This window comes from Euphorbia lathyris, chromosome 1 (assembly GCF_963576675.1).
Source record: "Euphorbia lathyris chromosome 1, ddEupLath1.1, whole genome shotgun sequence".
In the NCBI taxonomy this organism is placed as follows: Eukaryota; Viridiplantae; Streptophyta; class Magnoliopsida; order Malpighiales; family Euphorbiaceae; genus Euphorbia; species Euphorbia lathyris.
The window spans coordinates 70,053,442-70,125,530 of record NC_088910.1 but is presented as its reverse complement, the minus strand read 5'-3'; the positions used below and the strand labels follow the sequence as shown (position 1 = coordinate 70,125,530).

At 36.6% G+C, this 72,089-nt stretch overlaps 1 protein-coding gene across 1 annotated transcript; it reads right to left on the bottom strand.

The window, feature by feature from the left end:
• Positions 1–17,850: 17,850 nt before the first annotated feature.
• Positions 17,851–48,487, bottom strand: LOC136201252 (protein MOR1). The gene is made up of 54 exons (XM_065991881.1): positions 48,064–48,487; positions 47,782–47,887; positions 47,577–47,700; positions 44,853–44,932; positions 44,600–44,777; positions 44,417–44,481; positions 43,715–43,797; positions 43,523–43,608; positions 43,279–43,392; positions 42,104–42,223; positions 40,743–40,845; positions 39,400–39,536; positions 37,157–37,222; positions 36,970–37,072; positions 36,599–36,639; positions 36,281–36,352; positions 36,067–36,174; positions 35,860–35,965; positions 34,816–34,928; positions 34,636–34,723; positions 34,347–34,447; positions 34,095–34,202; positions 33,877–33,982; positions 33,707–33,786; positions 33,472–33,621; positions 33,277–33,352; positions 32,997–33,121; positions 32,798–32,908; positions 32,567–32,716; positions 32,220–32,294; positions 32,062–32,143; positions 31,862–31,974; positions 31,682–31,783; positions 31,524–31,598; positions 31,336–31,431; positions 31,155–31,256; positions 30,964–31,065; positions 30,419–30,601; positions 30,204–30,315; positions 28,288–28,364; positions 27,426–27,505; positions 26,852–26,914; positions 26,628–26,754; positions 26,355–26,477; positions 26,185–26,262; positions 25,837–25,995; positions 25,594–25,752; positions 20,446–20,543; positions 20,142–20,298; positions 19,947–20,063; positions 19,737–19,832; positions 18,772–18,843; positions 18,425–18,701; positions 17,851–18,347 (listed from the first exon to the last, which is right to left on the bottom strand). Exons 1-54 carry the CDS (start codon positions 48,221–48,223, stop codon positions 18,079–18,081), a joined length of 6,054 nt encoding a protein of 2,017 aa, XP_065847953.1. The 5' UTR covers positions 48,224–48,487; the 3' UTR covers positions 17,851–18,078.
• Positions 48,488–72,089: the final 23,602 nt, after the last annotated feature.

The window sequence follows — 72,089 nt, the reverse complement described above, 5'->3', positions numbered from 1 at the left end:
GATAGGCTTTGAGTTCTCCTTTCTGACCTTGTTATCATTGTACTCAGCTTTAGACTTGTCATACTTTCGATAAGGCTTCTTTCCATATTTTTCATTCTTGCGGAACATCATCTTCATCTTTCGAGTGAACATAGCCATTTCCTCATCATCTGAGGAACTATTGTCAGTGGAGTCAACTTTCATGACCAATGACTTCTGCTTCTTGTCCTCTGACTTCTCTTTGACATCAAAGCTCTTCATGGAGATCTCATGAGTCAGAAGAGATCCGATCAGCTCATCGTATTTGTACGTGGTCAGATCCTAAGCTTCCTCAACAGTAGTCTTCTAAGCTTGCCAGCTCTTTGGAAGGCTCCTAAGTATCTTCTTGACTTGCTCCTCTTCTGAGAAGCTCTTTCCAAGTCTTTTCAGCTCATTTATGATGTTGGTGAATCTTGCATTCATCTCTGAGATGCCTTCCCCATCATTCATTTCAAACAGCTCGTAAAGTCTCATGTGTTGGTTCACCTTTGACTCTCTCACCTTGCTGGTACCTTCATAGGTGACCTCCAGTTTCTTCCAGATTTCCTGTGCTGACTCGCATCCTGAAATCTTATTGTACTCAACAGCATCTAACGCACAGTGAAGCATATTGATAGCCGAGGCGTTATTTTTTGAATTTATTTAGGTCATCCTCAGTCCACTTAGCCTCATCTTTGATAACTTTTACATTATCAACAGTTTCGTGGGGAATGAACGGGCCTTAGACTATTACTAGCCATGCACTCATGTTCGTTGCCTGAATGAAAATTTTAACTCTGTTCTTCCAAAAGGTATACTTAGACCCGAAGAACAGAGGTGGCCTAGTGATGGACAAGCCCTCAGGTAAGATCTGAGTTGTTTCATTTCCTCGGAGGAAACGAGTGCTATTGACAGCCATATTAGGGATCAGCTCAAGATAGTGTTATCTTGTGAGTTGAGCTACTAAGCTCTAATACCACTTGTTGGTCCCTTGTGATATGAGAATAAGTTCCTAAGGGGGTTTAAATGAACTATTTAAAATTTTATGTATTTAGGTTGACTTGTTACCGTTGTGAGTTATAGTTTTTCACTTTGATTCTTAGCACAATGATATTGGATATGGTCAGAGGCAGCTTTAGTTGATCAACAACTAAAGTTGTTTCTAACATTGAGTCAGGAAATAGCACTTGGAAGTCTATTCCTGAACTCAGCACCAGATCACACAACTCAGAATACTCAAGTTAAGCGTTTACTAGGCAGAAATAAAAGCAAGCAGATAAAGGAGTTAAGGGATAGAAAATGTTACTCAGTAGTTTTATCCTGGTTCGACCTCTTGCTTACATCCAGTTCCCGAGCTCTCCACTACTGAGCTCTTTTCGATAAAGCACAAACCCCTTACAATAGTCAGCGAGTATTACAGAGTACCATCCTCTATAAACCTATACTCAACACTATCTACCTTTGAGTGCTAAATACCGAGCAACTCAGACTCTCCTAACAATTTGATAATTGATAAGGTTTTTGTTCTATAACAAAGAACACTTTGAAAGATCTAATCTAATTATTTCCACAATAATAAGAGTTGGTGTAAAATGTCTTTGCTTTGCTTTGGCATGGAACTTCAAGAAAGAATTTGCTCAGAGTTTTGGCTTGTTGAAGATCAAGTTCGATTGAAGCAAATGACATGCCTTTTATAGTGACACTTGAACCCATCAGGTCATTTCAAATTTTGAAACTGTTGGAGGGAAACAGATCTGTTGTCCCTTTCGTCCTCAGTGCTCAGTGTCGCGACCAATAGGAATGTAGTCTTTTCTGTTGTTTGATCAGTGCTTTAATTGCTTTAGTCAGTAAGCATCAGATTGTCTCTCCATTTTAGGTAAAGAATCCTAGACAATAGATCGACAGCTTCTCTCTTGCGTCTGAACCTTTCCTCATTTGGATAGCCTTTGTCCCAAATTTATCAAGTCAACTTCCACTTTATCTGCGTGTCCGTTGAACTCAGCAGCTTCGTTATAAAGGAGTTGGCCATTCTTCTGGATCCTTCTTCCTGCTGGATGAGTGGATCAAAAGCCTTTTGATCCATTTGACTTTCTTCTTGGCTTTGTTTGGGCCTTTGACTTAGCTTATTGGACTTGGGCTTTGTATTTAATATCTTCTGCACTTGTATTTTTAATTACTCCAAAAATACTCAACAAACATATTAGTGATAATAAATCAACGCATTAAAATTTAATGTGTTGGAAATTTATCTTGGGGATTTAATTCTAATTTAAATAGATTTGTCAAATCAAAATTAGTGTGGAAATGTGTTTCAATAGTGCAGGGACCGAGAAATATGAGGTTATTGGGATCTAGTGAAGTGGATCTTCGAGTCGGTAATGGTGCTCGTGTAGAGGCCTTGGAGATAGGAGATTATTCTTTAGAGATACTGATGCGCCTCGCGGCGTTCGGTACCGCGAGGCTCACTAAGGGATAAGTGTACCCCGTCGTTATCAAGTAATAAAATTCTGGAAAAGTCCAAGTATCGTCCACAGGATTTATTTCTGCAAGTATCAAGCTACTTGGTCTCAGGTGTTATCTAGGCTTTGGGGGTTTTGAATTTTGGTTTTGTTTGAGTTAATCTACTCCTAGTTGAATTATACTACTCCTAACTAAGTTATTCTAATTCTAGCTAAGTTATTCTACGCCTAATTAAATTACTCTACCCCTAATTAAGTTAAACTACTCCTAGGTGATCTTTCACTAGTGCAATTACCCGAAGGAGCATGGTATGAACAATAATAATGAAGATAGATTATTAGGTCTATTGATTAAAAACCTAATCTAAGTCACTTGTATTCAAGGCGATTAACCTTACTTACCCTCCTGAAGTCTCTAGTGCGTGATTCCCTTGTAAGGCCGAAACTAGGTCTAAGGCTCAGCAATTTGGGCTTAATCAACTAAGAGGTCGTCAATCTCCTAGGCTCTGACTAGGTCAGATTCAGCTCGTAATATGTGCCTACTAGATTTTGGGGCTTTTGAATGAGTTAAACCAATTGAATAAAGCGTAAGACAAAAATTAAAAAAAATAATCATAGAACAAAATAAGAGCTAGAATATTATTAAAGGCGAAGAACAATGTCACAGGATACAATTAGCCTAGGATTCATAGACTGTATCAAAGAGTACAAACAAGGAAAGATAAAAGGAGATACGAAAATCCCTTTCAAGGACCCTGGCTACTCTACAGCCGGCTTTCTAGGTCTTAAGGACGGACCTTGAATATTCCTCGGTGAGCGGAGCTTCGAAGGTGCTTCAATGGAGGTTGAAGGAGATGGAGGAGGTGGAGAGGATTCTTCAAGGGTGAAGGCTAAGGTAAATTTACAATAATGAAAGATATCTAATTTACAATTGAAAAGTCCTATTTATAGATGCGGTTCGGGCCCTCTTTCTGACCTAATTCATATCCTTTTGCAGGTGGGAAGTCGTGGGGCCGATCGTGGCTTCGTGGGGCCGAGAATCAGGTTTTGGACTGATTCCCGCAGGTCAGCTCGCCGAGCAGCTTGGCGAGCTGGCACAGCCAGCTCGGTGAGCTGGCCTCCAGGGGCCTGCTCGGCCGAGCAGTGCCTGGGCAGCTCGCCGAGCAGTGCCTGGGCAGCTCGCCGAGCAGTGACTGGGCAGCTCGCCGAGCAGCGCCTGGGCTGCTCACCGATGCTCAATTCGCCGAGCAACTGCCGGGGGTCCCCGAGACGCGATTTTTGCCTGAAATTGATCTTGTTTTAACCTGCACACGCACATAAACTCCAAACGACATTAGTCCAAAGGCTAAATTGACCCGCCAATTGCTCATTTTGAGTAAACACTCCGTTTGGTGCGACTTTTGGCGGATCAATTAGCTATAAAAGATAATGGAAATTTAACGTACATTCTATTTTGGCCATATTTGCCTAAAATAACCAGAAAATGAGCCTAAACAACGAAAAGTAAATAAAACATTTCCAATTTCTAACTAACTCACACAAAAGCATATAAATGTGAGAATTGCTCGCTTATTCATGAAATAACGCTAAAAACCGTCCTAAAACCGTACCCAAAGATAGGGGTTTTTGACCCCTATCAGATACCTATTGGTTTAGTTCTAGAACTTAGAGATCGTTGTTTTGTACTTGCAATGCGTAAAAATATTATCTCAGTTTCTATGTTGGCTTTTTCCAGTTTTAATTTTAATATTGGACATGGTAGAATTTCTATACATCGTGGCAATATTATTTATGGAACCGCATTTCTAGAAAATGGTTTATACATCCTTTATCTAAAACATAGTGAATCAATCTATAACATAAACATTAAAAGGATTAAGACTAATAAACTAAATCCTACATATAACTAGCATTGTCGTCTTGGTCACATAAATGAAAAATGCATAAGTAGGCTTCACTCTAGTGGAGCGCTCGGGTCATTTGACATACAGTCTTATGACACATGTGAATCTTGTTTAATAGGGAAGATGACAATGACGCCTTTCACTACAACTGGTGCAAGGTGCCATTGAGATAGAGGAGCTGATACACTCAAATGTATGCGGTCCCATGGGCAGTAGTGCTAGGTCTGGTTTTCTGTAATTTGTTATCTTCACAAATGACTATAGCCGATATAGGTATGTGTATCTGATAAAACATAAATCTGAAACTCTTCTGAGATTCAAAGATTTTAAAAATGAAGTAGAAAATCAACTTGGTAAAAAATTAAAAGCGTTCCCATCTAATAGAGGGGACGAATACTTGAGCCAAAAAAAATTCTCATTCTTGAGAGAGTGTGGATTGTATCCCACTCACTCCTCCTATGTGGATCTTTGACTATCGCTAACTAGGCACCCATGCTCTGATCTTGGATAAAAAAAATCCATTATGTTATTCCAAAATGTATAATTTGATTCGAAGAACATAAGGGGTCTGGTAATAGACAGACCTTCTGGAAGAATTTGAGTAGTGTCAATATCAGGCAAGTAATGTGTGTTATTAGCAGTCATTAGTGTGGATCTTTTACTCAAGATATTTATATCTTTAGTTTGAGCACTAGCTTTGATACCATTTGTTGATTCCTAATAGGTTAGATTGGTTCTAAATGGGAGTGAATAGAACTAATGGTCGATTTAACCATTTCTAAATTTTTCTCTTTTGATTCAATAGCAACATAGAGGCAACTCCCAGAATCAGAGGCAACTTCAATCTACTAAGGTTTAGTCTACTGAGATTGATTCTACGTCTGATACTTGCACATAGAAGAAAGCTCTTTCGTAGAAACTTCTGAATATCACACAGATAGATGATTTACGTGTTATACGTATGATGATAAGAGTTAAATGCAATAAGGTGGAAAGAAATTACTCAGGAGATTTATACTGGTTTGGCCTTCTGCCTACGACCAATCCTTAAAATTCCTTCTTCTGAGCTTTAATCTACTAAAGAACTCTTTCACAGGTGGAGCACAAACCTTTTACACAAATATTCTAAGCTTGAGTAAAGTTCGTCCTTTACAACAACACTCAACTATCACTCTCTTCTTACTTGCCTATAATTGAGGCAATAATAGAGCTTCTGATTTTACAGTAGAACGGATTCTGATTGGAAACTGTTGAGCGATTTCCGCAAGTGCACGGTTTCGCTTGTAGTAATAAAAAGATATTGATCCCATAGGGAGGGTTTTTCAACAAAAACTTATTTATGTGTAGTTTAAATACGACTTAAGGTTTATAAAAACAGATAATCGTTATTTGAAATTGGTTTTGAGATTGATTAAATAAGAATTAAGTTAGAATATGTAGAATGTTAGAGATCAATTCTGTTTTGAATATGAATTACAAAACAGAAACGTTTAGTGTTTAAAATAAGAGATTTATTGTGTTCATTTGCATTAAGCAAAGAAAACAACTTTAAACTTTGTATAAATTAAGAAAGTGTAATAATATAAACTCCTTCAATTAAAAGGCTTTGAACCGCAGACAATCCTCCTACGGTCGGGTTAGATTGTTACCTTAACCAAATTAACACTTATTTCTGATAAGTCGACTTAACGATCATATCGTCCTTAAGAATGAATTTGCTTAAGTGTTCAACAAAGTTTCCTTGTAAAGATATTGGATTTAACTACGTTTTAATGAAAACACCAGAACTCACTTCGGATCTTTTACCAAAGTGCTACATAAAATTATATTGAATCGAATGAACTTTATTAGATGAAATGTGAATTTGATACAAGTTTATAGAGAATAAAAAGCATGGAAGCATTCAAGAGGACTTAGTGAGTCCAGGTTGTCTATCCTTCCTCAAACCTCGTTAGAGTTTGTCAGGCTCCGGGGTCGAATCCGCTACTTAATCTTCTCGCTGAATTTTTGGAATAGAGATGGTTCTTCTACTACCAAAATGTAAACTAGTTTGAACAGATCTTAATCTAAATCTAATTGCTACTGTGTTTGTAATTAATTTAAGAACAACTTGTGTACGGCAAGATTGCTTTTACAAAAATGAAATCTAATCTCTGACTCATTTCTGAGTTAGAGTTTCTGCATAAATTCTGCACTCTTCTTAATTAATCTAACTCTCTATTAAACTCTGAAATCAACTCTTTATTTATAGATGTTGAAGAGTCGTGTCTAAGGGTCGTGTCCGCTGCGAAGAGACGTTTCTATCCACCCGAACGAACGCATTTCTTTGAAATTAAACATGTGAAGGATGTGCTGCATGAATTTCTGATGTTACCGAGAATGGCAAATCTCTACCGAGATTAGGGGGGCAGGTTTTGGTCTTCAAAACGCATGTCGTGATCGAGAATAGGGAATCTCGATCGCGACACGGGTGTTTATTCCCGTCTCCGACTTCATTTCCCATCTTCGTTTTGGTGCGTTTGATTTTCTTCGTCTTTGACTCTTTTCGTAGGGTTTTTCCTTCGTTTCTGACCTTTTTCGCTCCTATTTGGATTTTACCAAATATTTAGGTACCTTGCATGAAAGAAACATATTCGGACGTAAAAGTACTCTAAATATATATAAACAGCACGATTTCATAGCAAAACTGATGTAAATATTAATGATATTTTAGGTATATTTTGGGCTTAACAAAATCTCCACACTTAATCTTTTGCTAGTCCCAAGCAAAATTTCACTGAATTTATCCTTTAACTAATCTCTTTATGAAAATAAAACATATATCTTTCTATTACTTCTTAAATTAGTTAAGCCGAAAAGATTAACTTCGCATGGCAAATTTATACACAAGATATCAAACTAACTAGTATAAAGGCATTATATCATTCGTCTTGTATTTCTAATTTTTAAATTGAAGTATTCGGGACGATATAAGCACACATGTTATTGAGTCTTTCGTCTCAAGACATTTCAAAGCACAAAATTTCCTTTCCCAGACCTAAACTATTATATGAAATATATTAAACGAATTAAGTATTTAGGTTAATTTATTTGCTTAGTTACGCCCGAGATATGGGTGGTCTCGATCATAACTTTATATGCTTTTTATTTGTGTTCGCTTAAGAGGTACCGACCATGCCATGGGTGAACGCAATCGTTACTTTAAACTTTAAACACGCTTAATTTTTTTCTTTAAACGTTCCTTCCATACCTCGATTGTGATAAGGGTGGTCGCAATCGTGGCCAAAAGTACCGTCTACTTAATTTTCTTCCCTTTCATACCTCGATTGTGATAAGGTTGGTCTCAATCGTGGCCAGAAGTTAAGAATATGACTACTTGATTTTACTAACACGAGTTATAAAATTAAAATTGTAAATTGGGAAATAGAAAAACAGCACATTCATCCTATATTGACTTAAAATTCAACATGTATTATGGCTAAAATTTCCTTAAAAACTTCAATTGGTTTAATGTAAGACGAAATCAAACCGAGCTAAAAAAATGTTAGTTCAATTTAATGCCTATAAACCTAATTGAAAATTAAAAATAAGATTTATTGTATCATGAATTGCATGATATAAGATAGAGATTCAAATAAAGAATTTATTTACTTAAATACATTCACTCAAGACGTTTTTACTTAAAATCGTATCGGAGATTTGTGAAAAATTTGAAAAATATTGCCCGTATAGAAATTTTATTGTTATCGATAATGATAACCTAAAAATAATCATAAGTTATATATTTTTTAAACATATGAAAATGTAAAGTTTATGAAAAATAATTTTTATAAAATAATGTCATTTTGAAAAATATTGCATTATATGTTGCATTTGCATAAAACATATGTGTTGCATTTGCAAAAAACATATGTGTTGCATTTTGTATATTACTAAAAACTATTAACATGCATTTATATTTGAACAAATGACATTCATTCTTATTCGTTGCATTTATTCGTACTAAAAATAAAACGATATATGTAATATCTCCTCCCACACTTAATTTGGACCATGTCCTCATTGGTGCAAAAATTGGTAAAACACGAAAAATGGTACGAAAATAAATCATACGAATTAAGAAAGAAAAATTATGAATTTAAAGCATCCAACATAAGATATTAAAATTGGAATTATACCAAACGTAATAAAAAAACATTGGACCAAACTTAATTAAAAATAACACAAAAAGATAAATGAATTAAGAAAAGATAAGATAAAACCTATTCTTGTGAAGGTGAACCCGGTGGAGACGGTGTGGTCACGACGCCTTGACGACGGAAAAATGATAACAACCGGCGTCGGGTTGACGTGTGCTCTCTCATCAAAATATTTGCATCCACCGCGTTTAATCGTGAACTCATCTCTTGATTATTCTCCATAATATCATCTAACCACAAATTCATTTGTCGGTTATGTGCATTCATTTGGTTCAAAATACGTTGCAAATTAACTTGATCATCAACATTGGGCGCTTCTTCAACATGATCTTGTGCTTGTGCTTGGGCTTGTGGTTCAACATGCTCCTCCTCCTCACCATTATCATCATTATTATCATCCCCCTCTTCGGTACCTACCCCTTGAGAGCTAGAAGCGCCCCTACCCGTGCGAGCATTAAGGTGCATAATACGTTCTTCATAGGATATAAACACGGGGGGGTCCTTCTTTAATCAATAAATGGGCCCGATTGAGAGCCGAAACATCCAAAAGAGGTACATAACCATGGTAAGTGAGGTTTTGAAAATCCACCAATTCACCACGTGCTCCCATAACAAGTCTCGTAATCAAATTACGCATAGTAACTTGCTTATTTGGTTGAAACGGAAGCATGGTTAAAAATGTCAAAAAGTAGTCCAATGCCATCTACTACTAAAACCAACGAACCGTAATGAGCTTGCTAGTAGCATTCTTGGGACTAAATCCATCCAAACTAGGCAAAATATGTCCAAACCGGACTGGTTCGAAAATTGATGGGCTTAACAATAAAATTTTTGAATGATATCCAAACCAAATACTCATCTCTTCATCCCCAACTTCATAAATTGGAACCTAATTCCTAAATGTAAATCTCTGATTCTTTTTAGCATAGGAAAGAGTAACAAAAAAGTCAATAATGTATGTTTCACTATGTGTTATGTCCATAAAAGTGCTTGTACCGCTGCCCGTCCTCATCTGAAATAATGCTGAATGGATCCATACTCAACATGCAAACAATTATTAGAGGTAGAGGAAACCTTGGGAGTAACCTTCTTATATCTAGGCATGGTGTTTAAATGTCGGATTTATGAGAAAAAAAATAGAAAAAATTGTGAGAAAGATAGAAAAATAGAGGTTTAGGTTATCGAGTTTGTGTTTGGGAAAGAAGTATGTTTGGATAGGTAAAAATTTGGTAAAAAGTAAAGGTGATATGGTGTGGAATTGATTGTGGAAGAAGAAAATGTGTTTTAAATAGAGGTGATGTAATGTTTGTGTAAGTGATAGGTTTCTATAGGGGTGAATATATGTGTTAGGAATTAGTGTAGGAATAGGAAAAGGTTAAAAATGTGCCAAATTCGTGCATATCCCCGCCTACAGGTCGCGACACGGTAAATTTTCGGAGAATATTTCTCCAGAAATTGGTCTGTCTTGCTGAAGTTGTAGGGATTAGCCAATCCCTACCGAGATTCGGACCTGGTTGCTTCAAAAACGCGCGTATTAACTCCATTTTGCGCAATTTTTGTGTAAATATGTCCTATAATTAAATAAATGTATGCCTGAAACTTAAAAACACAAATTAAAACATTAAATTCAAGGAAAACCAAAGGTTTATCCTTAATAAATTGTGAGTAATGAAACATTAAATGCCTTAATTAGAGGTAATGTATAATCAATATTCATTAATTCACATAAGTTAAATGAATAAGCATTGAATGGAAATTAATCTTCTAAGAGGTAATAAATAAATGGACATTAATGGAAGTTCATTTAGTCACTTATTCATGTTAAAACTTAAACATTAAAACTTAAGCAAATTAATTAGATTTTATACAGATTCATATGAAAAGATATATTGTTTCATTTTAACAGTTTATACTGGTATATGTTATTAATTAGCATGGTTAACATTAATGAATCAAAAATAACAAAAGAATTAAACTTGTTCAATAAATAATGATTATAACATAATGCATTTAACATATATATACAGATTCATTGATAATAGTTTATAAATTTAAACAGACATAAACCAGAACAAAAGATGAAATTATGAAATGAATTAAAACTTTATTGCATGAACATATATGTACATAAATTGACAAAAACATATATACAATTTAAAATTTAAACAAACCTATTTACATAAACATATACAAACTAAAACAAAACAAAATCAAATGGTATCTTGTTGAATTGGAATACGCATTGTACGGGCCCGAGTGATCTTTGCTTGCACGAAGATCTGTCTTTCCTCAGGAGAAAGACACCTTGGGCCAACTCTAAACACACGCTTGACAAGTCCCTCACTTTCCAGGAATTCATAGTCAAGGATAGGGAATGGTTCTTTATCAGTCCATGGAACCGAAACAACATCTTTGGTTCCTAAAATAATTCCACATATTATATTCCCATATCCAATTTTCCTGTCCTCGAAACGTGATGTGGCAACTAATCCCTCCATTAAGATTTTTGAGGAATTAACTGTCTTGCCTTGGAAAATGTCTCCCAACACATACAAGTAAAAGAGGAAATCATGTTTGGAGAATTATGAATGTCTGTAACCTTTAAATATGTGGTGCGAATTTCAGAATTCTGAAAGAGATGAAGTGAAATAAAAGAAGAATTTTGATCCTTACTGAAATATATAGGTTAACAGAATGAAATATTATGTTTGTTTGGAATGAAATGGTGTCAATTGGTGCCTTTTGGGGTAAAATTGACAAAAAAAAATTCGAAATAATCAGCAAAGACTCAAGAAAAACGAAAGGTTCAGGTCTGATATAAGGCCGTGTCGCGATCGAGATTGGTGAATCTTGGTCGCGACACACTGTTTCCCTCTTGGGAAACGCACGTCGAAACCTCCTTCTCTAAATCTCGATAGAGAATTAATTAATCTCGGTAGAATCAGAAACTTTTCTAGCTTTTCCTGAACTTACGTAAACCTTGAAATCCCTACTGAGATTCCTGAATCTCAACTGAGATTCCTGAAACTACACTAAACACATAAAATGTTTCTGAAAATTAATTAAAAACATGACTTTCATAAATTTTTATTGAATAAAACTTAGTTGTACACAAATTTAAAAACTAAAAACTAAATAAAAATAAAATCATAAAAATAAACAGATGTAAATTAAATTCAAAAACAAGTAAAAATAAAAATAAAACAACAAACAAGATTAAAGATACACAACAAAAGATATAAAAACTAAGTAATTAATTTTCATAGAATACGTCCACTGATTCAATTGTTTGAATTGGAGCGCCTTCGTACTCAAAATATTTTATCAACTAAATATGGTCTTGTCCATTTTAACTTACCTGAAAATAATTTCAATTGGGAATTAAAAAGTAGAACTGTATCCCAAACTTTAAAATTATTATTATTATAATTTTTTTAAGGGTTTTCTATTTTTTTTTTAGCATTTTTCTTTTTTTAGTGCTTTTTTTTAGCGTTAACTCAAATTAAAGATCTAGTGATATCGGTTAAATGCCCGAACTTCTAGTTCTGGCCACGAACAAAAACTACGCACATGAACCGAAACTTTCAAAACTATATTAAAAGTATACTATTCCTTCTTGGTGGATAAGATAATTTCAAGGACTGTGTTTTCTATTCCTACTTTCTAATATATCTGTCTGAGAAGAGTTGATCTGTTGTTTCTTAAAGAGATAAATGTATGTGTTTAAGGAAATGATATGATAAAAGAAGAAATTATTTGGGTGTAATGTAGGAATTTGAATAATTTTTTTTTTTACAAAAAGATATGACGTTTTGGTGAAGGGTTAAGTTTATAGAAAAGGGTTAAAGGTGTTTGGGAAAAGGTAAATTTTTCTGGAAAAACCATCTGTCACGTCTGACATGCTGTTTCAAAAAATTTCTTTCCCTTCTGATGTATCTATATACTGGATTTCTTTTCTGTAGACTCCTTCTGTGAATTTATATTAATAATCAAATCTCTAGTTTATCTTCTTGAGAAAACTTGGATTTTTTTCCTGTTTATCTGCAAACAATCTGAATGCAAACGTTAAATAACAACGAGGATTTAGTCCTAGTGACCATCCTCAAAATAAATAAATAAAAACTATAAAATAAATAAATACATATATTATAAACCAAGGTTCGGAATAAAACACGAAAAACATAAATTTTTGTTAAAAATTTTGGCGTTCTCCGGCAACGGCGCGAAAAACTTGTTCAGTGATTTCCGCAAGTGCACGGTTTCGCTTGTAATAATAAAAATATATCGATCCCACAGGGAACGTTTTTCAATAAAAACTTATTTATGTGTAGTTTAAATACGACTTAAGGTTTATAAAAACAGATAATCGTTATTTGAAATTGGTTTTGAGATTGATTAAATAAGAATTAAGTTAGAATATGTAGAATGTTAGAGATCAATTCTGTTTTGAATATGAATTACAAAACAGAAACGTTTAGTGTTTAAAATAAGAGATTTATTGTGTTCATTTGCATTAAGCAAAGAAAACAACTTTAAACTTTGTATAAATTAAGAAAGTGTAATAATATAAACTCCTTCAATTAAAAGGCTTTGAACCGCAGACAATCCTCCTACGGTCGGGTTAGATTGCTACCTTAACCAAATTAACACTTATTTCCGATAAGCCGACTTAACGATCATATCGTCCTTAAGAATGAATTTGCTTAAGTGTTCAACAAAGTTTCCTTGTAAAGATATTAGATTTAACTACGTTTTAATGAAAACACCAGAACTCACTTCGGATCTTTTACCAAAATGCTACATAAAATTATATTGAATCGAATGAACTTTATTAGATGAAATGTGAATTTGATACAAGTTTACAGAGAATAAAAAGCATGGAAGCATTCAAGAGGACTTAGTGAGTCCGGGTTGTCTATCCTTCCTCAAACCTCGTTAGAGTTTGTCAGGCTCCGGGGTCGAATCCGCTACTTAATCTTCTCGCTGAATTTTCGGAATAGAAATGGTTCTTCTACTACCAAAATGTAAACTAGTTTGAACAGATCTTAATCTAAATCTAATTGCTACTGTGTTTGTAATTAATTTAAGAACAACTTGTGTACGGCAAGATTGCTTTTACAAAAATGAAATATAATCTCTGGCTCATTTCTGAGTTAGAGTTTCTGCATAAATTCTGCACTCTTCTTAATTAATCTAACTCTCTATTAAACTCTGAAATCAACTCTTTATTTATAGATGTTGAAGAGTCGTGTCTAAGGGTCGTGTCTGCTGCGAAGAGATGTTTCTATCCACCCGAACGGACGCGTTTCTTTGAAATTAAACATGTGAAGGATGTGCTGCAGGAATTTCTGATGTTACCGAGAATGGCAAATCTCTTCCGAGATTAGAGGGGCAGGTTTTGGTCTTCAAAACGGAGGAGAGGGATGGTTGGAAAACGCGTGTCGCGACCGAGAATAGGGAATCTCGGTCGCGACACGGGTGTTTATTCCCGTCTCCAACTTCATTTCCCATCTTCGTTTTGGTGCGTTTGATTTTCTTCGTCTTTGACTCTTTTCGTAGGGTTTTTCCTTCGTTTCTGACCTTTTCGCTCCTATTTGGATTTTACCAAATATTTAGGTATCTTGCATGAAAGAAACATATTCGGACGTAAAAGTACTCTAAATAGATATAAACAGCACGATTTCATAGCAAAACTGATGTAAATATTAATGATGTTTTAGGTATATTTTGGGCTTAACAGAAACTTAGATGAACTAATCTCTCTCTATATATGATTACACAAATATGAAAATGATTGTGTATAGGCGCTTTGCTCATGTTTTTCACTTTTGCAATATATCTCTTTTTCACTTGAATGATCAGTGTGAAAATGAATCTTGAGCTAGGCTGTTATATGTTGAGCATTTAAACTTCCCATTTAAATTAGAAGATAGTCGTTGTGAAGAAACATCTTATGTTCTTCTTTGGATCTTTTGACTTGCTCCTCCTATTTTTCCGTTTAAAGAAATAGATGTTTGACAATTCAGATGCCAATTGACCGTTGAGACGTGTGTCCAATGATCTGCTTTTGAATTCTGAACTTGCAGACATACAGACTGTGCATTTCCTTAATCATGATTGTCGAGAGAGATATGTTGTCTAACAGACTTCTGTCTTCTAAAAATTTACCAGAAATGGAAAGTATTTTGTTGACTTTCACGTGGGCTTCTGTTTCTGGGTTTTGCGATGTTTCGACTTGGGCCTTTATTTTTATTAAGGCCTTTTTACTTTTATGTATTGCTTCAAATATTTTTCACATGGACCCTGATGACCATGTGAATTTGGTCATTCAACGTTAGATGTAAGCTGATTAAATCTAAGTCTTAGATGCTTTGAATCTCCACATTAGGATTTTAATCAACCTATATCTAACGGTGAATGACCAAATTCACCGTGGTCATTAGTAATAAAAAAAACATTAATTCAATTCTGAATTTTAATACCTTGGGGATCTAATTCCTTAAATCGTTATTTTTGTCAAAATCAAAAACTTCATCAAAATTGGGTTTCAACATATCTCTAGTAGATCTCCTCGCTGGAACATGGAAAAATTCAAGAAAGACAAACCTGGATAATGAATTAGGTTGAGTGTCATTTCCAGGCAGGATGACTGGAGAAGGAATTGTAATTTTAGAAGGAGAAACTTCTGAGGATATGTTATGGTTATCAATAGAAGAGATTGAATGGAAAGAGTCAATTATTGAGGATCCATATGTGGGAAAGATGAAGATAAATGTGTAAATTCCACCATACTAGAAGAATCCGAGTCCTTATAGTATAATATCCATACTCACACACGGAGTTTGTGAGTATGGATATTATACAATTTCCACCCTTTCTTTCCATGAGAATGTCCTAGATAGATATACAAATGTGATCTATCATCAAATTTCCCTTGTGGAACATGATTAATAGCATATGTTATACACTCAAATATTCTCAACGTGCAATAATCAGGATCTTAATTATATAGAATTCGATAGAGAGACTTCTAACCCAAAATGATTGTAGGATGGATATTAATTAGATTGTGACTTGTAGAATGGCCTCTTCCCAGAACTTTATTGGCAATTTTACCTGTTTCAATAAGGCTCTGGCTACAATGAGCAAGTTTCTTTGTCTTCTCTCTACCACGTCGTTCTACTCAGGTGTATAGACACATGTTTTTTATGAATAATTCACAACCTTGAAAACACAGATAGTGTGTATTGTCTTGTGAACTCAGTCTCATTGTCAGATCTAACAACTTTGACATGAGCATCAAATTAAGTCTAAACCATTAATACAAATTTCCCAATCAACTTAGGAACCTGGTCCTTAGTTTTAAAAAGGATAAACCACATAGCCGTAGAAAAATCGTCAACAATTGTCAAGAAAAACCTATCTCCAGTCAATGAAACTTGTTTGTAGGACCCAACGATCCATATAAAATAAATCGAATGTATGTAAAGATTTAGTTACACTATTACGGCTTGTTTGGTTTATGGAATATGGAGGGAATAGAATAGTTATTCATTAAGAATTCCTATTCCAACCTTTGGTTCAACTTTTTTTTTGTGGAATAACTATTCAATGGAATGTGTATTCCATAAGTGAAGGAATAGGGATTCCTTGATTCAACCTAGGAATGGCTATTCCTAAGCAATATCATCCTTTATTCCCAAAATTACCCTCTAGCTAATTTCTCAAATCTTATGAATTTTGACAAATCCATAATTTATATCCTAAAAAAACGGGGAAATCGTTACAAAATGCGAAAAATATGAAAACACAAAAGAATGTGAATAACACGAAAACATTACAGAATACAAAACCTTGAAAAAATGCAAAATGAAACGTGAAAATACAAAAACATGAACAAACACAAAAAAAAAACGTGAATAACATAAAAATGTGACAAAACAGGGAAATTACAATCTTATGGTATGGTCGGGAAATGTTGGTTCCCTCTTATATATTGCCCGTTGGAATTTGAAGAGGTTGACTTTTATAATTTAGATGGTACAGTCAATTCTTCTCTAGTGGGAGTTCCAAGTTTTTGAACAAGATACCTTGTCCATGTCTTTCTTTTAGGCTTTTCCTCGTCTGTTCGTTGATTTCCAGCATGCAAAACGACCCAAAAAACCAACAGAGTGGGAATAAAATAAGTTATGATGTCTGGTCACTGATGGAGCCATCTAAATAGATATTTCATGTTTGCTTAGCCAAATGTTACTGAATCGTTGTATGTTGGTTATACGTAGAAATTTCATGTTTTATGCATCAATGCTTTTAATTTGGAAATTTTTAGTTGAGACTTGAGAGTCAATTTTTGTTGTGTATTTATTTTCTTTGAATCGTTAATAAGTAGTCTACAATATTGATGCAGCTATGGAAATATGACATGGGGTCTCTTTTTACTGAGTTTGTCTTCTAGGCAAGATCATCTTGATGTGACAGACAATTATTATTATTATTACAATGATGTATCACAACCGTGGAACCATTTTTGTTATTTTTATTAAATTGCATACTCTTTGAATTATTTTGAAATAGTGATTGTGGCATTTCTACTTATATAAAGTGGTGATAGAAATATTCTTTCTTTTTGTTGTTTTCGGGTTTCCACCTCCTTTCCTTTTTTTTTTTGTATTTTTACAGGTTTTCCATTTTTCGTGTTTTTACAAAATAAAAAAAAAATCATTTTTTTCTTTTTTTCATATTTTTTTAGTCTTTCACGTTTCCCACTTTTCTGTTTTTTTTAATATTTTTAAAATAAGATATATTAAATATTTGAATTGAAGGTAATAATTAAAATTTTAAAAGAAACAAGAAATTACATTTGTGGACTATATTGTTTTTTTGAATAAAAAAGTTATCTCTTCCATTTTGTCTTATTCCATCAACCAAATTTAGGAATAACTATCCTTTAAAATAGTCATTCTATTCCATTCCGCTAACCAAACAAGCCCTTAAAGTAAATTTTCTTGAGTAGACTCTTTCTCTTCTCCCCCTCCCTATTTCATTTTTATTAATAATTTATTATTAAAATCTCTTTCCTCTTTTGTTGGAAATGACATATTTTAACTTCAGCTAATAATATGAATCTGAAAATTAACAAGCACAATGCCTGACCTCAACGGCAAATACTTGCCATTGACTATTGAGTATAGACGTTATAACTTGAACAAAAGAAATGTGGATTTATATGAAAAATGAAATTTACCATTAATATATTTGTAACTGACAACTTGAACAAAAAAAAATTGTGGATTTATATGAAAAATGAAATTTACCATTAATATATTTGAACACATCCATTTTGTATACACCAAATTTTCTGACAGTATAAAATTAAAGGAATTTCGCATATCTGCAAAAATGCCTACAAGAAAACCTATAACACAAGAATATAAGCTCATTACTGTAGGTTGCAGCTTCTTTTCCATATTGGAAAATGCAACAGATGGTTGAAACGGGAATCAAGTAGCTAACTTTAACCTACAAGGAATCAATGGTGCCGCTTTTAAGTCTCTCCATCCGGGCTTGAAGCCCAGATAATGCCTTCTCATCCATGGGAAGAACCCCTCCTCCCTGTACAGGATTTTCAATAGTGACAGTGATGGTGTCAGTTGTATGAGGGACCTGACCAGGGACTCCATTGTTTAAGTTGTCTAATAGCTTGCTTCCTGAAACAGGATTCCCACCAGCAGCAGCCAACTGCATGCTCTTCATCCTTTCTCTAATTGCATCTAATGTTCCACTAGTTACTGCAGTCCTACCATTAATTATATTAAGCAAATGTATGTAGATAAGATTAATTGAATTCAAATCAAGATAAGATTACCTCCACTTGTAAATTTTTCATTTCTTTGATCACCCAAAGTATTCTCCGAAATGAGACCTCTTGAATTAGTACTTCTGTTGTCTTCCGAGTATGACGGAGGTAGGTGAAAGTTTGTTGGCTCTGTTTTTATACTGAATGATTTAGTGTCATTTAAAGAGTTCGTTTGCACTGGTGAGAGAGGTGCAAATTCAGGAGAGGAAATATTTAGAGCAGATGGTGGGGGGGTTGGCATTGGCAAACTAGATGGTGTCCTTCCAGCAGCAGCATTTTTCTCCATCTTCAAGAAAGCCAAAATTCACTTAAAAATCTACACATTCTTCCACATCAACAAACAATCAGATACAAACCTGTGCCAAACCATCTCTGATGTATGTGCGGAATGCTTCACTCGCATTTTGCAGTTGAGCAAATATATCAACCTACAATTTAAAATTATTATAAAGAGAACAGGACTACTAACCATTTTCAAATGCATAGATAAAGGAGTGCATATCCAATGCCAACCAGTTCATTAAAATCGGTCACTTTATTACTTGGGTTGGGTCCATCAACAATTAGTGACTTTTCATCGAAGAAACAACTTTTAATCTAAATTATTCACTTCAAAATTAATATATAATTATTTAAATATTAAAATTCAAATTCAATTTAAAAAAGCACTTGAACAACTAAATTCGAAGTTTTAAAATATTTTCAACCTATAAACTAAATATAAATATGCATTGTCTATATATGCATAGTTAAAATTCTACGTATATTTTATTTATATTATAGTTATATAACATAATCGGGATTTTTCGGTTTCGGCTAACCATCGAGTTATATTACATGGAAATGAAAACGGATACAGAAACAATATTATAAAAATATAGGAAACGGAAACATGGGGAAAACATTTAAATAATGAAAATGTGCTGACAGTGATTGTCTAGAAAATTATCTAGAAAATACTAGGGATTTACTGAACATGTGATTGGCATTGATCCACTTATGAATACACATTACATCCTAGGAAACGAGTTTTCCAAAAAATTTAAATTACAGAAATGTGACCCGAAACGTCTGACAAGTTTCCAAAACCAAATGCGGAAATGTAAAAACACACTACAATCAAAGTTATCGAGCAACATAGAACATTGTTTTTTGAAACGAAAAATCATTCCCTGGTCCATCGGTTTCAGTTAGCCTATTTTTCGGTTTCAAAAATCGGTTAGTTCTGTCGGCCCTAATAAAAGACCCAATAGAGGTTCTAATTGCAAGCATCCAATAATTCTAGCAAAAAAAACAGTGGGAACACATTTTCAGAACTTACCTTGGGGTAAAGTTGTGTAATACGATATAATTCATATAGGCCAATTGTACATGTTTGCTTGTCCCCGATTTTCTTGAATATTGCAGCAAGCTCTTGCTGTAGTCATTAAGAAATGATATTAGCATTGTTGAGCTGTGAATGAATAACGAAAAATAAATGAAAGATAATAATAAAACGACTATATAATGCCCGACATAAAACAAGTATTACCTTTAACTGGGCATCAGCAGAATGGGTAGCAGATGATGCATTGTTAGCCGCAGAATCACCCCAATGGGTTTGGCCCACAGGCCCCGTTGAGGTCAACATTCTTGCTGCAGCTAGAGTCTGCAAAGGTGTGAATGAACCGTGAAATTTATGCCAAAACTAAAATAACTCGAGGAATTGCAATGTCTAACTTGTTACCTCAAGGTTAAGATCAATGTAAGCTAGTATAATTGGCTGAGGTTTCATGTCAATAGGAACCATGGAAAGATGACCCTTTATTGCAGCTCCACAAAGCTTAACAAGTTCATGTAGAACAGTTTTCACCATGCGCAATGGCTTGTCATCCGCTCCAGCTCTTAAAATTAAAAAATAGCAAATGAAACAGTTCAGTTGAACAAAGGAAAAAAGGAAGGCAGAATAACATCCAGCATCAAGCAAATAATTGAACACTTGGTATACTAGAATTCAATAAGAGGGGAGAGCCACAGAGATTAATGCATACCTTCTCCTAATTTCTTCCATCCCCAGTTCTTGCAAATATACATGGATGCTTTGAAGGATGCGATCAAGATCGACATCATATATAGTGCTCTGAAGAACCTATACCCATGAAAAAATTGATAAAATGACAACAAACAAGAATAAACATGATTCATAAACAAACACACATTTGAAATGCATAATATCAATTCCAAAAGGAAACAGAAGATAGGTGCCAGCAAGCAGTGGAAGACTTTTCCCCTGACAGGCCTATCTCACTTGTAGAAAACCATGTAATAAGGATACCATGTAATCTAAGAGACTACATAACATAATAAACGCAAGATCAGTACAGATATATAAACAAGATTCTCCCTAAATTATTCCTATAATTAAACAAACATAGAGACCCCACTAGCAGCCATCTAGCTGTCATAGCAGCCTTAGACATGCTTACATTTATTACCTGACTTATTTTCTTTTCAACCAAGTGGTAAGTACCAATAAACCTGCAACATGATTCACAAGATCGCAGCTTGTGCGATGCAGAATGGCACAAATCAAGATATTCGAAACTCAAACTCACCCAAACATAATAGTAGATGGAATATAGAATTCAGGGAATACAAAATGGCAGAGCTTCTGCTTACAGCGGCCAAAACATAACAACCAATTCCTACTTATAATCAGCCTATTACCTAAACTACCCTCCAACTCACTCACTCCAGAACCTTCCTACCAATGGAATAGGTCATTCTCTAACATTACCCACCCCTTGACGAACAGCAGAATCAGACAACCATCACCAAGTTTATTGAACCTCAACATGAGCCACATCACCTCTCAAAACACCAGTTAACCAATTCCAGCAATTCAAAGAGAAGTTCGCCTTCTCCAGATCAGAAGGAATTCTCGATCCTACTCCATCTGGTACCTTCCAGGGAGAAATCTCTGGTAATAAAGGAGTTGTATCTTTGATGGATTTGAGGCAGAATTATGGGCTAGCAAATGTAGTAAATATATCCAGATCTTTCAAGTGAGTGAGGAAAAACGTGTAGATCTGGTAGGACTCTTCATGCAAGTAAGAGCAGAGAAATGGTATTGGAATTGGAAGCCCAGCCATTCTGGTACAACTTGGCCAGAATTCATCGATGAAGTGATCAAACGATTTCCTGATAATGTGATCCTCGATGCAGTGGAGCAACTGACTCAGCTCAGACAAACTACCACGGTAGAAACCTATCAGGATCCATTCGAAGAGATTAAACTACGCCTGGAAAAGTTGTATCCCACTATCACTGAAGCATTCTACTAGTTTCATTACTAGACTCAAACCTGAGCTACGCACCTCTGTAAGGTCTTTCCAACCTGAAGATCTATACACTCAACAGGCTAAGTACCAGGAATTACATGTTAAGGAAATGATGGAAGCCCTGAAACCCAAACCAACCTTTTGTTCACCCTTACCAAACAAAACCTGGACACCAAACACTCCATCCAAATAAATACTATTCCTACCACTACACTACCCACAAATTACCTCAACCTAACCAAAATTCAACCACTCGACCTTCACCCATGAAAATAAATCCTGGAGTTTGTTGGCGTTGTGTATTTTTCAGGCCACATTTGTACTACCAAAAAATTACACACTATGGAGACTCAAGAGGAGGAATTTGAACCAACTTGTGAAGAAATATAGGAGGTAGAAGTTCCAAATCCAAATTTCCCTGAGTAAGAGCAAATTTTCCTCTCAATTCATGCCTTAAATGGAGGAAAAACCAGTGGAACTCTTTCTGATTGATAGTGCAATGACTCCTCTTGGACTATGCATCATACCATGTTCAATTTTAATTTTCGAGTTCTTGAATTAGGAGAGTATGATTTGATTTTGGGAGCTGATTGGATGAGGGCACATACACCTGTTACGTTTGATTTTGAGCAAAATAGGCTGATTCTGTACAAAGATAAAAAAGGAAGTAGAGCTTAAGGGTACAGATGTTGCTGAAATGTCCCTTAAACAGATGACTCTTAAGTCAATAAACAGTTTAATCTCTAAAGGATGGAGAGGTGTTTCATTGCCTTGTTCCTCATGACCATTACTGATGAAAGCCCCACTTCACCCTGACCTTTTACCACCAGCATCACCTTATGTACCCCTAATACATCAATACCCCAAGCCTTATTCCTACCACCCACTGCCTTACCACCAAAATGAACTCATGACCATTCCATACCCATAAAAACTACTGAACCATACAGGTATTCATTCCATAATGAAATAGAAAGATTGATAGCTGAAATGCTTAAAACTGGGGTTATTCAGCCAAGCACAAGCCCCTATGCTTCCTCGTTCTACTTGTGAAAAACAAAGAAGGTAGCTTCAGTTTTCACTAAGCTTGATTTAAAGTCTGGTTATCACCAGATTCGTATGAGGGAAGAAGATATACCCAAAACTGCCTTCAAAACACATGCAGGGCATTATGAATTCTTGGTGATGCCCGTTGGCCTAACCAATGCTCCCGCTACTTTTCAATCACTAATGAATACTATATTTCAGGTTTATATTGGTTTTCTTTGATGACATCCTAATCTATAGTAAGACACGGGAGGAGCACTTACAACATTTGGAGCTTACCTTTCAATAGTTATCTCAGCACCAACTATTTGCAAAGGGGTCTAAGTGTGATATAGCTCTGTCATATGTGGCTCACTTGGGGCACATCATTATTAAAATTGCTGTCATGGCTGAATGGCCTTTACCAACCACCCTAAAGAGCCTTAGAGGATTTCTAGGCCTCATAGACTATTACAGGAGATTCATTAAGGGTTATGGAGCTATCAGTAAACCCTTAACCGATCTCCTTAAAAAAGACCAGTTTCAGTGGACCACTATTGCTACCGAAGCATTCATGAAGCTTAAGAAGCTCATGACCCAGGCACCTTTATTGGCCCTGCCTGATTTCAGTTAGCCCTTTGTGCTAGAATGTGATGCTAGTGGTTCAAGCATAGGTGCAGTGCTAATACAACATGGTCGGCCCATTTGTTTCCTTTCTAAGAGTCTCAGTCCTTATGAGTGAGAATTGCTGGCAATTGTGCAGGCTTACACTACTTGGAGACATTATTTGGAGAATTCTCCGGTCATTATTTATTAAGACAGACCATGAGGGCATAAAGCACCTCCTTGATCAGAAACTCCACATTTATATACAACAAAAAGGCATAACCAAACTGTTGGGTTTGGATTATACCATTCATTACAAAAAGGGACGGGACAATAAGGTTGTCAATGCCTTATCTCGACAAATGGAAGGGAACATGGAGTTGCAGGCAATCAGTTTAGTGCTTCCCACTTGGTTAGAAGAAGTCCAAGCTTCTTATGAAGGAGATATTGTTACAGAGTTGAGAGCAAAAATCCTCTCTTCTTGTCACAACTCCTCATTTGGGGGTAATTTTGGGGTTAAAGGAACTTTAACCAGGCTACAACATCAGTTTTTCTGGCCAAAGATGAAAGAAGAAGTCCTAAAGTGGATATCCTCATGTCTTAGGTGTAAGACAGATCATGCTGCCTATCCTGGCTTGTTATAGCCTTTACCCGTTCCTCAAGGTGCATGGAAGGATATCTCAATGGATTTCATTGAGATATTGCCACGATCAAAGGGCTTTGATACCATCCTCGTGGTAGTGGATCGATTCACAAAGACTGGTCATCTCATTCTTCTCTCTCACCCTTTTAATGCAGCGATAGTTGCCAAGGCCTTTTTAGACTCAGTTTCAAGCTCCATGGCATGCCCCAATCCATCATATCCGACAGAGACAAGGTTTTCACAGGCACCTTTTGGAAGGAATCGATGAAGCTCTTAGGCATTCAACTTAAGTTTAGCAGTGCCTATACCATCCTCAAACGGATGGTCAAACTGAAAGACTAAATAAGTGTTTGGAAGGGTATCTTCGAAGTATGTGTTTCCTTAATCCTAAGAAGTGGTATGATTGGCTGAGTTTAGCAGAATACTGGTATAATAACAGTTATCGTAGCTCTATCAGAATGAGTCCCTATCAAGCCCTCTATGGTCAAATTCCTCAACTTCCTATAGCAACTATCCCCAACTCCACACAGGTTGCAGTTGTGGAGGAATTCCTCACTGACAAGGAACAATTGAGCACTTATCTCAATTCTTGCCTTGCTAACAGATAAACATCGTTCTGACAGGTCATGTAAGGTTGGGGACATGGTCTTCCTTAAACTTCAACTCCCTCCTGATTGCAAACTACACCCTGTATTTCATGTTTCCCTCCTTAAGAAGCATTTACATCGTGCTATTCCCACCTTCACAACCTTGCCCCTATCGTGGACCCTGACTACATTAATACTACTCTCTCTCTCTCTCCTCTATCTTTCTTCTATTTTGGATTGACAATTGTGCAGAATCAGTGGTGACAGTCATGCATGTAATTGTTTCAAAATTTCCCCACCTTGCGACCACTCTTGAAGAAATTCAAGAATATATGCTTGGATAATTCACACATTGGTGAAAACGGGTGCTACGGAAACTGAAGGACGCTCCCCTAAAAGATGAAATTCTACTCTTTTCTACACTTCTAAATTGTTGATACAATAGAAGAGAACAATATTAGGAAATGGTTCACCTAAGACTAGTATTTCTTAGGGAAAAAATTATACTCTTCTGCCAGTACCTAAAAATGATACAACAGATTTTAAACAGTATATGCAATCTCAATCTGCCCTCGTTCAAGCCCTAGGCAAGCTTAACGCCCATTCAGAGCCTGAAAATTCATGTATAATGAACAAGAAGTCCAGTCAACCACTGATGCACTTTGACAATTTGAGACACTCAAGGTAAACAACAATAGCTAGTTCCTTAAAGAATTTTAATGTTTCTGTTCTCGTTTCATTTGTTCCTCTCTCTTATCAGCTCATTCCTTTGGTAATGATAAAGATGAGTAAACCATATAATAACCGTTAATGCCACCATGACATCAATAATCCAAATCGTGTGCTATTAGGGAACAACTTTCTATGACAGCTACTAACAACAAATGTAATCTGGCATCAGACTCCATAGGATAATTATCCATTTCACGTAAGACCACCAACTGTACCATATCTCTCAAGCAAGCAGGCAAGGCTCAAAGAAGCAACTAAAATTACCTTGGTGAGTTTAATCAGGCATTTGACAACAAGATCAGAGAACTTCTGATTTCTGATGGCAAATGTCTCACTTGACGCGGGTGAAGGCCATCTTGAGGGATCCAGTGGACTTAAGAGATTAATCAGGACAGCAAAGGATGAAGTTCGATCAGCATTATCCTGTATGTACAACCACTTATAAGGTAGGAAGTAAAACATATCTTAAACTTGATAAGAAAAGAAGCATGTCAGTTAAACCATCACCAAAATTTTAAGCATAAGCACATTCAATGCTTTCAATAGTTGGCTGCCGTCGTCCATATGGGGAACCCTTTCATCCAACAGCCAAAGTAGAAGCTCTGTTATTAGACTGTCCAGAGTGCTCTCTTTAACAGCATGAGCAAGTCTTTTATTTTGAAATGTCTACAGCAAATTCAATCAAGCAAAACACTATGTTAGAAATGCATCCTAACATAGTGGTTAGTTCTCCAAAAAGGAGTATTCAGTCTCTGCTTGTTATTCAGACCCTAATCATAGTGTTTAACCGTGTACACATGAAGAACTGGGAAAGAAGGCAGAACAATAAACAAGAACACTAGGCTGTAAACTTACCTGCATAAGTGTATTAAGAACGTATTTACAAGACCTTGACGAAGCTCCTGTCAAACTGAAGTCAAAAGTCTTGGCCACCTGTTTAGTCAAGAAATTAAGGAGTGGTGGACGCAGAAAATGCCCAAAAGAAACATAAGAGAATGAAGGTAAATATTCTCGATATCACTTGCCTTGCTAGCCAAGCATGAAACAAGTCTATCAGCATCTTTCACAAGTTCATTCATTAGACTGCCTTCTGGATCACCAGTGGCCTGTGCCAACTCATGGCACACAACTTTCATTCCTTCAACTGACTGCAACCAAACACACCAAAATTCAGAATCTCAATTTAATAAAACCATGTAAAAAAAAACATAATGCCGCAAAATAAAATTTTATCTGTGCATAATGAAATAAAATAAACAACTTAATGACCTAGTGATTACATAAAGCACAATACAAACCTGCTCTGGGGAGCCAAAGGATATGATATCCAAAGCTTCATTCCAGTCTGTAGGCCCATTGATGCTAGTAACTGCACGGGGCATTATCTGTCGTTCCATGTGAACTTCATGAGGGATGAAGTTTTTCCTACAAATGAATAACAGTTAGTATGACAAACAGGAATCAAATCATACTGTAAAAGTACACTGATCAATTTGAAAATGAGGAATTTTAAAAATGTTACCTAGAGAATGCTGGGCCCGGAACAGACAGTGGAGCTTCTCCACTTTGTTCTGCTAAGTCAAACCTAGCAGACATGAAGGAAACAATAAACACCAACTAAGGACAAAAAAGTACAAAACCCTAAACAAAAGCATCGATAGTTATTCAACCAACCAACAAAAGAAATTGGAAAACTTTAATATGCTTTATTACATATACCATGAGAACTGAACTTGTATCGTATTAGGGGCCGGACAATATATAAAATAAGGCAAAAAAAATATGCACCATCCAAGGACAAAAGTATCCAAAGTATAGTTTTTTCTGATCTGAAACTTTTATCATATTATCACATCCCAAATCATCTATATTTCACTAAAAGAGTAACAAAGATTTTGACCCCCTCCCTGTAAAAGTTTTTTCTGAAACATATTATCACATCCCAAATCATCTACATTTCGCAAAAAGAGTAACAAAGATCTAAATTTCTGAAACATATTATCACATCCCAAATCATCTACATGATTTTAATATCACATTTCTTTCTTTCAGATAAAAATCAAATGCAAGTCATCCCAATTATCATGGTTGCATACCCGATATCCCTCACAGAGCGTCTTAATGCCGCTCTAGCATCACCTGGACGGCCTTCTTTTCTCTTTTCCATCTCTCGAATCTGGCAAAAGGGTTATTATAATCAGGGTTGGAAAATCAATTTGCACCCTTGCGAGAACGAAGTGACGTACTACTTTTTCTTTTAAAAAAAGAAAAGATATATATACAACTGAAACCAACATTAGAGTTTTATCCAATTAATGTATCCTTACAAGTTATGATGATCACCATATTCAAGTCTCAACTCAAGACCCAAAATAAGAAAAAAAATAAAAAGCACAATGCCAAAAATATCTACTTCAACTTGTTGCTTTAATCTTTTCCAAGAACATTTTCCTGATCAATATGTTTTTTCTTATAAAACTATATTTGTTTTTCTATTCCTTTTTTTTAGTATTCTTGCCAAAGTTTGTAGTTTTTTTATCATATTCTTTTTTCTTGTAAAGCTGCAGTACTCTTGCAGTTTTGCCAAGCCTCGTCTTTCCTTAATTAAAAAGAACTGATTTTTCCCAAATTAAAACTATATTTCTTTTTTTAAAACCACTCAATATAGACGATGGTATTATTATTTATATTCTCTTCTCAAAATCCTTCCAATAATTAATGTTTCCTATTTTCCTTTGAAATTAGCATTGAAAATAAAATAAACCAAAATCATCATAGAAGTGTGCATTCTTTATACTCGGACACCTAGGCTCAGGCGCTCACGATATAGTGGCTTACTGAAGGAACCTAGCCCAGGGTTGTCTGAGGCACTGGTGCCTCGAATATGTGAGGGCACCTGGTGCCAGTGACATCACTGATCATGATAAATGTAAAAATATCAGGCAAAAATTTACAAACCTTCCACTTAAATCTATCATCTAACATGCTTTTCTGAGCATCTGTAAGCTTTCCAACATATCGCCATATGTCATCACCTGTGCATGAACAATAGATTCAAATATTTTTGTTACACAACTAAAAAGAGTTAGAATACCAAATAAACATCTATGTTTCCAACAAATGCAAGTGTGAGTCTAAATCAACTCAAGACAAAATATACAATATATTCAAGTATCCATGAAGTAGAGGACAACTTAAAACCTAGTAAAAAGCATATTACAATTGCTTATTTTACATTTGTAAACATTTCTTGTATCCGCATTAAGATTTATATGTACGAAGACATGTGCTACAATATTGCGAACAAATTAAGAGAAACAATTAATTAGTTGAACCAATAGGAACCAATAGTATCCTATGAAGCACCGATACGGGTACGCATACGGGTGCGGGTACGCGTACGGGTACGGCAAACGACATTTCTAAAAAATATGAGATACGGGTACGGCGGGGATACGGCAAATTTTATATATAATTAATAATATATATATCATTTATAATGAAAATTCAAAAGATACATAAATATATAAATCACAAATCATATTCATAAAGTCATTATAAAAACACAAATAATACTCTCAAGTCATTATAAAACCACAAATACCAGTAATCTTGCATTATTTCATTTTAATCCTTCTATTTACTGAGTTTTTTTATGAAAAAAACCCTTATACTTTCAAAGTTTTTTAAAAAAAACCCCTAAAGTATCCCTAAAGTATCCCCGACGTGTCCCCGAAGTGTCCCCGGCGTGTCCCCGCGTATCCCCTCATTTAAAAAGAAAAAGAAAAAAGGGGATACTTCCCAGGCGAATCCCGTACGTATCCCCGCGAATCCCCGGCGAATCCCCGCACCCGGAGTATCGGATACGCGTACGGTGACCTCCGGGAAGTATCGGTGCTTCATAGATAGTATCTTTTTAATTCTATATTTATGAGGTTATGCACAATATCAATGATCAATACAAGTTCACTCAAAAGTTAATACTTCTTATTCTATCATGAAAACTAAACTAGACCCTCACAAGTAATATGAATGGAGTTTTAAAATTTGCAAACCTAAGCACAAACAGCTCATGTCTGCATGTTATCTTATTGCTAATAAAATCTTGCATTCTCTATGAACCCCAGAAAGACATTATAGATACTGTATCATGTTTGTGTTGAATCAAAATGATTGAACTAGTATTTTTATTGATTTTGAGTAGGGTTGTAAATGAGCCGAGCCGCCCATAAGCGGCTCGGTGGTCGCTCGATAAAAGCTCGGCTCGACTTGGCTCGATTTGTAAATGAGCCGCTCGTGAGCACGATTTGACCAGGTCAAAGCTCGGCTCGAAAGCTAGCGAACAAGCTCAATTAGAATATTTATGAACAAATTTTAGTTTTGTAGAAAACTATATAGTTTTGTGTTAGTTCACAAATATCCAAACTTAATATTTGTAAGCATCTTGTTTATTTATTCACGAACTTTCCTTGTGAGCTTGTTTATGTACACAGTTAAAAAGCTCTTTGCGAGCAAACTTCATAAATATAATTAACGATTTACTCACAAACAATTCATAGTTAGATAATTTTCTTAATGAACAAAGTTCAAAGAGGATTTTAGGCTCGAAAAAAGCTCGAAGCTCGGCTCGAGCTCGTTTATTTTCTAATGAGCTGAGCCGAGCTTGAGCAACCAAAGCTCCGCTCGGGCTCAAGCTCGTTAATTTTATAGCGAGCCGAGCTTGAGCAGGCCAAAGCTCGGCTCGGCTCGATTACAGCCCTATATATAGTGTTACAGCTGTAATTAGTGACTTTTGAGAAACCAAGCCCATTCTTGCATTATCCCAAAGAGATTATGAAATTTAATTTGAGAATCATTTATAAGTCATTACATACCAAGAATCTTATAACCAGTAGCAAGCGCATTTAAAGCAGCTTTCCTGGTTTCACCATCTCGTTCAGCTGTTAAGCTTGCTACGATTTGCAGAGATTTTAACTGTCCACTGATCTGAGCCAAAACAAAGTACAGATGTAAGTAGCAGATAGCCAATGCAGAAAAATATACCGAAAGTAAGAAAAATATGAGAGCTAAAAGAATTCGCCCTTGGCACCTCAGCCCCATGATGATCAATCAAAAATCCAACCAGATCTGCACATTCTATTCGTGTACGGTTGTTTTTAGAACGCAAACCTTCCAATATATAAGGAAAGGTTTTCGTTGCAGAATATGAGTTAACAATTTGTTTGGTAAGCTCACGCATTTTTTCTCGCACTTTCTCAATATTATGCCCCAACTGCAGCACAATAAAAGAAAATGAGTCTGATTACATCAATTAAGAAAAGAAAGAATAAAGGACAACAATTCATCACCATTTCTAAATTTAGCACAATATTAACAACAAAGCAACTTTGAAATTTAACATGAACAGGATATAAATGCATGGCTCTAGTCATATCTAGGTATGCTTAATAAGCCTGCTTATGCACTTCAATTGTTTTATGCGTTATAAAATTATTTAATACAGAGAGAGAGATGACAAAATAGAGAAAAATAGAGAAAATATACATGCAGAGAAAAAATTATACTATTGATATTAAAAATGATACTATGCATGAATCATGAAAAAATTAATGTTACAATTGCTTCAGATAGAACCTTCTCCGTCAAGCATGGAAGAAATATAGCAGCTTCAGATTCAGTCAATGTGTAGGCTTCATCCCGAAGCATGTCAAAAAGCTCAGGAAGAAATTCCAGTACCTGCCAATTCGAACCAAGCGCAATATTATCACCCTATATAGCATCAAACTCGTCAAACACCATATTGAGCAAAAGTTGGACAAGTGTACCTTCAACAGGCAAGTTGTGTTAGATTTACAGAATTGCAAAACAAACCACCTCAGAAGGATATCGAGAACTTCAATTATTTCCTTTGCAATGGAAGGAAGAGCCTGCAGCAAACCCAACAATCATATATGAAGTCGTCAACAGTTGAACAAAAGGCAAGTAGCCAAGCAGACAGCTAAATACCTTCTGTAGCATCTCAAGCCCATCAACTTGTTTTTTGAAGTCCGTACTCAGCAGCCGCCGATGCAAGTCCTCTCTGAAATATTTCATCATATCACTCTGTATTTAAGGAACATCAAAGAAATATCAGTACATACTAAAAACTGAAAGGATCAACCAAAAGCTAACATAAGCATACTACAAAAAAAAACCTCGAGATCTTGAATTTGTTCTATCCGCAATTCTTCAAACTTAAACCTGCGAACAACCATTCTCTCCCTGTCCTCCTGAAAAAGCATGTGGAAATGGAAGTTGGGTAAGCACTGTTTTTAGTTCTAACCGAACTTTTCAACCCACAGACAAAATATACCTTGTTTGAGTCTTTGATATTCAATAAAGCTTGCGACTGGACAGCTCTATCCTGAACAGACATTACTGCTTCTGGCCTTGAACTTTTTGTTGGTATGGCTCTCTGATGAAATCAGTCAGGCATCTAGTTATTCTCCTGAATAGAATATGTGAAAGATGTAAAGCAGAAGAAGATACATACTGAAGACACGGTTCGATTTCCATGCTTTGAAACTCCATTGGAAGCAGATCGTCCAGCCTTTGAGCTTGTCTTGGATGTTGGCCCCATGGTTGATTTTGCAGATTCAAATGGTTCTAACAAACAAAATACTAAATTTGCATAAAGAATCAACTGGAGAGAAGACGCACAAGAATTCTATCCAACATGATAAAGGAACACACCTTGAAAGCCAGTATAAGGTTTCACTCGCTCATGAACGAGAGCTAAAGCAGGCCCATTTAGATCTTTCAGATTCTTCTCAATCTGTAATAAGAGTACAGTAAGTGCCGTATAGGTAGTAAATTATCTCAAACAAATGACAAATAATTCTACTACATACCATTTCTTGTCCAGAAACCCTCAAGATCTCATTTATGCATGCTTCAGCAGCTTTTCGAACATCCGATGATTTATCCTAAGAATATTAAAGAGTACAGCCAGAAGTTAAAGTTGGATAATATTGCACATACCACAAAAGGCTAGGAATACTGTTGGATTTGGAAATGTCAAATGCACACACTGCCCATTACATTACCTGTCAATTTGGGCTTTTAACAAGTCATTGCACTAAGTGGCACAAATTTAACAAGCCCTTGATCATACATTTTAAATTGGAAAAATCTTAGGATGCTCCAACTAAGCCTTACTACCGAAACTATAGGACAAGATATCCAAAATTGAAATTACCGTCATAGCTGAGCCAGCTGGTTTCAACAAATGTACAGCATCAGAAAAGTCACTCAATCCAGAAAGTTGCTTTGACAACCAATCAAACAGATCCTTACGTCCTTCAGCACCAAGTTTAGTGTCCACTAATGCTGCTGCTATGTAGGGGATCTGAAAGAAGGAAACTATCATTTTAATGGATGCCAGAATGTTGGATTCATCGAAAATTAATCAACGACAAATAACGCATACCATTTTATCAAGACAAACAGCAGCTGCCCAAGTATCTATAGTAGTCAAAGTACACTCTCTCATATGTTTCTTGTTGTCACCAAGACATTTCAGAATATCCGACAAAATGCCCTGTAAGTAATCAGGAAGATAAACTTCAATATCCAGCAGGACAGAGAAAAGGAAACAAAAAGCCAAAAGCTTATATAAGTTTGCAAACCTTGCTTGACTTCTCAACAGTTGGACCCATAGCAGATGCAACAGCACCAATGGTTGTCAGCGTTGCCATAACTAAATTCTTATTGCTATCATTCAGACGTCCTCTAAGAGCACCACACAATTCACCTGGCAGTCAAATCAAATATAAGAACGAAAAAAAATAAAGCATGGTGCTTATGTGCCTTCACAAGTAAATTAGCTGAATTCCAACCACCATGGAAAAGATAAGTACATGATAAGTAATGATGATCACAATAATACGTGAAAATGCAAGGCATTACCAGTTCCAGTTGGCTGGATGCGCTTATTAGCCTCTTCCAAAATCTTATTCACAGCTTCAATTGACTCCAGTCGGACCTGATACAGAAAAGCAACAATGAAAATGACTCAGGAAATCATGTTCCATCGATCAAGTATACTACTCAGAAAAAGTATAAGCAGTTGTCTAAACAAGTTTCACATGTTGTCAACCATACCTTCCAATCAGGACTTTCCATGCTTTTGAGCAGAGTAGGTGTAATTTTTGCACTAATGTCTTCACGTGGTAGACCATCCAGTCCACCAGCAGAGACTGAGCTCACAGATTCTGATGCCCTCACTGATTTCTTAGGAACAACAGAAACACCCTGAAGGACAGACAAAGGAGATGAATAGCTTAAAACTCAATAAACTAGTTTCAATAAGGAAAACACTTCACTAACTTGGCATTACCTCAAACGGATTCTTTTCAAACTCAGCATCTAGTGCACTAAGGAGTGCTGGTTTAACATCAGCAAGAAACCCCTTAATTTCTGCAGGAAAGATAAAAGAATACAGTAATAACAAGATAGAAGAATTAATGATGAAGTCAGATAAGGGAAGAAATTCAGATAAAAACTCGCCTGGACCAACAAACTTATGTAGAGAGCCCAGTAGCTTAATAGTGGCATTTCTGCTAGCAGCCACACTAGACTGCAATCCGATATCTTTACAAAAATCAATTAAATCCTGCAATATGCAAAATATTATCATAAAACTTAGCTGAAACTAGCAACATGTTAAATAAGTTATAGGTCTGACAAGCAAACAAGATCCTAGTTTGGGAAAGAACTGGAAAGACCTTAAGCTTCAAATGTGATACACCAAAGTCCTCAACTGCTGAAACCATCCACAACACTCCCTCGCTAAGAACCTTAGGATTCTTATGGTCCTTCATAACCTTGTAAACCTATAAAAGAAGACATATAGTATGCATTAACTAAGAACGAATAAGAGAAATGCAATGCATCATATCCAGGTCCAATTCGTCAATTCTTTATGCTTCTACCTCTACCAAAGAAACAGAAAAATATGACCAATTGAAAATGCTTACTCTTTCAAAAATGAATCCTGGACCTACTGCCTCAGAAAAAGTGGTAAGACACTTCATGGCATGAGCTCTGGTTTTTATATCAGCCACCCGCTCGCTTATAGCTGTCAAAGAGACATTATAAATCCAATCAATCTGTAAGTTAACAATAGAATCGCCAACAATTTCAAAAGGAGGAGAAAAATCAGTTTAACAGATAGTTAACAACAAAGCCATGACGGTTTATAATGCAGCTCCACAGTTAATAGAAGAAGAAGAAAAAGGGATAAAGGATCCAAGATCCAACACTCACCAAGTAGACAAAGCACCACACATTTCTTCGGAAACTTTTTTGCAGTAGAAGCCAAGAAAGTAATTACTTCAATCATCTGCTGCTGAACCTGAATTTTTGTTTAATTTTATAATTATCAAGGACAGTCAAATAAGTGATTGATATTATATTTACAGCAAAACATATCAAGACTTCAAAAACCTGAACATTTTTCTCATTCCAACCAGGAATTGCACAGAGTAGACGAATTAAAATCTCCACAGACTGATCAAGGTCTTGTAGTCCCTCAACCTGTTGTTTCAACAAGGATATAGCTGCAAAAAGTGGTGATTATACAAATGAACAGCAAAATTTTAGATGACAATAGCTGAGAAGTATTTTTACCAAACAATTATCTACTGCCCAGAAGTAAAAATTTGAGAAAATCGCCAATAAAAATAGACAATTGTGTCAAGTGCAACAATGCTATGAAAACATCTAACCTAGACTTTCAGCAAAAACTCAGACAACAAAAAGAGGATTTTTACCATGCCAGGTAACCTATGATTTTGGGAAGAGTTGGTATGACCATTCCATTATGGTATCAGAAATAAACATAATAATCAGTCATGGAAACACACAGCCTAGAGAAAAAAATTCCAAGCTACCTTCACAGTGGTGGATATTTTATAAGCAAGATGATAAACCAGTCAAAAAATTCCAAGCAAGCTTGACAGTGGTGGATATTTTATAAGCAAGATGATAAACCTCTTGCCCCAAGCTGAGCATTTTATCAAACCAGTCAAGGTAGTCATCAGCACCATGAGCTTCCAAAATGAATATATTAGTGAGACTTCCCAAATTGCAAAATATGGAAAATCCTACATGTACAAAGCATCCGATTAAGTTGCAACGGTGTGGCTTCCAATTTTTGAACCATAATCTCCGGATCACAATGGAGCAACCACACTTTGGTACAGGTGCCATGTCAACTCAACAAGAAACAGGGCCAAATGTTACAAGTAGCACTTCAATATTGTATGAATGAAATAATAGAAATCTTACATTTCTGCTTCACCTTTAATTTAACAAAGTTATTTCAAAATAAGAAGAAGGAAAAAAAATAGTGATCACAAACTATAAATTTGCAAGGAAATCTATGTATCACCACTCAACATAGTTCAAGGAACAGAACCCATCAAAAAGCTGCACATAATCACACAAGGTTAACAGCAATTGAAGATCACAAGAAAGATTATAACTTACCTTCAAGCCTCTCTTTCCACACACTGCTCTTCAATTGAGAAACAGTTTCAGCCTGTATAAGACTTCCTAATTTACTTTCAATCTCTTCAAGACTCATTTCCGATGGCTGTAAATATTCAGTCAACCATATCCATTCAGATCCAGAACAAAAATATCCATGTTGAAGATGATAAAAAAAGACGACGTACAGAGAAGTCACTAGCTCACCTCAACATCTTCAGGTGGTTCAACAGCTCTTGAGGTTTCAGGCCGCCCAGCACCATCTCGTTTCTTGTTGGCACCAGATTTATTAGTTCCACCTTTTTTGTTAGCAGGCTGATGAAAATTACAATATAATAAATAAATAAACAGGAGAAACATGGAAACAAATTTCAATGGCAACAGATTGATATTAAATTAAGAGATATAGAAAGGAACTCACAGCAGCAGGAGCATTCTTCTTCCCAGTAAGCATGCTTGCTGCTGACCTTCTAACAAAAGAGACTTCTGATGTCTGTTAAAACACCAACCAAAATGCTTAATTAATATCAATACATATATGCATATATATACACACACATACATATCAAGCTCCAATGTAAGTAAAATATTGCTACAGATTTTAAATGATGGCAATTAGATTTGATTGGCTGCCATAACCGCCACTAGCATAAACTCTGAAATCATATTTCAGAGTAAGATTTTCAATTAATGAAAGAATTAGTGACTTAGGTAAACAGAGCATTGAGCTTACACCAACCTCTGTAGAAGGTACAGTCCCACTGGTAGCTTGAACTGTAGCTGGTGAATGATGAAAGACACAATAGACACACGTAAATAATTCCAAGTCAATGAGTAAAAACAAAAGTAAATAATTGCAATATGGGCGGCCCGGTGCACTACGCATCCCCGCTGAGCGAGGGTCCGGGGAGGGGTCCCACCACAAGGTTGTACTGGGGGCAAGCCTTCCCCTGCCAATTTATTTGGCAAGAGGCCGCTCCTAAGACTCGAACCCGTGACCTCTTGGTCACACGACAACAACGTTTACCGTTGCGCCAAGGCTCGCCCTCAAAAGTAAATAATTGCAATATGGAAGAAAAATTAAAATCAACAAACCTAATCTTATACTACCTGAAATACTGTTTCCTGAACCCCCAATCATTTCAGATAGCTTCTTTCTTCTAACATCGTCAAGTTTCTCCAATGATCTCTCCAAAGGCCTCATGCCAACGGACTAGGAAAAGTATAGGCAAATTGTAACATTTCATGCAAAATTTGTAGTATTTTAACAGATTTTCAAAGAAAATGGAAAAACTACCTTAGCAATTGCTGCCAAAGCAGAAAAAGCTGAATCCCTCACTTCAGGGGTCCCATCATTAAGGCTCTACAAGATCCAAGTTATTTAACATCAAATACACCATTTGAAAGCACAGACAATGCTGCAAAATTAGCAACAGAAAAGCAAGATCTACAAGTCCCCTAAAAAAATAGCAAAATATTTAAAGAAGTGAAGTCAATCATTTGAGAATGAATCTTGCATGGAATAATAAGGATCCAATATATGCAAAAAGAAGAAATACATTGAATAATTTTTTTAAGGGTAAAGTCTGAAAAAAAAAACACATGTGCTTTCACTTTTGTCAAACTGGTACCTATAAAAAAAATGGTACCTGTAAAAAAAATTGTCCAAACGAGGACTGAGCATAGTTATTTAAGGCGCAAGGGAGGTCCTTGAGCGCTGGCGCAACTTAAGGCGCGCGCCCGAGCGACACGAGGCATACAAAAAAAATCATAAATTCATAATACTAGTCACAAATAATCACAAAGAGTCAAACACCAATAATAAACCCATAAAATGCATGAGTTAAGTTCTAGTTAACTACTAAGGCATAATCATAAACTCATAATACCGAATTATAAGTTAAAACTAACGACCAAAGTTCAACTTCAAATAATTAATAACACTAATAGTCTTCTTGACTCTAGAAAACAACTAATCTTTAACTTCCTAGTCTTCCTTCCTAATCTTCATCGGAACCATCATCATCATCATCACTTCCATCATCATATGCTCTTCTTGAAGAAGGTTCTCAATCTCATCATCATTGTCACCTTCCTCATCAAGGTACTCATCATCTACAAAGTCGGATTAATTATCTATAAAAGGCATTTTACCCTTATCTTTCGCCTTAGCCTTAGGCCTAGCACTTGAACTAGAGGTAATGTCTGCGATATGGACAGAGAACTTCTGGTCTGCGATGGGCCTACTGAGCTCGATGAAAAGTATGGATACTTTGTTTCTGCCCTTTTCTTTTATTTTCTAAACTAATCTCAGCCATTCATCTTATTTTAATCCATGGCTGATAATAAAAGAATATAAAAAAACCCCAAAAAACCCTAACAAAGCCGAGGCGCGCGTCTGGCTGACAGCGCCCGCCTCTGTCATCCAGAGGCACTAAGGCTGGAGCCTTAGCCGAGGCGCCCCTCAGCCTTTAATAACTATGGGACTGAGTTTTTCGTTTTGCTAAAAACAAGGACAGTTTAGTTTGATACTGTAAAAAAGGCAGTTAACGACCTCTGAATGGAAAATTCCAAGAATTAAAGTTGTTTAGTACCACATTTACTATGGAACCAAATTTTTTATTTTCCAAAATCATCATTTTCGGAGCTTTCTCTCTCTGAACATTCACTTTCTCTCCTCACCAGACAACACCTAAATGACCTCAAAATTAAAAAGTTGAAGACTTAAAGTTGCTTAGAATATCATCAAGTCTTTGAATTTTTCAATTTGGAGGTCATCATCGCTCATTTTAATTTTGAAGTCCTTCTTTTAGTAAAGCAAAAAACCTCCATCATCTCTGGTCGCAAAAGAAAACCTCAGTCCCCGTTTACCAAAAAAAAAAATTACAGGTACCAGTTTGACCAAAATTGAAAATGCACAGGGGTTTTTTCTTACTTCACCCTTTTTTTAATTTGTAGTCATGGGGAAAAAACTTCAATTTTTTCAATTGCCTACGAGAAGCATTAACAGGTGCATAAAAACACAATATTTAATTTAGCAGGCAACACTTTGGAATGATTAAACAAGTACAGTTAGATCCCAAATAATCCTTACAATCAATTTCATCCTTATTATCTTATTTTTTTTAATATACAAGATAAGAATTTATAGGGGAAAAACAGAAATATCACTGGAAACCCAAACAGCAAGTCTAGGGATGGTCTTGGATAACCTAATCTCAGCTTAGATGGAAGTACGAAGAAGGAAAGCACAAGTGTCGGACCATATAAGCAGACTGGATGTGTCCTAGAAAATTCAAGATGGAACATTAATTTACAATTCTAAGAACACTCCAAAACCATATTTTTTAAACATTTTTTCAAAAATATCTATAGTTCACAGGTTACAAATTGCCAGTACTAGTGGCACCAACAATAGAAGCAAGCAAAACATTATTACAAAGTTCATAACATACGTAATCAAAATAAATGAACAGAATTTGGAAAACTAATCAAAATAAAGAGACAGCACTTGGGACCTTCAGGAAAAGAATACAATACCTCCATACATATGGGGACATAATCCTTGTGCACCTTCAGAATAACAGCCTTATTACTTGTTTCAATACAAAATGTTACCCAGTTCAAAGTTAGCGAGCGCACAAGAGGAACTTTGTTTTTCCCAGCTGTCTTAACCTCTGCAATAAACAGCATCCACTTCAAAAATAATAATAGCATATCCTTTCTAGAGCGTAGCTAAAACATAGTTATTAAAGGTGCCAGGGGTCCTGGAGCCTTGGCGCAGGTGCGCGCCTGAGCGACGCAAGGCGCACTAAAAGATTAAAAATATATAAACCATGAACCGTAATATATAAAATAAGAAGTTCTAAAATCAAACATCAAAAGATGCAATACTTCTTAATCATAAATTCTAACATGCTATAAACCCCATATCTAAAGCTCAAATGTTCAACTAAATAGTAAATCCTAAGTTGACTAATAGCTACTTCTCATCAAAAGTCATGAAACTCATCAATCATCACTCTCCTCATCTCCAACATCATCAAATTCTTCTTCGAGGATCTGATCCTCTTCCAGTTTTTTTTATTGAAGCGACCTTCGCTTACAGGGTCATTAACTAAATACCTGGAAGTCGTGACTCAAAGAAAGTGAGCTAGTCACTCCACAAAGTCAGTTTCACGTTGTCTATCTACACCTCTTTTCAATGTCGTTTTTTTTCTTTCATCAGTCATCACTCTCCTCGTCACCAACATCATCAAATTCTTCGTCAAGGATCTGATCCTCTTCATCCTCTTCATACTCAACCACAAAGTCAGTTTCACGTTGTGTATCTGCACCTCTTCAATGTCGTTTTTTTTTGTTGTTGTTTATTTTGGACTCTTTAAAAAAAACATGACATATAGGCATCCATGGCACGCCTCTTATAACCACGGCAGGTGCACAAAACAGCCTAGTGCCTTGGGCTGGAGCCTTAGGCTATACCCTTTAACAACTATGATCTCCAAGATGCAAGGAACTTAAATTGGAAATCAATGAGCACTCAAAGCATAAATCATATCAATATGACCCAGAACCAGGTTCAAAAGGTAAGAGAAAAGGAAAAAGAAAAATCATTTCCTGCAGGAAAATGTTAGTGGTTTACAAACCTTACATCATAAGGAATATTATTTAGCATACTAAAAAGAACACTTTTTTAGACTAATAACAACCCAAAAAACACCAACAAATGTTGAGGAAGCTCCAAAACAGAGGGCTAGTAATATTAAGGAGACGGTATAAACATCACAACAAAAATAAGAAATAAAAAAAAAAAACGGGAAAAGAAAGAAACCTTAAAATTCTATGCAGTTTATATACTATTTTAATAAGAGTATTGAATTTACCTTCAACAATGTCAACAAGATTTAAGCACCCAGACTTCTGCATTGCTTGAAGCGTTTGTGTAAGTGACTCAGTCAGAGTAGGTTTTTTCTCTTTCAATTTTTCCTACCACAAGCAAACAATGGAGAAAAGCATCACTGTTAGATATACAGTATATAGAACTCCAGAAAGCCATCCTATACAGAAGTCACAGTAAGTTCAAACAAACACACAACCATGGAATCAAAGCAAATGCAAGCACATCCAAACACAATTTTGTTTACTGTCCTTATACATATTTAAAAGAAAAAAGGATATTATATATGCAATGGGAATGCCCCATAATTTCTCGAATCCAATAAAATTACCAGTGAAAAATAAGATGATATACAGCATGCATCCAATGTACACACTACATTTTCACAGAAAATAACAAAGACCAAAGACATGGTATGCCAGGAACATAATAGGGTTCCAAAAGCAAGTAACACATCAAAAAATGAGTAAGAACATAATACTGTCCTTTTACATATTTAAAAGAAAAAAGGACATTATATTTACAAGAAAATGCAAGGGGAACACCCCATAAATTCTCCAATCCAATAAAATTACCCTGCGAAATAAGTGAAAAATAAGATGATATAAAATATGCATCCAATGTAAACGCCACATGTTCACAGAAAATAACAAAGACCAAAGACATGGTATGCCAGGAACGTAATAGGATTCCAAAAACAAGCAACACATCAAAAAATGAGTAAGAATATAATAATGCACAAAGCTATAAGAAATTGTTTCGGAGTATCCCTTCATTTTAACTATCAAAAAAGGTACCCTTGGAAAGCCTTCCTAACAAAAAAAAAACACAACCAACATCAAGCAAATGCAAGCACAATATTCTTTAATGTTCTTTTTACATATTTAAAAGAATAAAAAGGACATAACATTTACAAGGAAATGCAAGGGGAAGGTCCCCATATATTCTCCGATCTGATAAAATTACAAGTGGAAAATAAGATTATATAGAAACATGCATCCAATGTACATACTACATGTTCGCAGAAAACAACAAAGACCAAAGGCATAGTGTGCGGGGAACACAATAAGATTCCAAAGGCAAGTAACACATGAAAAAAATGAGTCAGAACATAATACTGCACAAAGATATACAAAAATTTGTTAAATAGTGTCCCTTCATTTTAACTATCAAAAGAGGTTCAACTTCAGGGTAGAAAAATGGGATAAAAAATGGGTTCAATCAATGCAGCATAATGTCAACATTTTTTACTATGTTCCTAAATATGGTACACAGATTATAAATAAAAGTCCCTTACAAATGGGGGCAAATGAAGGAATGTCTTCAATTCAAGATCATTCTACTTACAAGCAAAACTGGTAATAAGAAGCGAGAACTTCCAGAAAAATGAGTTCTTAAGCCCCGTGCAAGATTGCCAATAGCTTGGATGGCCTCAACTGCAACTGCAATGTTCACATCTGTAACAAGCTGGGGAAGAAAAAAACAGTTGAAGCATGTTATTGCAACTTAGCAATACAAAATAAACATGAAAAGTTCAAAAAATATAAAACTGAAATTTCATTAATACTCATGACGCTTTAGCAATAAATATTAAAGCAACAGAAAGTTACATGTTAAGCCTGGCATATTGTCCAGAAACCATACTTCTAAATATGTGTTATCATTCATATCTGTCACTAAGATCGGAAATTATCAATCTTAGAACTACTCATATGAACCAACATAACTGAAAGCACAATACTCTCGACTATTACATTTAGCATAACATAAAAGGACTGAGCTATGGAAAGGCACAATATATTCTGACAAATTCAAAGCCATGTATATGCTTAGATAGACACAAATATTTGCATTCATAACATATGTAACCTCAGACGTTGACTAACCCCCCCTTCAGCTTAATTGTAAGATAGCACAGAAGGCCATATTAATACCAACAAGAGCCTTTTCAACAAATTTCTGAATAGATATTATGATAGCTTCACAACCCCTATTAAGACATGCATATTCAGGTAACAGAAGCATAAATGCTCAGATTATTTGGGTGGTAAAGACGAAAATCCATTGTATCATTTCTCATTCAAAAAAGACAAATAAAAAACAGGACCTTATAAAGAAATCCTAATATGTGAAATGGCAAGGAAATATACAGGAATACATACAAGAAGTACAATCAACCTTCACAAAATATCGCAACATTGCATCCTCGCTCTTAAACAGCTAAAAAGGATTCATCATGCTGCATACAAAATTAACAACCAAGAGTATAGGAACTCCATAACTGTGTGAGCAATTAATCAAGAGCCCACAGCAACTGTGCTTCATGAGCAGGAGCTCCTTCACATATGTCGAGAAAGAATAGTAAAAGACATACTAGAAAAGATTTTTAAAAACAAAAACAAAGAAAAACAACAACAACAACAACAAAAAAGTGGAACCACCTTAACATCTAATGGAAAATGCACTTGAAGTTTTAACTGGAGAAGAAAAATTAATTGTAGTCGCTATGTAGAAGTATCTACCTTTTTCAATGTCCGGCAAACTTCTGAAAAATCACCAGGTGCTATTCTTTTTGTAGAAGCCAGCTTAGTCAATTCTGCCACAGCCTCCTTTCTTTCTGACCACTTGGTGGCTTTCTAAAAGGCAAGCAACATTATTAATTATAGAAGGAACCAAACTTACTCATTTGGAAACAGACAATAAAATGTCAGATATCAGTCCCATTCAGAATGGAAAAAGAATGTCGCAGGATGAGATAGCACTCACCACTCTATCCCAAAATCCTAACTTCTCCAGAGGAGCCAAAATATCTACAGGATCAACAAGCTCATATTCATCTATTTCCTGAGGAGCTGGCAATTTTGGCACACATATGAGCAATTACATGTTTGTGAGTCACACACACACACAGAGAACAAGATAATAATAATAATAGCAAAGCAGGAGATAATCACATACCTTCAGCTGCAACTTCTTCCAAATGGGCAGGACCTGCAATTTCAGATATAGCTTCTGGCTCTGGCTCCTTGTCTTGCTCAGACCTGTTAAACGTACATGTCTAAATTTAGACATAGATAAAGAAACTGACTTCTAAGACACATACTCTAACTAATAACCAACATTTTACACCATATAACGGCAATACCATAAACTTGAAAGTTACAATTTGTATGATATCTTTTCAAACTAAAAAGCAGCACTCAGAAACGCAGACGAATTGACATCAATGACTGACAATTATTCAACCAATGACTAACAAACATCAAATCCTTGAAAATAATAACATCAAAATCAACTTAAAAGATAACTAAAGGCTTGAACAGATGAGATAAAACAACCAGGAAGAGATTTTAAAATAAAATAGAAGAATAAAAAGAAAAAAGCATGTCAGCATAAATTGCAGCTCAAAAAATAGAAGTATGGCAGAACTTCAGATAAGCCAATAAAGAGAGCTAAGGTTCATCCTTTTTCTACTTGAATAACCAAAGTAGTCTCAAGCAAATAAGAAAAATAGAAGCCATCATGTAAAATTCAATGGTTAGAGCAAGGGAAAACAACAGACTACACCATCAATACTTCCAATAACCCAATTCCTACTGATAGAGAAAAGATGAAGTAAAATATTTCCAAAGGTAAGCAATATCTCTTCACAACATTCACCTAATCTTTCGAGATGGCTTAGCTGTCCCCGTGACATTAACAAGCTCAGCTTCCAGCTCTTTTTTCTTCCAACATAAAACCAATCAATTAATAAAAATACCACGAAACCAGGATTTGAAACAGAAGTTGAAAAAAAAAAAAAAAAAAAAAAAAAAAAAAAAAAACCCCATTAATTTACCATACCATTGTATCCCTCATTTTCTCAAACAAAATTGATTTCACTGGGTCCTTCCCAATCCAACGACAAAGCTCTAGAGTTACGCCTTTGGAGGACGCACGAACATTCTGATCTTGATGATCAAACAATTCTGGAAGCATCTTCAAAATCCTCTTCGGGGGAACAATTTTGGCTCCAAATTCACTAAGCATAATGACATGACATACTTAGGTAACCAACTAAAAAGGAAATTACTACAAAATTGGAACAGATGATCACCTCAATGCCTGAAACATGACATCAATTGCTGGCACAACAGCTTTGGCAACTTTATTTTTTATTGCTTTCTCCATGGTATCCTGCAGTCATCAGGCATATATGTTATGATTTCATGGAAAACTGATCATATAAAAAGCTAGGAAGCATCGACAGGAGCAGTCGTACAGTGCAGGTACGACATTTTTAACAAATAGGAGACAGGAGTACAGCAGGGACATGCCAATTATATATAATCGCAGATCAGATGTGTTTAGGTTAGGTTTTTTAAATTTTTATTTGTTTTTTTTTGTGTGTTTTATATTTTAATCCTTTTCATTTACATAAAAAAGGGACGGCTGCTATATTCTTTTGTTTAGATTTTGATTTCTTTTTTTATTAGGGTCTTATTTTATTCTTTTATATATCAACACCTCTTTTTTGTATAATTATTAAAAAAAAAAACACCTATATAGGCAATACTTATTTTGGCATGCCAGGTGCGCGTGTCCGACACTAGTACGTTAACCTCCTAGAAGTATAGGTTCTTCCTAGATAAAAACTAATTTGATCAAGTGTCAATCCAAATGGCCATGAAAACATCAGTCTGTAAATCAAGAACTGAATCGTGCACATGCAAGAAAATCCCATTGCCTGAAACCTCATCAACTCCCTTCCATTTTGGTATTTCTTCCTATTCCCCCTTCTCATTGACTTAACAAAGAGTCCATAGTTCTGAAAGAATGGTTAATCACGGAGAATTTTGCCTTCAAAGCATTCAATCATATACAAAAATAAAATAAAACAAACAGCATGAAAAAGAAAAATCTCTGGCCATGTGCAATTATCGTACTTTTATAGTATCATAATCCCTTAGACACAGTCTTGCGGCAAAGATTTAGGGAAAAAGGTACACAAAAGGGGGGGAAATAACATGAAAATGAAAGAAAAATGTATGTTCAAGATGTAATTTATCGAAAATGTAGGATGCACTTTACAGAGTATTACATTCGCCAATTGAAGTACTCTTGGTGCTTTTTTGAAATCAAAACAGTATAACATACTTCAAACATTTGGATGAAATAATGTAACCTTTTATTGAAAGAAAAGGCACAGTTGTTTGTCAATAACAAACCACTAAAGAAACAAACTTCTTCAAAATTTCCCTTTCAAATTGTAACAAGCAAGTCCAAACATAAGGCACCCATAACCTGAACTCTTGACACAAAGTCACACAGTTGTCTCGTTTATTTTAAAAGAATATGGATCCCTCTACTGAAAAATCTTTTAACAACCCCTCTAAAGCTCATAAGATGAAAGAGTTGAGAGCATCAGTTCTGCAGCTGTCTAGTTGCAAAACCAATTTAACAAAGCGAATTGACATAAAGATCGCCTCCCACTCAGAAGCAGGTAAATTCCCACTCTCATTATACGATTTCAGCACGAAACCAGATATATAACTACTGCAGTGATATAGCTTGCAATAGTTCAGTAGTTACAATTTCAAAATGTATGAAATTTAACAACACTGGGTAATATTTGAAACTTGGGCATACAGCAACAAGCAACAGTAACATTTCAAATATTGTTTTATCTTTTAATTTTACAGCTTTACTGTTTGAACAATTAACCAGTGATGAGTGATTTTGCATTGTAATTCAGACTATTTATTTCATCTAGCCATTCATTTTCTCTTCACATTGCACAAAAAGAACAGGTTAATTTCTTGGTCTTCATACAAAAATAATACAATCGAAGGTCAAAGGTGGCAGGAAATACATGCTTAAAAAAATGACATTGCCAATTCAATGTTAGTAAATCATTAAGAAAATGTATATTCTCGAGATCATCCAATATCACCACAACACATGGCCATAAAACCTTATTTGTTGAGTCTCGTTTTAATATTTCATTAGTGTATTCTTAAAAAAATGCAATTGCCAATTCATTGGAAATAAATCTTTGGCAAAACATATATACGTAAAATAATCTAATATCACAACAGAAGGATGTGAAGATTGTTCAATGTCAAATCTCAAATTTCATTAGCATAGAATAGATTTACTTCAAGAAAGTCAAAATTTGTACTTACACAAAATTGTCTATCCATTTTCTATATGGTACAAAAACCACAAGCATAAATAAAAATTTCTACAGCCAAAATCCAAATTACATGTCCTCTCAAATTTCTGCTTAGCTAAGCCCTTAAATTGTTAAGTTTATCATGGAAAAAAATAGTAACCAAATAGAAGTGGTCCTGAAAAGAATAAGAAGAAGAAACAGAGATAAACGAACTGAAATCCTAGAACATTGAAAACCCAACCTCAACATCTTACTGATGGAGATTTTTACTAATAAACGAACTGCAGAATGGAGATTTTTACTGACCACTACAGATAACTGAAACAGCCAACAATGTTCTCCCTCTATGGCTGAATAAAGCAAAGGCTTAGTAATATCACTTAGATGGAGAAGTAAGCATGTATTCCAATTAAGAAACTGAGATGTGCATGGATCACACTAAAATCTGAACAAGGATTAAGAACATGTAACCAACAATTCAGAAGTAATAAAACAAGATAATTTCAATGTACTGTATGCATGCACGTGCAATAAAGGCATCCCACTGCAGGAAAAAAAAATCTCTGTATGGATGAAAACCTTGTCAAGTTCTAAGGAACCACAGAGCAAAAAAGCATAGCAACCTTCAATCAAAATCAGCAAAATGTAGTGCACTAAGGAGCCTACCAGGAAAACATCAACAGCCTCCAGCTCCACCCAAAGCATGAATGCTGCCTGAGCCTTTTCCACTGTTTTGGGACGACCAGTAAGGCATTTTGCTACAATGACATCACAAACTTCCTTCGCATACCTGTATATAGTAGTTTCCAACTCAGAATTCAGAAAGCAAAATGAAAGGGCACAAAAGATGAACATCATAAAGGTTCTTCACCTTCCAGCATCAGCATCTGCAGCTCGCAAAAAAGCTATTAATGCATCGAGAGCCTTCTCTTGAACCGGCGCATTTGAATCCGCCACGGTCTTCCTAAAGAACGGACCTAATACCCCCAAAATAATGAAGGAGCCGTTCAAAACCGCATCCACATGAACGCACATTCCCCATATAAAATTGAAATAGACATAGATCGACCACACAACTATGAGAATCAGATCTGAACTAGAGAAACTAAAATGGAAATGAAAACCCTAAAGGAGTAATAAAAGAAAAACCCACCAAATTCACGAAGACGAGGGTCCTTAGGATCGGTAATAGAATCACAAACGGCAGCCAAGTCGATGTTGGCCTCGTTCCTCACCTTCCAGTTCTTATGCAATAATCGATCTTCCCATGGCAACTTCTTTGCCTCCTTCAACAATTTTTCTTCTTCCGACATTGTTTCCTTCACAATCTATATCCACAATTTATCGATCTCCGCAATGCAGACTTATTATATCTTCTTTTCCTTCTGGACGTTGCCGTACCGGCGAGAGAGTAGGGAGAGGAAATGACAAAACCAGGGTATAGAGAGGGTGCGTACGATAATGTTTTATCACTCGAAACTCAAAGAATAAAAAAATAAAAATAAATTACAAACAGAACATAAGAGAGAGAGGATGGTATTTTGGGTTGTACGTTTCGAATTAGTAATTTTCCCACGCGTTATAAATTTGTTTCTAAAACACTCCGAAATATTGAGAGATTTCTAATACAATTCAAACACAGCGCGTGTGGTATGTTTCGGCACTGTTACAGTTGAGCAGCGCATTTTTATAGGACCCTGAGTGGGCCCAACTGAGAGCACTGCAGGAGCGTGGCTTCCCTCTAGGAGATCTATGCCTAGTCAGATGCATAACGTAATTCTTTTTTCTTTTAACGGAAATAATCGTAATTCTATTAGAGCATCCACAATGATTGGTAACAACCATTGTGATTTAAGAGGGAGAAGTAATAAGACTTAGTAACAAACCATTAGAAGAGAAGAGTTTTTTAAAATTTTATAGGGTAAAAAAAAATTATTAATTACAAATAGGTATTAAATCTGTAATTTACCATGTACTGATCAGCATTTTTGCCAGCTTTGGCAACATAATAAAGCAGCCACAATTGGCGCTATACTTGCCAGATATGGCACGTGTATGCCACGCGCCGAATCTGACGCTTATAGCGCCATGCGTGGCTGTCAAAGCTTATTTTTTTGGATTTTAAGGATATTGTATTTCTTTGTTACTAAAATCTGTAATAAACCAAAATTTATTGTAACTGCTCTACTGGTTTGTTATAACTCCACCTAGGATTATAACAACAAAAATCCTCCCATTAGAGTTGGTCTTACAATTACACAAAGTTTTTTATTATTCTATGAAGCTTTCGAATTTATGATATTATAGTCGTCCGATCTGTGGAATGAACTAGTCAGTTTGACAATTGAAATCAAAATTTAATGATCTAACGGCTACCATTGGAGTTTATACAATGGTGTGCATCTATTCAATCTACTTTAATTAAATTAAGCTGATGTTCTTAGCCGGCCGTTGTTTTAAAATTGTACTGATTTAGAAATTTGTAATTTTTTTTTTTGAAAGAATGGAATTTATTAAACTAAATCATCTAAAAGAACATCATAAAAAATAAGTGTACAATCCCACATTTTTCGAACACATATGTAGGTCATTAAGTTTGATGAGCCTTTGTAAAAAACAAGACCAAAACATTTTCTAATTTTTGAATAATCAATAGATAAGATAATTGAATAGATGGTTGCCAAATAGTCTAAAGTATTGATAAACAGTTCAAAAGAACCCGAACTTTATAGTAATTTGCATTTTTCAACAAAGAAAGAGATTCCTTAATAGTCGTTGCTTCTGCGAGAACAAGTTCGTATAAGCCCCTACAGAAGCATGATTCGCATAGATACAATTATCTTGGTGATCTCGTATAACAAATCATACAAAGTAGTATCCATCTTCTTCGATTATCTCGGCATCGACATTACAGATTGATATGGTAATTAATGGATTATGGGCTTAGCAAACTAAGACTCATGCCTATTAAGTAACTAAACATCAGGTCGGCTTACTAAGAAGGCTCTTTTTGGAATATGAGTTAAAGAGGAGCTTCGAACTTCAAAGGATGCGCTCAACTCTGCTTATTGTGGATTACAGGGTCTGAAACCTATAAGGAGTTGACATATGTACAAGCACACAAATCCAAAGGTAAAGAATTATCTATAAATAGCACAAAGATGGGAACAATAGGTACGTAGTCTAATATCACTTCACTTCTACTGTATTTGTAACCCCCTCACTAGGATCACATGACATCTCACACAACATATTATACATATCATATAAACTTCAATCTCATATAAACTTTACATATTATACATAAGAGAAAGCATTTACAATTTACAATACACGTTTAAGTCATTATCCTACATAGAGGATTTACAAAACAAAAGTACATCACAATACTCCAAAATGCCTAGATGAGAATGGACTGACACTGCCGATGCGACCTTAAGCAATAAGAACTCCACCTAACCTGTAAAATATGTTGGCAAAGAGTGAGCTGCCTACTCAATAAACATATTACGCATATGTGTATATACAAAAGTAATGTAAAGAACACAAATCAAAATATATCATCAGTACCAAGTTAGAATTTTCAATAGAAAGATATTCACTTATTTCACTTACTATAGTAATACTTATTTTAGAAAGTAAGGCCTTGTTGTACTTAGACAATATATATAAAATGGTCATTGGGCCCAATCTGTATCCCGGCTCACTAAATTCAGAATACAATCATCTGTGCTACGGAGGAGTTAAACTCAACTCACGTACTCATATATCTCAACACATGTGCTTTCGGCTCACAATATTCGGATAGCACTCTCAACTAAGACCATTTCACATATCTATCCAAGCAAGCTCATATTCATTTCTTATCCAACCATTATTCAGTTCCAGTATGTGCACAAGGCTCAACATGCCGTTTTTACTCATAACACTGCAACATACTCAATCATATCACTTTCTTATCAATCATAATGTATCACAAACACTCAAACATTATTCACATCATTCACATCAGATTCAACCACATCTCACACTCAACAAGTCACAAGCCACAATACATTCATACACATATATAAGCAATATGCTTACCGTCGCACTCAGTTCGATCTATTCTACACGATCGGGTGTGCGTTCAATTGCACCTTGTCCTCCTAATGTCACATAACATTTATACAATTAGTCATAAGACAAACTTAATAAAAAAAAATATAAACTAATGAATGTTATATGATTTACAAGACACTAACTCCACAAAGTTCATGCAATCTAATCCTTTTGTCTTAGATCATCATCACATGATCTACTTGCACACATTCTGCCATAACTTTCTCTATATGAATCCAAATGCCCTGTTTCTTGAACCTACTAAAACTAAACATATATGGGTATAACATATCCAAAATTAACATTAATATCACTTCTACACAATATATAGCATGCAAAATGATTCTGTCTTGTTTCCAGCTAAGAAACAGACTATCCAGATTTGCATCTACCATAATTCACTCAACCTATATCACACTAAACACAATGGATTGCCAAATCCTTTTAAATACATATACTTTAAGTAGTTAGGAACACTTTTGTATAAATAAACTTTCCCAAATTATGAATCTAAGGTCCTCAAAATGCTACATCAATATGGCTGCCTCACATGACATTCAATTTCGAGGCAGACATGTTCCATTTAGGTTTTCTTCATCTATATATGGAATTATAGTTCCATATTTTACAGAGGGTTTCATAACATATATAGGAACATAGTTTATTCTTTATGTGTCTTAAAATTCGAACAATATCAAGATGAAAAACATGCTCCAAGATGACTGAAAGCAGTACCCTATATTTATGTTTAGGGCACTTGATACATATCTTTCACTTGGACAGCCTATAACCACTTTAAACAACACCAAAACTCAACAAACTCAATCACAACTCATCCACAACAAATCCTATGATCATACCTAGGTATTTCAGAATATCAAACTCATTGAAAACAAGCTAAAACAACATACTAACCTTCAACTTGTGTCTATCACCTAGTATGCTTCCTAACTTGGCTTGTTTGGCTTGAAAATGGAAGAAATTGGAAGATTTTTCTTTGGAGGGTGTTAGGGTATGAAAAAGGAAGGTTTGCTGAAGCTTTGGTCGAAATTGTGGCTGAATATCATAAGGATTGAGTTGTGCACATCCTTTTTAAAATGAAGAAGTGTATTTTGTCTTAATATTAGGTGACACCTCGTGCTTGCTCACAAACCTCAAATTCAGTCATACTAAAGTGTAAGTTAATCAATTTAGGACATATGAATTCATGCATTCATTCATTTAAGTCCTAACTCAATTAACCAATCGTTACATCTTAACGACACATTAATCGCCTACTAATCGCACGATAATCGCATTATGCATATGAAACTTCTACTGACAATGAGATGAATCTAAAATGTATGTATTCAATTATGAAAACATATATGAATGTGGGAAGACTCATATGTTAGGGTTTTACGGATGTTACAATTCTTCCCCCTTTAAAGAATTTCGTCCCCGAAATTCACTTACCAGAAGCTTCAAATAGGTAAGGATATTGTGTCCTCATATTTTCTTCTACCTCCCAAGTTGCCTCATCAAGTGTTTGATTATGACTCCATTTCACCTTAACCATCGGAATTTCACGGTTTCTGAGTCGTTTCATTTCTCGTCCCAAAATCTCTAAAGGTTGCTCACGAATAGTCAAGTCTGTGTTCACTATTGCAATCTCAGGTTCAGGAATCATATGACTTAGGTCTGATCTATATCTTCTTAATACTGACACATGAAATACATCATGTATTAAAGACAATTCTGGTGGTAAAGCTAACCTATAAGCCAATGGTCCAACTCTCTCAATGATCTCATAAGGCCCGATGTATCTTGGATTCAACTTCCCTCTTCTGCCAAAACGAACTATTCCTTTCCATGGGGATATTTTTAAAAACACTTTATCTCCAACTTTATATTCCATCTCCCTTCGGTGCTGATCCATATAAGCTTTCTGACGTTCTTGTGCAGCTTTTAAATACTTTTTTATGACATTGATCTTCTCAACAGTTTCCTGGATTATCTCAGGTCCTTCTAATTGCCTCATTCCTTCAACATCCCAACATATAGGGCTTCTACACGGTCTTCCATATAATGCCTCATAAGGTGCCATGCCTATACTCGAATGATAACCATTATTATAAGCAAACTCCATAAGAGGTAAATGTATATCCCGCTCACCTTGGAAATTAAGAACACAAGCTCTCATCATATCCTCTAAGGTTTGAATAGTTCTTTCTGATTGTCCATCTGTCTGTGGATGAAAAGCTGTACTGAAATGCAAATTTTGTTCCCAAGGAGTGTTGTAAACTGCCCCAAAATCTATATGTAAATCTAGGATCACGATCTGAAACAATAGATATAGGTACTCCATGCAATCTCACAATTTGTTCCACATAAAGTCTATCCAATTTATCCATCGAGTCTGTCTGTTGAACCGGTAGAAAGTGAGCAGATTTCGTAAGTCTATCCACTATCACCCATATACTATCATGTCTACGCCTTGTTCTTGGTAATCCCATCATAAAATCCATAGTGATCCTCTCCCATTTCCACTCTGGTATGGTTAAAGGTTTTAGTTTTCCCACAGGAGCTTGATGCTCAGCTTTAACCTGTTGACATGTCAAACATTTGGAAACAAAATCAAATACATCTTTCTTGATTATAGGCCACCAGTAAAAAAGTCTCAAATTTCTGTACATCTTTGTCATTCCTGGGTGCATAGCATAAGGAGAATTATGTGCTTCCTGTAGAATTTCTGATCTTAAATCTGCTACATCTGAAACATATAATCGACTACCTATAATCGACTACATCAGGTCTTTTACCTTGTTGTACACGATCTCGCATTTTCTGTAAATAAGGATCATGCCATTGTGCTTCTTGGATCCTTTTTTTCAAATCTGGTTTTACCCGTAGTGTAGCCATCAAACCTGTTACTTCATTTACTGTTAACTACACATCCATGGCTCGCATCTCCACTAGTGAATTCAAACCATAACTCTTCATGCTAGCCACAATATCAACACTCTTTCTACTCAAAGCATCTCCAACCACATTAGCCTTTCCTAGATGGTAATCTATTGTACAATCATAATCTTTTAATAACTCAATCCATCTCATTTGTCTTAGGTTCAGCTCCTTTTATGTAAAGATGTACTTCAAACTCTTGTGATCAGTGAGAATCTGAAATGTCTCCCCATATAGGTAATGTCTCCATACCTTCAATGCATGGATGACTGCTGCCAACTCTAAGTCGTGTGTTGGGTAATTCATCTCATGAGGTCTCAGTTGCCTAGAAGCATATGCAATGACTTTCCCATTTTGCATTAGAACACATCCCAAACCTTGTCTCGAGGCATCTGTATAAACAACAAAGCCACCGCCTTCAGAAGGTAACACTAACACTGGTGCAGAAGTCAATCTCTTCTTTAGTTCCTCAAAGCTTTGGTGACATTTATCATTCCATTGGAATACAACTCCTTTTCTTAGCAATTTAGTTAATGGACCTGCAATCAGAGAAAACCCCTCTACAAATCTCCTGTAATAACCAGCTAACCCAAGAAAACTCATAAGCTCTGTAACGTTCTTTGGCGGTTCCCACTCATCAATAGCTTTAATTTTGGAAGGGTCGGGTTGAACCCCTTCACCTGACACCACATGACCAAGGAATACAACTTCATCCATCCAAAATTCACATTTGCTCAGCTTTGCATACATCTGATTATCTCTTAAAATTTTCAAAATAATTCTCAAATGTTGTTCATGCTCACCCACAGTCCTTGAGTACACTAGGATATCATCAATGAACACCACAACAAACTTATCTAGATATGGCTGAAAAGTCTTGTTCATTAATGCCATGAAAGCTGTAGGACCATTAGTCAAGCCAAAAGGCATCACAAGAAACTCAAAATGACCATACCTTGTACGAAAAGTAGTTTTAGGTATGTCAGCTTCTGCAACTCTCAACTGCCAATAGCCCGATCTTAGATCAATCTTTGAAAAATGACGAGCTCTTCTAAACTGATCTAGCAAATCATCAATCCGAGGTAATGGATACTTGTTTTTCACTGTCATTATATTCAGTTGTGTGTAATCGATACACAGTCGTATACTACCATCTTTCTTCTTCACAAATAATACAGGTGCTCCCCACTGTGAAGTACTAGGTCGTATAAACCCATTCTCAGCTCACACTAAACACAATAGATTGACAAATCCTTTTACATACATATAATTTAAGTAGTTAGGAACACTTTTGTATAAATAAACTTTCCCAAATTATGAATCTAAGGTCCTCAAAATGCTACATCAACATGGCTGCCTCACATGACATTCAATTTCGAGGCAGTCATGTTCCATCTAGGTTTTCTTCATCTATATATGGAATTAAAATCCCATATTTTACATAGGGTTTCATAACATATATAGGAACATAGTTTATTCTTTATGTATCTTAAAATTCGAACAATATCAAGATGAAAAACATGCTCCAAGATGACTGCAAGCAGTACCCTATATTTCTGTTTAGGGCACTTGATACATATCTTTCACTTGGATAGCCTATAACCACTTTAAACAATACCAAAACTTAACAAACTCAATCACAACCCATCCATAACAAATCCTATGATCATACCTAGGTATTTCAGAATCTCAAACTCATTGAAAACAAGCTAAAACAACATATTAACCTTCAACTTGTGTCTATCACCTAGTATGCTTCCTAACTTGACTTGTTTGGCTAGAAAATGGAAGAAATAGGAAGATTTTTCTTTGGAGGGTGTTAGGGTATGAAAAAGGAAGGTTTGCTGAAGCTTTGGTCGAAATTGTGGCTGAATATCATAAGGATTGAGTTGTGCACATCCTTTTTAAAATGAAGAGGTGTATTTTGTCTTAATATTGGGTGACACCTCGTGCTTACTCACAAACCTCAAATTCAGCCCTCCTAAAGTGTAAGTTAATCAATTAAGGACATATTAATTCATTCATTTAACTCCTAACTCAATTAACCAATCGTTACATCTTAACGACACATTAATCGCCTACTAATCGCACGGTAATCGCATTATGCATATGAAACTTCTACTGACAATGAGATGAATCTAAAATGTATGTATTCAATTATGAAAACATATATGAATGTGGAAAGACTCATATGTTAGGGTTTTAGGGATGTTACAGTATTGCTTTCAAGTTAGTATTCTCCTTAGAATACCTCCATTGACTTAAGCATCAGAGAGGGTTCACAGGATTCTGGACCCTGTTTGACGGTATTTTGTGTTCTCAAGTCACCTGAAGCCATATCTAAAGACAATTTGGATATTCTGATATAATAGATGAATAGCCCTCCTTCGAACGTTGCTTGTTGATAGCGCGACGCCTAGTGGTGGAGTTTCTTACGATGAAATGTATATATTATGAGTGCGGACTCTATATCTATGGATGTGGTCTTTATAAATTGCTCTTAACTCTACTAGACGCTACGACTACTTAGGGGCAAGTGTACCCCGTCGTATCAAGTAATAATCCGGTTAAGACCGGGTATCGAATCCACGGGATTTATAATTACAAGTATTAGACGACTCGGTTTCGTATGTTATTTAAGCGGTGATTACTTTGAGGTGAAGCAAGATACAACTACACACTATCCTAACTATTGGCGACTCAGATTTGTGTAGCCAAAACCCTATGAAGTGGGATGAATGTCGATAAGTTATAACCACGATAAATAATGACTCTAAATGTTTACGGATAATAATTTACTCTTGCAAAGACGACTAAGTGTGGTAGGACCGACCCGTGAAGCACTTATACTACGTAATTCCTAGTCAAGGCGTGTCTAATGCGGGGGAATTAGAAACTAGGGCCCGTAAGTTCCGTGGTTTGTCAATTCCTACGGTTTCCGGTTTGTCACTTCCGGTAGGGCAACACCTATATAACTCCCAAAAGATAGCCCGAATGGCGTCGGAAATCGCGTTCTCCTACACAATAATCAATTATCAATATCAAAACAAGTAGCAAACACTAACACGTAGAGGGAAATAGAGATTATAAATCATGAAATTATAAATATGAAATGTATATAAATGGAATACAACCAAGCCTAGTACATAGGAAGAGTACAAGCTAATTAGCACGTAAAAGGGGAGAATCCGCCCTTGAAACTAGCTAACCGGACTCAAAGCCGTCTCCTAGGTCGTGGAGGTGGAACTCTCGAGCTTGGTGACGAATGGGGGAGCGGAACTTCGATGGAATGCCGGGACAACCGAACAAGCTCTCGAGGTGGAGAGTTTAGCTACAAAAACTGAATCTACACTACAACAAGTAACAAAACAAGTATAGTATGCTCTCTAGTGTGTAATTATTTCTTGGTTGGTATAAAGTTCAAGAGCTTCCTATTTATAGACATCAAGCAAGGGCAAGTTTGTAATTTCACAAAGCACAAGTATGGAGCAACATTATTTGGTGCAGAAATCCCATGATACGCCCCACGTGAAGTGGTCTACGCCCCGCGTAAATGCCCATTCTGTCAGAAATCTCCTGCACGTGGACTAATTCGTTGTCTTATTGTCTCAAGCACGCCCTGCGTAAAGGATTGTACGCCCCACGTGTTTGAGTCTCTGAAGTTTTATTGCTTGAATTGAGGCTTTTATGCCGTGCGTAGCTGAAGTACGCCCCGCGTAAAAGAGTCTCTGAGATTTTATCATTGAAGAATTGCTTGGTACGCCTCGCGTGTGTGGTTATACGCCCCGCGTACGAAGAGTTGACTCAGGGAGACAGTGCAGTCTGACTTTCAGGATTAGGCCAATTATTGCCGACATGTGTCATACGCCCCGCATAGAATGGCATACGCCCCGCGTATGCTGAGTCAATTCCACATGGCTCCTGCGGATAAGTCAATTATTGCTGACACATATTTCACGCCCCGCGTAAAGGAGTATACGCCCCGCGTATTTGAGTAGATTTTCTGCTCCTTGCTCGTACCTGAAATACAAATCTTGCGAGCCGAGTTAGCTTAACGTTTTTATTTCCTAAACTAATCAAAAGCATGGAAAATTAACAGAAAGTACGAGATTTATTTTTATTTCTTTATTTTATCAAAACACTTTATTTTTGTAATTAAACTTATTTATTTTATCCAAAATCAACCCGTAAATCACACTAAAAGATAGGGGTAAACTACCCCTATCAAACCTCCTCGGACTTTAAAGTTTTACTTGTCCTCAAGTAAAAGAAATCGAAAGACAAGGGGTTGAGAAAATTAAGAAACAAACCGACGGTTGGTTTTGCCAAGTGCGTGATTTCAAAGTTATGGTTTTATGCAAAGGTTTCGGTAAGTACCTACGCAAACAATTGAGTACGAAACTTGTTTGAAACCTCCATGACCAAGATTTAATAGGCAATATTAACGGGGGTTGATTATCTTTTGAGAACTCGATAGTACCTCACTAAGGGATTTCGCTCTTACGCTCAATTTTAGGTGGGTCGGTGTTTTAGCACTCTTCTTTGCACTTACTCGAGATCATGTCGAATTTGCATTTTCATCCGGGTTTTTCCTCCTAAAATATGGTTAGGCAATATTAAAAATGAACCCGGAGGGGGGTTGTAATATGGGTGGCTTCTTTAGTGGTTAGTTTAAAGAAACTCGAGTTCAAAAATACCGTTTTGTGATTGCACCGTTTCATTGTTTATTTCGGCCTTGGCGAATCTTATAAAATATACTTCAAAATTGCTCGGGTGGAGCTTGAGAATTCCTTTTTATTTTTATTGTATCCTTTGTTTTGATATAGGCACAAAAACAATATTTTGAGAACTTATGGTGCTCATTTGCTAAGGCCGTGACTTATTTCGGGTAATTCGGGTGCAACTTGATTATGTCGGTAATTGAACAAGAGGAAAAAGGGTTAAATGTTAAGAGGGTATTAACAAAAAAGCTGGTTAATAGGCTCGAAGGGGTTTTCTAATGTTCAATGAAAACGAGAAAAATAAATTAAGAAAGATTAGCCTAAGTGGGTTCGGTTTATCATCTATTGCCTTTTTACCACAAATAAGTGTACTTAACCCGGTATTGGATGCAAATTCTATGAGTCGAGTGAAGTCAAAGCTCTCGAAAAATTGTGAAAGAATTAGAGTTCTCGTACGAACTCTTTTAGGCTCAAGAATACCTCACAAAGATTCGGGTTTAAATTGTGTACTATCAAGTTTTCGCTAAATTCTCAACTATCCCGTTTTAATTGCCTTTTTAAAGTTTATTATGGAGATAACATTTGGGTTAAGACTCAATGTCTTAGTTTAGTACTAATCCTAAGTTTTGCACAAATTCCCTAACTTTAAGATCAAGACTAAAATCTCTTAATTGAATCATTCCTTTATGTTCCGATGCTTTTATTTTTTTGATGACAAATAACGGAACTTTAATTAATTTCCGAAGGAGGGATAGCGTGTCGGGAAAATTTTAAAGAGTCAATAAATGAGTTTAATTATTTTGTTGTTATTAAATTTTTTTATTTTTGTTTTTGGTAGTGCAAACCAAACTAAAAGTGCGGGGTTGCACGACCCTCCGCGTTATTTAAAATGACGCCTATTCCAAGGGCGTCGAAAAAAGAAGTTAAAATAAAAACAAAAATAAAATAAAGGTAAGGAAGGAAAAGAAGACCCTTAGTGGTCAGGTGCCCTACGCGAGGCGTGCCCAGGGGGGCACCCCGCGTAGGGTAGCATTGTTAATACGTTTGTGAGACAGAGACTCAAATACGCGGGGCGTAATAGGGAGGGCGCCCCACGTGTTTGAGTTTCTGAACTTTTTTAAGCATGAAAATGAGGGGTACGCGGGGCGTTCCATGGGGTACGCCCTGCGTGGTGTTATTCTAAACAATAAAAGGAAAGAACGAAAGCATAAAACAGAAACAGAACGTAACAATTTCAATTAAAAAGAACATCCTACATTAAAAACATAAAAACAACATAGGAAATAATAAAAACAACATCAAAAAGAAAATAAAGAAAACATGAAAAGAAAAGAGAGGGGAACTAAGGTTGTGGTGGAGGCAGGTTGTCACGGATGTTGAAGTGGGTGTAGAAGGCGTTGGTGAAGGCGTCAAAGTTAGCCCTATCCTCTAGCCGTTGAGCCTCGAGGGTATCGAAGCGAGAGTCGAAATGAGCCCGATCCCGACGTTGGTTATCCTCCAAAATATCCAACCGAGCATAAAGAGAGTTAAAATCATGGAGGGGTGGAGGACTAAAATTGAGACCCAAGCTCGAGTCCGAGTCACCTTCCGTATTGGAGTTGGCTGCCCCCGAGGTCTCGCCCGGGCCGGAAGTTGGATTATTTAAGGATTTAAAAGCGTTTTGTCCAATGGCCGAGGCACAAGGCGCGGGAGGCGCTCGAGGGCCGCTTCACCGAGAGCGGCAAGGGCGAAGATGGTGACGAGGTGGCCAAAACCGAGCTTGGCCCGCTTCCGGATGGGTGTGGAGTGGAGGTGAGCAGCCACGTGGTAGGCGAGGTCATAGGTGAGCCCATTGACACAACAGTAGAGGGCCAACAGTTCGTGTTTGTTGACCTTAGAGGCCTCGGACTTCCCCGAGAAGTAAAATGAGATGAAACGGTGGAGAAGTTGGAGGATAGGGTCACGGATGAGAGATGGGCGGAGGTTGGAGATGTGATAGTCATCGGACCCGGTAATGGAGGCCCAAAACTCACGAGCGGAAACGCCGGTGGGCCAACTAGATCTGCCCCCCTCCGTTTGGAAAGTGAAATGGTGTTGGAGCCATTGAGTGTCAATGGAGAATGGGCGGTTGTGGAGGCGGAAGTTGAAGAGTGCGGCTCTAGGGACGTTGTTGAAGGTGAGGGTGGTGTAGAACTCAAGGACCAAGGAGGGGTACACGTGGTATTCTTTACTATAGATGTCGTACCATCCGAGGGCACGGAGACGAGCTTCAAAAGGCGTGCCGAGATCGTGTTGATCGAGCACGCTACGTGGGATATAGGGAAGCTCCATGACGGTGGCGGCACAAAGGTCTTCGTACCGGGTGGCCTCCTCCTCGGTGAGAAGGTGAAAAGGGGCTCGGTATAGGCGGGTGAGAGGGTGCGTGCTTTCCCGCTCGGGTGGCTGTTGTGGTTGGTTTTGGGTGCGGGAGGAGCGAGTGGTGCGAGCTCAATGAGCTTGCATTTGTTGGTCGAGGGGAGTGTTAACGGCTGCTCGTTTGCTTCGGGTCATGATTGGATGAGGAAGAAGGGAGAAGGAATGAAGAGGGAGTGGGAGATGAGTGTTGTGAAGAGTTGGGGTAGTTGTGAGGAAGGAAAGGGAGAAAAAGGGAAGATATATATAGGGGAGAAGTGGGGAATCCAAGCAAAGCTCGGATTCCCAGAGGGGTACGCGAGGCGTAAAGGGGCCACGCCACGCGTATCCCTCCCCCTGATGTTATTTTGCGCAAGAATGGTGAGATACGCGCGGCGTAAATAGGGTTACGCCACGCGTATCGGACCTCCTGCTCCTTTTTTATGACAAAAAGGGCGGAGACGCGAGGCGTAAATGGGGTTACGCCCCGCGTGTGAGGACGGAAGATGAAGGCTTTTTGTGATTTTTGGTAATTTTTTGATTTTTTGACTTTTGGATTTATGAGTGTTTAATGATTTTTAATTGATTTTATGATTTTTATGTTTTATTTATGACTCTTTTTAATTTTTATTAATTTGTAATTAAGGAGGTAGTTAATGAAAATTTATTACGGAGGGAAGTTGAAAATTTGAATTTGGAAGGATGGAAATTGATTGGGTGGAAGAGGAGGTGGAGTGTGGAAGTGGAAAAGTTGTATAGGGAAGAGGAGTGATGGGAAGTTTGAGAGAGAGGGAGTTGCCATGGGGAGTTGTGATTCACAACTCTCCGAGGATACGCGCGGCGTACCCTAGGGTACGCCCCGCGCGTCCTCTACGTGGCACTTATTAAACAAGAGCGTCAATGAGTAACGTGTACGCGGGGCGCAAATTCAGGTACGCCGCGCGTAGTGTGTCCTTTATTAAGTAAAAGGGGCAGACACACAACTACGCGAGGTGCAAGGGGTTGTACGCCCCGCGTATTTTAAGGGTTTTGGATTAATGTGGGATTTGTTTTTCTTTTGATTTTATGAAAATAAAAGAAAATGGGAGAAAATAAAATAAAGTAAAAATGAAGATGAAAATAAAATAACAATAATAAAGAAAAGAGATAACGTTTATAATACATATAGACAAGTGGTTCGAGGAATTCAAACCGATGCTACGCTTTGAGTCGAAGTAGCTCGACTTTCTTATATGGCGGCTTATTGTAAGACGTCCGCGTTGGAGCTTGACGGGTCCGAACTCCTATTGTTGAGGAGCGTTATCACCTGTCCGGATTCCCGATTCTTACCCCGCGGGTTTTGTTCAGTGTTCGCCGGGAGGGTCCCTAGTGGCCTTTCTTGTTGTTGACGGTTTAGGTGGGCCACCTGGCGGCTAAGATCCCTGCAAAACACTTCGCTATCGGAAAGACGGGTTAATATGTCCTTCAACAAGGATGTGACCGATTGGTCGTGTACATTGTTGGAAGGTGGAGCGTTTCGATTACCGGGCGCGGCTTGTGATTGTCTGAGCCCATTTTCCCAAAATTCTTGCTCAAAGCCGGATGGGGGCCTCAACACGTTATTATTATTGCCATATGATAAGTTCGGGTGTTGGTACCGAGGCCTCCATCCGCCGTTATTATTATTATTATTATTGTGGTGAGAGTAGGAGTTCGGATGGGAATTATACCTTTGGTTGCCTCCTATATAACTTACGTTTTCGGCATCGCCGGCAAAGGGGCTACCGGTTTGGCAATTAAACGCATCATGGTCTCCACCACAGTGAGTGCACATCAGGACCTGCACACCTTTATTGAGGCTTAGTTGGGCGATCAACGAGTCAAGTTTCTTGTTCATTTCCGCTATGGAGCTTTTCGGAGCCTCTTTCTCCACAGCGAACGTCTGGTGTTGCGACGGGCCGGCAAGCCGATCCTCTTGCCGCTGCACACTTTTCCTTGCGAGCTCATGAATGAGCTCGTAGGCCTCACTAGCTGACTTCCGAAATAGATCCCCACCTACAGCGGAATCAACAGTCGCACGGTTAGTGGGAGTTAACCCGTGGTAAAAAGTGCTTACCAAGTCGTGCTTTGGGACGTCATGGTGGGGGCAGTTTCGGAGCAACTTCCGGAACCTAGCCCAAGCTGCGTGAAGAGCCTCGCATTCCAACTGCCTGAAGGATGTGATATCGGTCCGTAACTTGACTGTTTTGGACGGCGAAAAATAGTAGGAAAGGAACTCATTTTCGAGCTCTTCCCATGACGTGATGGATCCCGCCTCCAATGAGTGTAGCCATTCCAACGCCTGTCCTGTCAATGAAAAAGGAAACAATTTCAGTCTCACAGCCTCAACGGGAACACCATTTTGCCGAGAGGTATCGGCACACATAAGAAATTTATCCAAATGTTCGTTGGGGTTCTCATGGAGTTCCCCTCCGAATTGACCACATTGTTGTATCAATTGGATCATTCCGGTCTTGATCTCGTATGTATTGGCCTGGATCGTGGGGGCGACAATGCCATTACGATTTTGGGGACGATGCGGAGCAAGGATCTCCATCATCGAACGTGTATCATTGCCCCCGCGGATGTTGTTCACTTGCGGCCTTGGGTTTCCGTTGGGTTGGTTGACCTCGGCGTTGGGGTTTGCCATCTTCTCTTTTCGAATCCTACAAAGAGTACGTTCAATTTCAAGATCAATAGGAATAAGAGAATCAATTTTCGATCGGGTGTGCATAAAGTAAAAAGGTTATCCACAAGAAAGAATAATGTTAGTCAAAGTATATCTAAACAATTTATACAAAAAGAATGCTTAAACTAACAATGAAACGCTTTTGTCTAATATTGTAGGAGATTATAAATCCCCGGCAACGGCGCAAAAAACTTGATAGCGCGACGCCTAGTGGTGGAGTTTCTTACGATGAAATGTATATATTATGAGTGTGGACTCTATATCTATGGATGTGGTCTTTATAAATTGCTCTTAACTCTACTAGACGCTACGACTACTTAGGGGCAAGTGTACCCCATCGTATCAAGTAATAATCCGGTTAAGACCGGGTATCGAATCCACGGGATTTATAATTACAAGTATTAGACGACTCGGTTTCGTATGTTATTTAAGCGGCGATTACTTTGAGGTGAAGCAATATACAACTACACACTATCCTAACTATTGGCGACTCAGATTTGTGTAGCCAAAACCCTATGAAGTGGGATGAATGTCGATAAGTTATAACCACGATAAATAATGACTCTAAATGTTTACGGATAATAATTTACTCTTGCAAAGACGACTAAGTGTAGTAGGACCGACCCGTGAAGCACTTAGACTACGTAATTCCTAGTCAAGGCGTGTCTAATGCGGGAGAATTAGAAACTAGGGCCCGTAAGTTCCGTGGTTTGTCAATTCCTACGGTTTCCGGTTTGTCACTTCCGGTAGGGCAACACCTATATAACTCCCAAAAGATAGCCCGAATGGCGTCGGAAATCGCGTTCTCCTACACAATAATCAATTATCAATATCAAAACAAGTAGCAAACACTAACACGTAGAGGGAAATAGAGATTATAAATCATGAAATTATAAATATGAAATGTATATAAATGGAATACAACCAAGCCTAGTACAAGCTAATTAGCACGTAAAAGGGGAGAATCCGCCCTTGAAACTAGCTAACCGGACTCAAAGCCGTCTCCTAGATCGTGGAGGTGGAACTCTCGAGCTTGGTGACGAATGGGGGAGCGGAACTTCGATGGAATGCCGGGACAACCGAACAAGCTCTCGAGGTGGAGAGTTTAGCTACAAAAACTGAATCTACACTACAACAAGTAACAAAACAAGTATAGTATGCTCTCTAGTGTGTAATTATTTCTTGGTTGGTATAAAGTTCAAGAGCTTCCTATTTATAGACATCAAGCAAGGGCAAGTTTGTAATTTCACAAAGCACAAGTATGGAGCAACATTATTTGGTGCAGAAATCCCATGATACGCCCCGCGTGAAGTGGTCTACGCCCCGCGTAAATGCCCATTCTGTCAGAAATCTCCTGCACGTGGACCAATTCATTGTCTTATTGTCTCAAGCACGCCCTGCGTAAAGGATTGTACGCCCCACGTGTTTGAGTCTCTGAAGTTTTATTGCTTGAATTGAGGCTTTTATGCCGTGCGTAGCTGAAGTACGCCCCGCGTAAAAGAGTCTTTGAGATTTTATCATTGAAGAATTGCTTGGTACGCCTCGCGTGTGTGGTTATACGCCCCGCGTACGAAGAGTTGACTCAGGGAGACAGTGCAGTCTGACTTTCAGGATTAGGCCAATTATTGCCGACATGTGTCATACGCCCCGCGTAGAATGGCATACGCCCCGCGTATGCTGAGTCAATTCCACATGGCTCCTGCGGATAAGGCAATTATTGCTGACACATGTTTCACGCCCCGCGTAAAGTTGTATACGCCCCGCGTATTTGAGTAGATTTTCTGCTCCTTGCTCGTACCTGAAATACAAATCTTGCGAGCCGAGTTAGCTTGACGTTTTTATTTCCTAAACTAATCAAAAGAATGGAAAATTAACAGAAAGTACGAGATTTATTTTTATTTCTTTATTTTATCAAAACACTTTATTTTTGTAATTAAACTTATTTATTTTATCCAAAATCAACCCGTAAATCACGCTAAAAGATAGGGGTAAAATACTTACCCCTATCACTAGTGGGATGAAACCGTCGTATTTGCCAACGGAGTACTATGACAGAGCATTTGGGCTCCCTTCCTATCGAGCCAAAGCAATGAGTTGGGTTGATTGGAGAATTTTACCTTCTCATATAACTAAGTAATGACGCTTTCAAATCTGCCAAATAAGTACTGGTATTTTTGTAAGAGACAAGGCAGATGCCACTTGCAGCAAACTGCCAAACTAGCCCAGAATGTTGGAGGCAGAATCCATTTATGAGTCGCCAAAATGAAGCATCCATACCTGTTTAACCATCTCATACTCCAAGAATGCATGAGTTTTGTCCTCACCAACTATTTTGCATATTGGACATACATTGTCATGGGAGTTATGTCATTTTTCCAAGTTAGACATTATTGACAAGTAAGAGGAACATGCCTCTAGACAAAAAGTTTACCTTCAGTGCCACTTACAGCCCCCGTATTTTTCGCTTGGTTTATTTGTTCGGCTTAGTGGTGAGTCGTGGAGATAAAAATGGTCGCTATATAACCACTTCTAACTTACTATATTCTTAATTTCTCACATAACCAATACCATTGGTCCTCCAAGCATAGAATTCAACGAGGAACTAATGATATCAGCTGTTGATCCCCATCTTCAAAAAGCTCATAGATAATCCGACGATTCCAATTCTCATTGCTAAGTAGTAAATCTTGAACTTTCTTTGTTGGCAACGAATCAATGAGTAAACTTGAGGGTGATGGCCTTTCGTTGTCTAGTAGTCAATGACTCTCCAACACATTCACATTTTCTTTGTTCCCCAATTTTTATCAAAGTCCCAATTTGAGAATTTCACGGCCAACAAGTATACTACACCATACATACGATGGATTGTGTCCGAGAGAAGCTTGAAGGAAGTGTGGAGATGGAAAATACCTGACATAGAGAATCTTACTAACAAGTGAATTTGGCTCCTATGTAATTCGTCAACCTTGCTTAGTTAGTAAGGCCAGATTAAAGTCAAGTATGTTTCAAAATCACATTCCTCCTTCTGACTTTAGGATACACAATTTATGCCAGTTCTTCCAATAAATCCTTATACTAGAGCCATTTGCGGACCGCCACAAAAATTGGTTTAGCATTTTATTCACATCCTCACAGAATTGGGTTGGCATCAAGAAAACACTCATAATATATGTAGGAATTGATTGAAGTACAAACTTAATTAAAACCTCTTTACATGCTCGTAATAGAAATTTTTCCTTCCAATTGTTTAGATGGTTCCAAATCTGATCCTTTAAATACCTAAATGTTCTCATTTTACTTGTACCAACCGCTACTGGAGCTCCTAGATAGCACCCCATATCAGTCACCTCACCAACCCCCAGAACTGAACTCACTAACTCCATGTCCGAGCTCATAGTGTTCTTGCTAAAAAATAATGAAGATTTCTGGAAGTGTATACTTTAGCCTGATGCTCATTCATAAGACTGTAGGCACTGGTGTATGACATTAACCTCCTCTACATTTATGCTGAAAAACAAATAGCTATTGATAGGTGTATTTTACCTGTCTTTTAGTACGGTTTTCAGGATTATTTCGTATTATTTTGAATCATTTTATGCCATTTTTATACTTTTAATCTTTCTTTCATCAACTTTTAGTTTTTATTTACTTTTATAGCACTTACTTATGTTTATGTTTAATTTATGTCATTTTCAATAAAAGAATGCCAGATTTAATTAAATCTTATTTTTTAATCCAACTTCCATTTAATCAGATTCACTAAAAATAAATCAATTTGACTTAGTATTCAATGAAATTTTTTGGTGGATTAATTAGAGAGATTTTTTTGCTGATTTAATGTGAGTTTCTGTAAAAAAAAATTGTGGAGATTTGCAGGGATTTCAACCAAGGGAATACTAACTAAAGATTTTAGAGACTAGGCATCGCTGGGAGCCAGATCGACGAATTGGCCCACATGACCACCTCTAGTCGGCAAAAACTGGCCAGCTCGACGAGTTGGCCAACAAGGAAAGTGTTCCTTCATATCTGAAGGCCATCTCGACGAGCTGGCAGCCCGAACTGATCATATTTGACTACATCTCTTGTATTTTAAATTTGTAATCTCCTTAGAGATATTTAACATACTGTAATCATTTGAATTTGGCATAATGGGATTTGATTTTTGTCTATTTAAAGGCATTGGATATTCATTTCAAGGCATCTAGAGTTGCTATTGTAAATTTCTTATCCCCTTGAGATACATCTGAAATTCAACCATTCTTTCATTGTTCATCTGCAAAAGCTTTGTCTAGCACTAAACCACAAGTTCTCAAGCCACCACCCCGATTTCAGAAAGATGACCACTTGAGTTGACAAGTTTCAAAAGGGATATTTACCCTGTTATTCTTGTTAACTTTTATAGATCTCTCTATAATTTTGAATTGGTTATAAGCATGTGACTTTATCTATCATCTTTAACATAAGTGTCAATTCAGGTTAACTTCATTGTTTATGAGTTCTTTAATGATTGTGTTGCATATTGATTGAATGATTTATAAGTCTGAATATAGGATGAGGTTCATATTGTGAATCCAATTCGGTCACCCATAGCAGAGATTATAGGTATTGATGACACCATAGTTACGAACTCGGGTTTTTGAACCCTGTGGTTAATCCTAATTGCGTTCCTCACTTCGACGCACGACTAAAAATGTGTTGTCTTGAAAAGCATTTGATGTAAATTTCAGAGTTACAAACCAAGTATGAATTCACACATAATATGAAAAAAATTTAGAGCAAACATTAGACGTTGATGTTGTTTAAGCAAATTGCTCCATTAGCTCAAAAGCTCATATAAATTAAGGGTAAATGTACCAAGCTTTGCATACTTCTCAATCAATTCGATTGTTTCAGTAAAATGAATTACTCAAAATGAAGACTACCAAATCAACTACTACTCAGTCCAACACTCTTCATAAATTTTAATTGATTTCGATAACACGAGCTAATTAAACTATCAAGTTAAAGAGAATATGGTTAACACAACTTAACTAAAACACAAGATGACTAAATGAAAATGAAAACACAAAACACAAACTAAACATAGAGAACTCAATTTAAAATAAAGACTAAAAAGCGAAATTTTCTCCTAAACACCTCTCCCCCACACTGACACACATTGTCCCTAATGTGCAAAACACAAAAATGTGAATTTATTTCTAAAACCGACATTTAAATAAAACAAAATTAAAATAAAGTAAATGGAGAGAAATTTGGGTTGCCTCTTAAAAGAGCGTCTTTATTTATCGTCTTTGGCTCGACATTATGCCAAATACTCAAGTAATTCCAACGACATTTTTGTGTTCCTTCAAGACCCGAATCAACACTTCCTCTTGCATTCCTTTTAGTATGATCACCAGAATGGTTTTATTATCACCTAGATACACAACCTTGAATTTACCAATTGCGGCCTCACATTTTATCTTCGGATCACCTTTCTCACGCAAAACGTCTTTTAGCCACTTGCAATGTTTCTTCATAAATTTTGGTGTAACAAATCTCATGCATAGAATTAGCTGCATCAGTAGCTAAATTAGAAGGTACATCACATGGAAATTTCATAGCTTCATATATATTGAATTTAATCACTTCGTCGTTGAACTCTATAGTGAGTGTACCTTCATGCACATTGATTATAGCTTTAGATGTTTTAAGGAATGGTCTCCCTAAAATAATTGGTGAAGACTTAGGAAAATCATCATCATCTATATCTAAAACATAAAAGTCTATTAACTTGCAGAAGTACGTCTTCTATCACCCCATCGGGATAAGCATTAGTTCTATCGGCCAATTGAATTATCACGTCGGTTTCTTTTAAAGGTCCGGCATTTAAATATGCATAAATAGAATGTGACATAACATTAATTGAAGCTCTTAGATCCAGCATAGCTTTTTCAATTCTAACATTTCCTATATTGTAAGGGATAGATGTTGGTCCTTTGTGAGATAGAATCTAGTTCCAAAAGGGGGGTGAATGGAACTATTGGATAAATGTAACCCTTTAATAATTTTCTCACAAAATTAGTTCAATAGCACAAGGCAAGCTCGGAATCAGAGGCAAACTTTGATTGTTGCGTTAGGTAGGAACAAAGCTTGATTCTGCTTCTGAATGTTTTAAGCACTAGGCCACTTAACTGGAATGGCCTTTGTGTGACTTAGTTAAACACGCTATTGAGTATAATAGTCAAAAGCACAAGCTATAGATTTAAATACAAAAGCAAGCAGTATAAATAAGTTAGAAGGAAAGGGTTAGAGAAATAGTTGCGCAGCAATTTATACTGGTTCGGCCTCCTGGCTACATCCAGTTCCCATAATACCTTCTTTTGGGTTTTAATCCACTAGTGAACTCTTTCCAACAGGTAGAGCACAAACCCTTACCATAGATACAGAGGCTCTACAAAGTACCGTCCTTTATACTCAACATTCAGCTATCTATCTACCTCTCTTACTATTCACTTATAACCGAAGTGAACAGAATAGCTTCTGAACTTTTCTTAAGCTATTGATAAGTTTATTCTTACTCAGAACATAATGAAAAACTATAAGCTACTACATGAATGAAAATACTAAATGTGTATAAGCTTTTGCTTTGCTTTTGGAACTTCAAAGATGATTTTCTCAAGATTCCAACGTTGATGATCAAATCTAAAATGAGCAAATGATGAGGCTTTTATAGTGACAGTTTGAGGCAGGTGATTTCGAAATTCAAAATAACCATTGGAGGGAAAGGCTCTCTTCTTCACTTTCTCTCTTCTTCGCTTTCATCCTCAATACCCAGTGCACTCAACCAATCATTGAGCTTCTCTTTTCCATTGCATCTAGGAGACAGCATGCTTTTGGGTCTTGACAGAAGCAGTCTAATTGTCTACATAAATAAGGTAAAGATTCCAAGTTGATCAGGAGACAAGTCGTCTGTTCCTTATACTTCTGGATCCTTCTAACTATTGGGCTGGATTTTATCCATGTGCCTTTGATCCAATTTCAAGGCCTTTGTGTATATGCCTTTCTTATTCTCATTTAATCAAACATACACTTAACAAACACATTAGTCCAAATAAATCAACATTTAGTTTTAATGTTTTACTAACTATGAGATTATTAATTTATTTTAATATTTTTTATCATAATCAAAATCAGTGTGGAAATTGTGTATCAACAATAAGAACATATCGCAAAAACATTCTCCCCTACACTTATCCTTTCATCACCTCTCAATTTCCTCTTGTCAGAACATAAATTTTTAAGAAATTTAGCATAATGAGGAATTTGTTTACTTGCTTCAAGAAGAGGGATATTTACTTGACTTTTCTAAATAAGTCTAGTACCTCTTTCTCTTGATCCTCCTTTTTAGATTTTGAAAATCGACTAGGAAACGGGGGAGGAATTACAATAAGTGGTGATGGTGTTTCCTTTGAGTTTGGCTTAGGAATGACCTCCTTTTTCTCTAGCTCTTTTTCCATAACTTGCTTTGAGGTTGAGTTATCATGTGATTGCACTTCTTTGCCACTCCTCAACGTGATAACACTAACATTCTTCATAGGATTCACCTCAGGTTGGGATGGAAGATGTCCATAAGCTTGAAATTCCAACTTGCTTATTGAAGTCGCCATTTGACTCATTTGGTTCTCTAAGTTCTGGATGCTCGTCTTGGTATCTTGTTGGAATGTCAAAGTGTTTTGTTGAAATCACAATTTGTTCCAAAGGCATGCCTGTCTTAGGAGGAGCTTATTGTATAGGAGCTTGTGGTATAGGTTGGAAACCTTGTTGCTAGAAATTGTTGTTCTTTGGACCATAACCGAAGTTTGGGCAATCTCTCCACCTGACATTATAAGTCAGTGCATATGGGTCATATCTCCTTTGTTGGGTTTGAAATTCCCCATAGCCTTAACTTTCTCTTCCTCTTGAAGCGTGTGACATGCATCGGTTGGATGGTCGAGACTCGAACAAATTCCACAAGTTTTCACTTGTTGAGTGTTTCCCAATAATGCTTTCTGCACAAGTGAAGTAAGAATATCAAGTTGTTTTTCAACTGAAAAGCTACTTACCTCATTCACTTTCTTTTTTAGACACATCTTGGCGAGAGCCAAACTGTTGAGCATTCACAACAATGCATGTAATTAGATTCCTTGCTTTAGTGAGAGTCTTATTCACTAAGGCTCCACCACTAGCAGCATCAATCGGATTTCTATCAGACAAGATTAAATCTTCATAAAAATATCGAATCAAAAGTTTGTCATTTATCTGGTGGTTGTGACAGTTGGTACACAATTGATTGAACCTCTCCCAATACTTATGAAG

Coding starts and splice junctions, on each gene's coding strand:
- LOC136201252 (XM_065991881.1), bottom strand. CDS start 48,223: ATGTCGGAAGAAGAAAAATTGTTGAAGGAGGCAAAGAAGTTGCCATGG. Junction 33,787..33,876: donor ACATAAGTTTGTTGGTCCAG/GCGAGTTTTTAT, acceptor TCTTTCCTGCAG/AAATTAAGGGGTTTCTTGCT. Junction 18,348..18,424: donor TGAAAAATTTACAAGTGGAG/GTAATCTTATCT, acceptor GTAGGACTGCAG/TAACTAGTGGAACATTAGAT.